The 72,089-nt window shown below is 41.0% G+C and overlaps 1 protein-coding gene and 2 long non-coding RNA genes across 3 annotated transcripts in view; all 3 read right to left on the bottom strand.

Annotated features, from left to right (window-relative positions):
* LOC121032820 (uncharacterized) overlaps positions 1-3,910 on the bottom strand; it is an 11,185-nt gene extending 7,275 nt beyond the window's left edge. Inside the window, exons 1-2 of the long non-coding RNA XR_005791503.1 lie at positions 3,101-3,910; positions 1,280-1,285 (exon numbers count right to left, since the gene is read on the bottom strand). This is a non-coding gene — a long non-coding RNA (uncharacterized LOC121032820). The remainder of the gene's footprint in view (positions 1-1,279; positions 1,286-3,100) is intronic.
* Positions 3,911-8,142: 4,232 nt separating this feature from the next.
* DSEL (dermatan sulfate epimerase like) lies at positions 8,143-13,249 on the bottom strand. Its single transcript, XM_040478598.1, has 2 exons — positions 9,572-13,249; positions 8,143-8,536 (listed from the first exon to the last, which is right to left on the bottom strand). Exon 1 carries the CDS (start codon positions 13,217-13,219, stop codon positions 9,581-9,583), a length of 3,639 nt encoding a protein of 1,212 aa, XP_040334532.1. The 5' UTR covers positions 13,220-13,249; the 3' UTR covers positions 8,143-8,536; positions 9,572-9,580.
* Positions 13,250-22,452: 9,203 nt separating this feature from the next.
* LOC121032617 (uncharacterized) lies at positions 22,453-23,173 on the bottom strand. Its single transcript, XR_005791389.1, has 2 exons — positions 22,913-23,173; positions 22,453-22,822 (listed from the first exon to the last, which is right to left on the bottom strand). It is a non-coding gene; the product is annotated as an uncharacterized LOC121032617 (long non-coding RNA).
* Between the last annotated feature and the right edge of the window lie 48,916 nt (positions 23,174-72,089).

Genomic DNA, 72,089 nt, shown 5'->3' with positions numbered 1-72,089 from the left:
GTGTATCAAAATACATCACAAAAGTGACAGTCCAAGGACCACGAAAATATACACTGAAAAGTTATTGACAACACATACGACCAAAAAAGGGTTAGTATTGTTAATATATGGTAAACTTCAATGAATCAATAGGAAAAAAAGAAAACTCAATAGAAATATGGATGAAAGAGAGGAATATGGATTTCATTTCACAAAAGAAACACAAATGGAAATAGTAAAGAGTACTACGTGTGTGTGTGTGTGTGTGTGTGTGTGTGTGTGTGTCTGTGTGCACATATACACCAGGGTGTATATGCTGTATGTCCTTAATATTCGAAAGCCTGCAGATAAAGACAAAAATGTGACACCCTTCACTTCCATATTTGTCTTTCCACATCCAGGAAAAAAAACAAATGTGACTCCCTTACCCCAGCAGAGAGGAAAATATTTTAAAGGTCTGAAAATGTCATGTCTAGGGGAAAATTTGGAGCGACAGAAACTTTTCCATAATGGCTGGAGGGTCAATTTGTACAATCTAGAAAATAATAACATGGCATCATCTTGATGTTGAGGATATGCTTTCAGTCTTACACACACACACACACACACACACACACCAGAAAGGAGGTTGGAATGGGGGTGTGGAAAGGTTCTAGGTACAAACAAAACACAGTAACAAAATTCTTACAATGGGGACTTGAAAGAACATATCCAACTTTTACATGCGATGTCTGAATTTTCACAAATTAGGTAGATTTCCCAAATCCAGCAGGATAAAAGATAAAACATGGCAAGTTCAGATAATGGTATCCTCATACGATGGGACACTACCACGTTGAAAATAAGTGATCTCCACCTACAAACATCCATAGGCATTAGATAAACAAAATTTTGAGTAAAGAAAAGCAAGTTGCACAAAAATATACGCAGTATGTCATTGTTTAGATAATGTTTGAAACCATGCAAAAATATACACGATGTTGAAGGATAAACACATGTGTGGAACTGTAAAGAAAAGCAAGGAAATAGTAAACACAAACCCAGGATAGATGTTCCCTCCGGGATCATTGTTGGGAGCAGGAGGATGTAATAATGGAAGGTTAGATGGAAGGCTTAACTACCAGTAGTAATTATGGATGATGGGTACACTCTTGCTCATTTTATTAATTTCTTTTTTTTAAGTTTACTTATTTTGAGAGAAACAGCGAAAGAGCATGCACGGACACGGGCAAGGGAGGGAAGAGAGAGAGGGAGGGAGAGAATCCCAAGCAGGTTCCACACTGTCAGTGCAGAGCCTGACACAGGACTCGATCTCACCAACGATGGGATCATGACCTGAGCTGAAATCCAGAATTGGATGCTTAACCACCTGAGCTACCCAGGTGCCCGTTATTAAATTTTCTTGTATCACATATGCTTTGTAGAGTATGTGAATATAGAATTCCTCACTCTTAAGCTCCAGCTCTGGCCACAGAAACTTGTCAATATCATAGAGGACAGCTCTGACTTCCACATAGGGTCATCACAACTTTTCAGTGTCAACATATTAGTGTAACCTAATTTGCATATCCGCAATACCTACAATTTGAGTCGTGGGAGAAATGGAGCCATCATACGCAGGGATCAACACAATAATGTCTTCTAATTTGCATAGAGTGAACCATATCACAAAACCCATCACAAAACCAGATTTCCTGTCTATCAGTGGTATGAACCCTACTATCATAGGTCACCCAGGGCTCTTGGATCCAACCCAGAGGTACTTTCTTTTTTGCACTCGTTGCTGAGGAAGGTGGAGTTTCTGGCTGGAGGTGCTGGAATTTGTTCCTGGGTCTTTAATACACAGTCATGGAAGAGAGAAAGCATCCAAAGCTACAGAGCAGAAACCAGAGGATAAGACATTATAGAATTTTACTCCAACTCAAAGAATATGTGTGAATGACACGTGATTTCACAGAAAAGAAAAGATTCTATACAGATCTGATCGTTGTATTATTGATGTCATCTTTGCTACGTCTGGTGTTACGGTGAGTAATCATCACATATGTAATTTGGATATGCTATACCTCCAACTGGTTTCTACTTCTTCCACCATAGCTAGTGGGGTAAATGCAGTGTTCACACATAGTCTTGCACACTGCAGCTTTCACGTTCATCTCATAATAAATAAGTGGAAAAAAACAAAATAGAAAAACGACAATGGTTACAATGTAGAATTAACACGTCAATTGTAGACTTGTGACTGTACACGTTTGTGCGACTCAATTGATCTATTAACTACCGCACTAAAATAGATGACACCTTAAATACTAAACCACAATGTAAAAGACCAGAGAATTGTAGGGGATCCCAAAGAGGAAATGAGTACCGCTCTATTATGCTTTCACATGTGACTTTATTTAATCCATGCATCGACGCTAGGGGAGGTTTACAGAGAGGCAAATGGAGACTTAAAATGAAGAAAGGCGCCCAAGCCCTCACAGCTGTTCAGCATCTACTGACCTAGCGCTTTGCGTTCAGTTTTGTTTTCATTTCAAAGCTCGTCTAATACATAAAAGTGTTACGGAAATGTAACATGGTAACAGAAATGGCTCCCTTCAAACGAACGAAGCCAGGAAATGGGGGGGTGAAGGTACAAAGAAGGCCGGTGAAAGTCCCACAGGGGTCTTCTGTTAGTTATTCCCAGAAAACCTCATGCCTCTTGTAGGGAGGAAACTCAGCCAAGTTGTGTGTGTGTTCAAGCACGCACTTTCTACTCGTGTGTTCCACAGTGGGCGATTTTTGATAGCTTTAGAGATCATTCTATAAACAGTGTTGGGTAGAAGATAAGAGTAATAACTGAATGTATGTACAATTTGGTTTATTTTGGGAAGTGTGAAGAAAGAACCTCCTGCGTTGGTACTCATAAGCCCCCTGTAAGCGTGCTGTGCACGGTTAGCACTGAATTAGCCACAGAGCACAGGTTGATGTCTTAAAATGAGGATTAAGACCACCTATTTTGTGTAGGCCTGACTTCTGTTAACTGTATCCTTTACATGCATGTATCTTTTTCTGGGTATCTTATGAAAGCAATTTCATCACGTCTTGGTTGGAGTATCACGTGCCTCTACTTCCAAATAACCGCTCCTCCTTCAAAGTTTTTTTTTGTGAAACACCACGTTAAGGCATCAAATTAAAAAGGCTTCATATGGTTAAAATAGCCATATTTTAAAATCCCATGTACTTTAAACAAATCTACAACAAAACTAATCTTTCGGAAGAAGGTGAAGGAATAAATGAATACATAATTACAACAATAAATAAATGCTAGAAAAACCAGGCTGTAGTCTTTCACCGTAGTGCAATAAGGGTTTAGAGCGTATTTGCATCCTGCAATAAATAAGGTAAGGAGCGTGTTATGCATTGTTCGTAGAGGGAGGCCAGATTTTATGCAGAGACTAGAGTGTTTATACTGCTCATGTTCTAAATGAGACCAGTGACAGTGATTCGGAGCTAAAGTAGTTTCCAAAAAAAAAAAAAAAAGAATGTAGAGCATCGCAGATGTCACATGTGTGTGAAAGTCTGCTCCCTGAAACCACTAAGAACAATGCATAATCCCAAGTTTGGAAATAGGAAGACAACATATGGGAGAACATCACATATCTCAGACATTTGAAAACCCGAAACACATAAGGAAAATTCAACGTCAGTGTTAATACACTTCCAAGAAAAATTACATTGGATCTTAAGAAAGTGCAATACAAAAATAGTTTAAACAAAACAGAACAATTGCAATGCACTACAGAAAAGATCTGCTCAAATTACAATTTATATTTCTTTTCTCAAGTTTTAACCACAATAAGATTTCAAAGAGAGTTTTCAAACGTTCAGAGAATGATTAACGCAATTGTTACAGGAGCCACTCTCCTTGGGCACCTTGCTTTCTGTGCTCCAACTTCCTCCCACCCCTCCCTCCCTCTTCGGCTCCCTCCCTCCCTTCTTCCCTCCCTTCCTTCCCCTCTTTCCCTCCCTTCCTGCTGGTATTATTTACACGGTGGAGAAAAGACCAGATTTTTTTTTCTTTTTCCTAAAATGAATTCTACTTGAATACATTTGATTGTTAGTCACAGATTTGACAAGAGGTTTCACTTCCACTTGGTGCAGGCGCCTTTGAACTGGAATCGCTGTGAAATGCAAAATAAGAATGTGTTTCTTTCTAGTCCCCGCTAGACTGCCAGCTCCATAGGTTTCGTTCACCACCGCATTCCCATTACTGAGAGCTGTGCCTGGCAACGTGGGTCTGGAGGTTCTCGAGAGGAGGGAGAGGAAAAATGCTACTGGCCAGCGGGACTCTGCATGGAACACACAGCCCTATCTTTCTTCCTGTCATTACTAGCAACGATCTGCAGGAGCGAGTGCACACACACACACACACACACACACAACCGGTCAGACCACACTCCCACATCCTTTCCCCTTCAGAGTTGCTCGTGATATTCACCTGTAGACCAAACTACTTTGTCCTAAACGTGTTGGGGTAGTTGAGCCCGTGAGAGCGGAGAGAGCACAAGTGTTGGTTTTCTTTTATTTGCGCTACTTTTTTGGAAAAGGCTGCTCTTTAATGGGATTTATGACACCTAGAGCCAAAACCTAGTTCGGAAAAAAACGGGGGGGGGGGGGGAATCTCTCTCCAAGTTTACCAACCACAACTTCCTCTGACTCAGTACACGGCTCCCTTTCCTCACGTCCACCACTGAAGAAATAAACCAATCGTGTCCATGCCAGGACAGACAACACTGTTTGGTGTCTTTCCTCCGGTGACAGTCCCCACCTGGCACACGCCCCTCTACTGCTTTTTCTTCCCGATGAATTCCCATTGGCTTTGCAGTCTGGAAACACTGCTCATTCCTCGCACAGCAGGGCCATCGTCAACCGAGTTTTGTATTCTTACCTCACGCTAGTCAATATCTCGATAGTAGATACCCAAAAATAGGGTGAATAAATGAACTGATGAATCGTTAAGTCCACTGAAAACTCCTTTACAAAAATCTATTTCCCACGGAGATAATAGGGGTTTCGAATTTACCTGTAAAATAAGTACCATATACAGTTGCGAGGAATTTAACAAGACATGTGAAAACCTTAGGGTCCAACGTGTAGCACATCAGAGACTAATTCACCATAGAGCCTTCTCTTCCGTGCCAATTCTGTGCACCACAGACTCGAGAATGTCTCGAGCAACCTTCTTACGAGCGGTATCACATAGCACGAAGATCTCGGCCACGCCAGTGGGGGCGGATGCAGGGCACAGGTGCATAGTACCGAGATATGCTTGCCATTCAGCAAGTGGGATGACGTACGCAGCCGAGTGACACGAGTCCAAGCCAGAGACAGGGCCAGGATTGAGTTAGGGGAGAGGGGGCAAGCGTGTCACTGAAGGGTGCAAGTTTCGCAGCTGAAACCATGAGGCTGCGTGTCCCTACTCAATGCGTCTCCCGTTTCCCAGCCCCTGCCTTCTCAGCCCCACATAAAATCCTCACGGTTCCCCAAAGATCTCACGAGAGCTATTACAAAATTATCCCAACCAGAGCCAAGTTGCTTTTAGCTTTTTATTTATTAACAGTGGAGTCCTGTTAGACATACTGTTTCAATAATTCTGTTTATGATCTTCAGTCTATCTTTTCTTCACCGAGGAACTGGGTAAGTGTGAAAGAAAAACCAAACCAAACCAAACCAAAGGTCCGGAAGCCTTAGCTGAATCTGTCTTTGGAAACAGAATTAAACATGTATACGTTACTTGGACTCCATAGAACCTAAACTCCTATAAATTACAGCTCAAGCATCTACACGTGAAGTAGCGAATGTTAGGATCTGCTGTGTCAAGTTCCTATCATCCTTTGTGCAAACATCAGTCATTTAGTTCTTGCAATATCATTTGGAGTTTTCTGCCAACATGAAGGGAAATCAAGATACTAGTGACGTAATGGGAAAAACTGCCACAGCAGCCATTTTTTGATGTCTTAGACATACTTTAGTCAACATTTACATAAGCAGTAAACAGCCCACAAATGAAATTCCTTGATGTATCCTGTTAGGCATCCTCACCTCTGAACTTGGTATTACATACTGCCTCCTATTTACGTTTCTGCTAAAGAAATCAGTGAATATTTTACTAATTATCATCAGTTAATCAAGCCAGTGGAACGTAGTGATGTTAAAACCATTGCTAACATCTACTCCCAGATAATTGGATAGACTTCACATTATCGAGAATGGCTAGGATCTTTGGCGAGGCACCCGAAAGGGCTGGTAAAGAACGCTAATCCAGTCAGTGGCACAGGGGTAACATGTTTAAGATGCGCTGGTGTGTGTGGAGGGGAGGTTCTTCTACAAATACGCTTGCTGAGGGCTCTGTGGCAAGTCCCCGGCCGAGACTCAGAGTTTAACACCCTGTTCTCGCCAGGCATTTACTAATTCCCTGTTGGTTTAAAGAGACAGCTGATCAAATGTCTAATATTTAGGGTCTAGACCTAATGTGCGTGCATTCTTGTCATTTGCTTTCAACTTGCACCTCTCTAGGTTTCTATCAATTAATTTTAAGCATAGTCACAAATTTATCTTCCTTTTCTTGAAGAGTCTCCCAGTTCCTAGCCTCTCCAGACTTTGATTACAAGAAGCTCAATTCCAGACATGGCCTTTTTCATCCTAAGTGACTAATCTGCATTTCAAACTCTCCAGAACCCTATTACTACCACTGGGTTTGTTACTTTTGCCAGCAAAATTAAGTCTTTTTTTTTTAAATTTCAAGACTTAAATTTCATTTTAATAACAGCTTTTATCCCAATTAGGCCTATGTTTGCAGAAGTTAACAAAGAAAGGGGTTAATCTTACCGAGAGGACAGGTATTTCCTTTAGAAGTGTCACGTAGTGACAATCATCCCCGTAATTATTTTCCAGATGGTAAGAATAAACTTAGATGTGGAGGCTATCCGGATTTATCTGAGGCTAACACCCTAAGGACGCAAGACCAGCACGTCCTGGGAGTTAACCACCTTAGGAATTGCGATTATACGGCGGGGGGCCCCAAGCATGAACACATGTGTGCACGTCCAATGGCCGGGTCGTCCCTCACCCCTCACACTCCTCACAGGGGAATCCGCAAATAGAAATCTCCTCCGGCAAACTCTCCCTTGGGGTGGGAGTGGGTGAGGACAGTGACAGGAAAAGTTCACCTTGGCATTGCTATGTGGCGGTGAAAGTTAGGACACTGTAAAGATCATTGTAGTAAGTATGTCCCTTTCTGGGGCGCCTGGGTGGCTCAGTCAGCCAAGTGTCGGACTTTGGCTCAGGTCGTGATCTCTGATCTCACAGTCCGTGAGTTCGAGCCCCGCATCGGGCTCTGTGCTGACAGCTCTGAGCCTGGAGCCTGCTTCGGATTCTGTCTCCTTCTTCTCTCTGCCCCTCCCCCACTCGCACTCTGTCTCTCTGAAATATAAACAAACACTGGGGAAAAAAACAAAATAAAATATGTCCCTTTCTTCAGCTATCAAGAACACGTTCCCATATCCACTCACAGAACCAGTCTTTTTCATTTTCCCCATCTCTCCCGATTCCCCCCACATCTTCAACCTGGTTCTTCAACCTGGTTCTTCAACCTGGTTCCCCCTGCTGCCCATGGGGGTGTTTCCACCAAGTTCAGAGGCAGTGGTACAGCTTCTGCTTTCTTCTGTGACCTGCATACATTTGTAATTCTTACCCTGATCAGACCTGCTATTACTGGCCACCCAAAGCCTTTTCCCTGGATCTGATCTGACATCACACGTCCCGGGAACCGACAGGAGACACATAGGCTACGACCAAGGACGGAACGAGTGCTGTCACCCGAGGGGCAGTGTTACGTGCTTGTTGCTGGTCCTGAGATAGGAAGAGTAACCTCCCTGGAGAATACCTGTGCAGACTCAGGTCTTTGGCTGCCCTCTCCACTTATATTAATATGATTTTCGTTCACTTTGACATTGGAGCGAGAAAGCAGCGAGCGATGGGAAGGAAGTACATGGGGAGGGGGGAGGAACGGTCTGTGTTCACACTCTAATGGAAGAAAACTGACAGCACTTAGGGTTGGCCGGGCTGTAACATATCCACAGCCTCATCACTCTGGAGGCACATTCTGACATAATAACAAACGACTGAGAAGGAACCGCTTTTATCTAGGTCAGAATGACAGACCCCCGAGTGCTCGAGAGCTTGGGGGAACCACAGTCTGAAATGTCAGGAAGACAGCAATCTGCACAGAGATTTTCTTTCATCAGGGCTGGGCGCTGCCTAATGGTTTTCATCCAACGCGTTGTAATCACTCCACGGGCTTATAATGGCATGGCGTCTTGATTTCGGGGCCTACCAAAATAAAATGAACCACATCTCATGACGACTACATTTATAATAAGATGCAGATGGTAAAGGAAACAGATGCCTCTGACATCATCTCCCATTTGCCTTCAACTTTTGCAGACACTGGCAGTCTGTAAACTCATTCAAAGGGATGCAAGAGAGTCAGGCAGGTTTCCAACTCATTTCCAGCCTAAAAAAAAACACTGGCAGCATGGGCATGGCTTTGAGTCGTACAGTGATCGTTCCACAAAAAGAAATCTGATTCTAAGTGTGTGTCGGGCTTTAATACAAAATGAATCGTCAGGGGGTGGGGGTGGGGGGAATCCCCACAAACGTCCGGACTTCCACAATTAATAACCATCGACTGGTTTGCATGACAGTGACAGAAAGGACAGTGGGAGTGGTGGGATGGGAACAGCTGTAGCTCCAAGGAGGCAAAGAAGAGAAAAGAGAGTTTTAAACAGACAAGCAAGTCTAAAATACTCTCCCAGCCCTTGGTACCCAGGTTGTTCAAAGACTGACTCCTTATTACTTCTGAATAAAAAACTTAAAGGAGGCTTTTCAGGTCACTGTTTCTGACCTCCAAAAAGAAAAAAAAAAAATGCTCATTCTGTATTTCCATCTGTATTTTCCAGAAGGAATCCTACAGTTATGATAGGAGGTTTCACCATTTCCCCAGTGATAGCACAGTTAATTTTTTTTTTTTTTTTTTTTTTTTTTTTTTTTTTTTTTTTTTTTTTTTGGTGCAAGATAAATGTGTTAGAAGATCTTTTAAAAAAGATAAGGAACTTTTGTAGTCCATCTTGAAAGCAAGAGATGCTTGGGCAAAGCAGCAATTGAAAGGCCTTTTGCAGTGTTTGAGGTTCCCATATAGATCAGCACAGTTACAGGTGAGGGAGAGAGTTCGACGAAAGCCCGGAAAATCTTCCTACCTCCCCTGCCCACCATCCCGTAACTTCCTCTGTGCCTCCGTAGCGGGAACATTGCAACAGAAAAAAAAAAAAAAAAGAAAAAAAGAAAACTTCAGAAACACAGGCAAGGAAAGCAGTGACGTAAAAATAAATCCCGCGAGGCCAAACATGGTGCCTATTTTTAAAATAATCTTTGTGCAAGTAACGAACGGAACACGCGCGCGCACGCACACACGTAGTACAAGAATAAACAAACTCTTCCAGTTCACGTCCACAAACCGCGTTGGCAAGTGTTAGTGCAAATGTCTGCTGACCTGCAGCGTTCAGTCCGTAAACTTTGGATATCCTAGACGCTCCATCAGTGTCCAGCAGATGTTCTCAATCAGTCTAATTTCATCTCTAGGCAAGTTTTGTTTCCAAACATTGGTGTTAGTTGGTGATATTTCCCCTTCATAGGGAAGATAGAAAAGGTTTGTGGAGGTGGCGAACAATATTTGGTTTAAACTAGCAGGAGACAAAGGTATTCCAAGAAAGGCAAAAATCCTTTCTGTGGTTTTCTGAGGAAAATGTACAATATCTTCAAACTTGATCAGCTGGTAGCTGGCGGGCAGCAAATCCGTATTTATTCTCAGCGCTGCTGCTGTGTTTGCGAGCCACAAATGAGACAACAGGGAGACTGCATTTGACTGGGATTTTGATAATTCTTTCCTCAATGATTCGTATTCGAGAGCGTAGCCTGAATTCAAGTTACATTTGCCTTTACCTCTCTCTATCTTAAACAGTTTAGCTAAGTGCTCTGGTACATTCTTCAAAGAGTAAAGACTGGGTTTGCTACTGTACAACATTGAATAGATCCATGCCCGAGGGTCCCTCACTATGTACAATGCCCTCATAGAAGCTCCTAAGACTTCTTGAAAAAAATGGAGCTTTAAGGTCCAGCTCCCGCTGCTTAAGCTGAGCACAGGACGTGCACTTGGGTAATAGACCAGGTGTCTCCTTAAAGCCCTAATATATTCAGCATCTCTGTCAAAGGTGCCTTTCATTCTACTTCTTTGTTCGGGCAGAGACTCCCTCCTTTTCAGTTTTCTTTTTTTGTCCTTATTTGCTGTGAAGTATGGGGCCAGTTTACCCCGACTGGGTTCATGCAGATGGATGTTTTGCAAATGCAGTTTTGTGTCTTGAACTAAGGACTGCAACCAGCCGCGGAGTAAACGGAAATGCACACTGTGGATATCTGATGCCTTCCATTCACAGGCATCTACAAACGAGTCGATTTCAAATTCAGTTTCAGGAATATCAATGTAGGTTGTAGGAACTCTGATGTAGAGAAAATCACTACTGTTGAAAAAAAGTTGTTTGAGGATTTCAGCTCCTGAACCAGGAAGTGAGGTAACGACAACACTGGGAAGGTCAGTGTGGGGCCCTTCTGAAGACACAGGCTTCGGGCTGGCCTCGGCCTCCGTCCTTGCCCATTTTGCACAGATGGGCTGCGTGCAGGTGCTCCACACATCCAGCAGCTCAATAAACCACAAGGCAACAACAAGGACTAGGATCCACCGCATTAGCTTTCTAAAAGAAAGGTAAAACCGCCACTGAAAGGTTAAAATCACCAAACTAATGCACAAAATCAACCCAACTGCTATGTTAAATTTAAACCCAAAGGGGAAAATAACCCTATCTTGTTTTATGGGCTTTGCTATCACTTGGGTGCCCAAACCAAATCGGGTTATTTGGCCCTGATCAGCCACATTGGCAAAGCCACCAAAACCCAGGTAATCAAATCTTGTCTTCAGGTTGTGGTAGTCGGTTACAATGGACACAACATGTTCGGTATTATTGACGTTCAGAGAGATCTGAAGTCCAGAATTGGAATTATCAACAAATCTGCAGCTGGAAACATTGACATATGGCCCATAAAAGACATATGCGATTCTTGTGATTGTGGATTCCATCTGAAACGTAACATTAACAAATTGAGTCCACCGTTTCTTAAATTCAGCAGCTTGCTCTGCTTCTTGTATACTAGCAATGGGACTATTGCCATGATGATCAAACCAGAACATTCTGTAGTGTGCATCCCATACATCCATCATGGCGCCATTATACCTGTTCATAAACCTATAGGGGATGTACTTAAAATCAATGTCCAGATTATGAAAGAAGGCACTGACAGATTTTATTGGGGAACCGTCCTGCCTCTCAACGTGATCAACGACGAGCAACGTTTGAGAATTTAAGAGAAGCAGAGCACGATACACGCTCTTCAGCTTCATTGCTGAAGAGTAAGCAGACACTGCTTCCCCACTCACAAATAGCATTTCTCCATGTTGGGAGGCAGTAATGATTTCCCCCGCTGCGTCACCAACCTCCTCACCGGTCCACCTGAGCCACTGGCCACACTCTCCCAGCTGACCCTCCCAGGGCTGGTTACACTGGCTCGTAGGTGATGGAGCAAATACCAGCACATTGTTGAGGTGGCTCAGCTTGGGTCCGTAGAGAGCTTCCGAAACAAACACTTGTCCATTTGGGGCAAAAGTGAATGAGTTCTGATCTGGATGTTCATGCCCCGGGTTAAAGCTTCTCCACCCGTCAATCCAGGAGTATGGCTGAAAGTGAACTATGTCGTACACGGCTCGGCCCCCCAGCTTCCCGGACTTAAAGGACACAAAGGTATTGGCCTGTGTGTTTGGCAAGCCAGCCCCATAAGTGACAACACCCCAGTTAGGGAACGTGTGCATTTTCGCAGTACCATACTCAGCAGGAGGCTGTGGGGTGAGCTGGGGATCGTACCAGATGTACTCGGTGTGAAGAGTACTCCACCTCTGGGCAGTGGAGGGGACCATTGGTCCATCTTTAGGTCGGTGCCTTCTAATTTGCTGAGCTAACCAATTTCCAGCTCCATTCTTTAAGATAAACTTATCCAAAAAAACTAACTGGCTCTCTGGACCATAAAACCAATTATAATTGGAATCTGCAATACCCACAGTTCGTTGGAAGCCTGGTAAGAGGGTGGCATAATAGAACCAAAAGTGCATCTTCAACCAGTTATTATCCAAGTTGTTGATACTGAAATGGCGCTGGGCTAGAAAAACGTACTGCGTGACTGATTTGGCCGTGTAGCTTCCATAGGCCACACCTTCATCCAAAGAACCATCGACAATATGATTCAAAAGGAACATCGTCTTTTCCATCACATCTACGACGACCTGTTTCCATATGTTTGCTTTAGATCCTTTCTCTACCCCGGTCACCAAAGCCCCGGTGAGTAATGCTATCATATTAGTAGCTTGGTGATTATGGAGAAGTTGTTTGCCCCACGAACGGACCTTGGAATACTCATACATCTCCTCGGTAACAGCCCCTATTTTTTCCAGGTATTTTTGTCTTCGATGGTCATCCAATAAGTTATATAAAAAGTCAAAGGCAGTGGCAAAACCCGTTAAGGAATGGCCGACAGGCACCTCATCCCCTGGTGCATTCTCCACTAGCCAGTCTTTGTAGCCAACCATCCTGTCCATGTATTCCAAGGCAAACTCGAAGGCAACTTTGTCTTCTGGGCACAACAAACAGTACAATGCTAAAGGAGGCAGATTGTTACCATAAATTTCATTCCACTTGGCAGCAAAATCGGCATGCTTGGGTGGAGGTAGGTAGTATGTGGGGTTGGACAGCATAACTGTTACTGCACTTCTGATAGCTCTAAACAGATGCAAATGGCTTGTATGAGACTTCTGTCTCATGGCCTGGATTTCTCCAGCACTGAAATACAAACTTGGATGAAGCATACTTTTCTTCAGCTTTTGATTGGGCTTGAAATCTTGTACTTTCTGTGTCTTAAACTGATCTACATCATCTGCGAAAACTGCCCAGTCAGAGTAATTGCTCACAGATTCCTCAAAAGTAGAGAAAGCAAACATCACTAATGCTAAAAACAAGACATGTCCTGTAAACATCAACGCCATGATCCATCGGGGAGCTCCCTTCCTTAGGCATACAGGTCACACACAGTGCTCAATGTGTTTCCCATCTGCTTAGTATAAAACATACATTTAAGGCCCCGAAAAAACAAAGACTGTAAATCATATACGCTGTGACATCCAGCTGACATTCGGTTCATTCAAAGCAAGCAGGGTTGCCAAGAAGAGAAAACATACACTATCTGTCTGCCTGGCAGAGCTCTGCTTCCAATACAACTTCAAGGAATGTTACAACCTCTAATGTTTCCATATCGCACACCAAGCAGTGGTATAGTCAAACATACCATGAATTCAGGATTTACTTCCTTTCCGTAAATCTAACATGAGGAGTCAAAACACACATTGTAGGGGGAAAAAAAAAAAAAAAGAATAATCACTCTGAAATCCAAATCAAGAAGTCGTTCCTAGGATGGGAAACCAACACTAGTGATCCCATCACCCACGCGTACGATGCGGGTGAGGGGTGTTTGCCCAAAGGAGTCGATGAACTACTGAAATTCTTGGAGTCGACTTGGTTGTTATCCCTTCCGCTTTTTACACTTTTGCTTTGAGATTTTTTTCTTCTTCCATTTTTGGGAAAAGAACATCCTCAACAAGTGTGCAAAGTCCCACTTGGCTTTGAAAAACTCAAACTTTCTGCCCTCATTTCAAATCTGTCCTGTTCAGGCTTGCTCATCGCCTATTATGACCCAGAGAAAGTATTCTCATATCTTCTTTTATCAGCTTCATCCGTACAATTATAAAAATCTAACCGCTTCAGCCACCTAGGTGCTTCTTTTCCAATCATGAAGTAACCACCAACTGGGAAAGAAAACTCCCCTTTCACCGAGAGTGACGGTTCTTTTCTGCTCCTTTTTCATGACACTCCTTTCTGGGGGAAAAACACAAAAAAAAAAATGCTCTGAGGCTACAGATAGGCTAGGAGTGGACATGAACTGATGATTTAAATGTTCTACAACCCCTTGACAGAAATTGTAGCAAAGCCATAAAATCTGTCCTTGAATCCAATCTCAGCTCAAGTGATTCTTTTCTCCCCCCTCCTTATACTTTTAAATGCACGTATTAGGCTAACAATGAATGGTGGCAGGTGACAAGCACCTACGGGATGTAACTTTCCTGCAGTATTTTAGCCGTGGCTTGCTATACTCATTGGACACGTTTTAATTCAAGTGCAGTTAACACAAAGATGAGTCCTGCAATCATTCTTGTCCTTTGGGTGACAAGGGACTTTGTCCCTGGACAAAAAGCGAAAGTTGAAAGGACCTTTTTGGCTCCGGTTGAGGGGGTAGCTTTGACGGGATCAAAAGGTGCCTTTGTATGGGAAACTACCAAGAGATCACGTTTCTCCAAGGAGAAATCATATGCCCGTGAGTGGGAGCAAGAACGGCAGTCCTGCTCCAATCGCACCTGTAGCCTCGCCTTCCATCCTTTCAAGAGGCCACGAGAGGGAGCTCGCACCCAGACTTAAGGTGCAGCTTCGCCTCTGCCCCGCTCGGCTTTGGAAGAACCGAAGCAAGTTTCAGTCTTGGACAAGTCTCCTCTCCGTAGGAAACATTAACGCTAGAGTTTCCTGAACCGCCCCGCCTGTTGCATATTTTTCATTCGCCTCCTACCAACGTGCCGCCCGCCCCCACCCTCCGCTCCCCACCCTCGACCTCTGGCTGTGGTCTGGGGATAAGCGACCCTTAAATGGCCAAGTCCGCTTACCTTCGGCGGATGTGGACGGGGTCTCCCGGCAGCGCTGGGCCCCAACGAGGAGGTGGAGAGTTCGAGAAAACTGCTCCGCACAGGGGGCCCGGCCGCGCCGTCCCCCGCAGGGCTCCTCGCGCCGCGGGCACGGGGCCCCCCGCGCTCCAACAGGCTGCGGCCCCGCGCTGGTCCCCCGCCCAGCGCCGCGAGGACACGCCCGCCCTCGGGGAACGCCGGACGCTCCGGGCAGCCCCGCACCGCGGAAGGCAGATCCACGCGCGACGGGCACTCTCGCGGACCCCGAGTTCAGCGGAGCGCCGGCGTCCCCAGGCCGCGATGCAGCCGCGGCCGCCGTTCCTCCGTGCCAGCTCCGGCCGCGCGGCCCGGGGAAGGCGAGAGACGGCGACGCGGGCCGGGGGCGGGGCGGGAGCGAGACGGGGGCGGGGTCGGGGCGGGGCCTCAGGCCCGGCGAGGGCGTGCGAAGGGGAGGCGAGCGCTGGGCGGGGCGGGAGCGAGACGGAGGCGGGGCCGGAGGCGGGGCCTCGGGACCGGGGCGGGCGAGGAACTGCGACGGGAGCCGGGGGCGGGGCGGGAACGGGACGGAGGCGGGGCCTTAGAGCCAGTGGAGCCGTCGGGAGGAGATGGCGACCGAGTCAGCGGGGCGGGGGGCGTGGCGGGAACAAGGCTGGGGCGGGGGCGGGGGCGGGGCCTGGGCGGAGCTGAACGCCCCATCCCCGGTACCCTTCGCCGAGTCGGTGGGTTCTCCGGGGGAGAGAATTCCCGGCTGCGGCGGGCAATCTGAGCCGAGGAGGGGGACATTTAGAAGCGCAAGTGTCTGAAGACCTCGCCGTGCTGACTGGGTCCTGCTGATATTTACCCTCTGGTTTTCGGGGGGAGGACTGCTGTAACCGGGCTGCGGGTGGGAGGGAGACAGGACTTTCTGGGCAGGATTACAAATGACCTAGGAGAAGCGGGACCGGCGGGACAACGCTGTAGGATGTCAGGAATTAGCCTTAGGAAGAGCAGTGACTGAGGTGGGAAGGAATGAGAGGCAGCCAGCCTGAGGTTGCTGTCATTTAGAAAAGCAAAATCAATACGCCAGATTAATACGAGAATGACTTCGGGAGCACAGATGCTAAAGATCGGAGGAAAACAAAAAGGCTAATCGGTTTTATCGATTGAAATCATTTATCCGGCAGTATAAATATGAGACGGTGTGGGACAAACAAGTGGAACGAATCTCTTTCTCATTAAAGAAATGAAAACCGAAAATCAAGCAGAAGAGAGTGTGCCTCATTTCGTATGACACCTGTGTGCGATTCCAGGACGTCCTAGAGCTGCGAATTCTGTTGCACTTGACATACAGAATTTCTCACAGCTATCTGAGGTTACACCTGGGCCTGAGCCAACCCAGGGTCTGACCTAAACTGTACAAATAACATAGTAATCATCGGAATCCAGTGAAGGACCAAGCCTCACAAATGAACAAGCCCAACCCCCAGCTGGGGGTTGATGATACCTTCACTTTCCTCCAACTCCATTCCATTTTGGTAAAACGGACAGACGTGTCCATTTAAAAATGTGTCCCTTGCTTAGATCACTTCTTGGTACAACTAAATGGTAGACCATTACTAGCAGAATAAATTTCAAAAATAATTTATCTTGAAGATGAAATGTGCCTTTACCTCATCACTCTCCAATTTTGCCCTCTTGGGAACTCTACCCCACTCCAAAAGGCCAAATTTGCTTTGGCTTTAGCAACCCCCTAACTATGCTTACCTCATTCCTTTCTCCGTGGTGTCCTCTTGCCCAGCTAACCCCAGAGACCAGTTGACATTTTTCTGACTACTGGAGTTCTTTTATCATCCTTGTCTTAGCTCAGATGCTTAAATTCCTCTGGGAACACCTCTTAGGTTTCCCTAGTTAGAATAAATTACTCCGGCACTCTATGATTTGTATCTATTTCCAGCCCTTAGATCGTTTGTTTTGTGCCTAATATTTCACCGGACTCCTGTGCTGTATTCAAAGTTCTTCAGGTCATCAGCAGTCTCTCAATTCCTTCTGTGAGCACTGCATCTGTGCTTGAAATGAGTCAAACCTTTAAAAGCTGGGCTCCCATAGAGCATTGTCTCTGCCACTGAGGTTCATCCGGAAACAAGGATTCTCCTCTGAACTCTAAGAACAGAACTTCTTGCAAAGGTCGGGATGGTCCCCTATGTGACCCACAGTGGCTTCCAGCCTCATTTATGGGAGAGAGTACGAGATGGGGAAAAGAGGATCCTAAATGCAGAGATCCCTGTAATTGGCCGTGAAAGGGAGCTTTGGAAACTGCCTGGGAGTTAGCGTTGCCAAATGCGATGTAGTGCATAAAACTGCAGACCATTTCCTAGGGCAAAATGTGTGGATGGGGTTCTTTCGTTCTGTAGATCCAAAGTCCCCCCGTGATGCTAGGGCACAGTGACTCATGGAGAATCATCATTATGAGCTCTAAAATCTGCCAGGCAAATGTTCTAACGTTCTAACTTCCATCCGGTGCTTTTTCAGGTTTATCCACCTTAATGTGATCATTTTCATTTTACAGAAGAAAGCATTCAGGTACAGTGTGGTCTTTTGGTCCCCCCCCCCCCACCCCATGCATCGGCAGTGAAGCAGGATGCACCTAACTTCTCAGTATTTTCCAACAAACTTTCAGGCTAATTTGCTTTGAACAGGCATCATCCCCCATGTTGTGCATGCGTTGCAATAAATAAGAGCTACTGCGAAACAATTCAAATCATTGGCAGAAAGGGTGGTAGGTAAGTGGCACTATGAAAAATAAATAGAGTCTTATTTCCTGGGAACTAAAAATGGATAACTATTGCTGCTTCTTCCACATGTGGAGAAGGTACAAAGTTAGTTAATTATGAATAATGCATTCAACCATACAAGGGATGAGCTATATGTTATGTTATTGCACATTAAAAACTTTTATGAGTGTGGCAAGAGACACATATGCCAACAGCTGTTAAATTCAGAATCCTAGAGCCGTATCTTATTTTAATATAAGTGGAGAACAGTACAATCTATCGCTTGAATTTCCCCCTATATACAAGTTCTTAAATCTACACGAGCTTTCGCTTGGGATTTCAAAGAATTTATGAAAATGTGTTTGCTTTATTTGAATATCTTCCAGCCCTATCCCCAGCCACCCTACTTACAGCAGAGATGATGCTTTCTGGACTAGATTCCCCCAGGCGGGAGCCTGCCTGCCCACCTACCCTCCTTCCTTCTTTTCCTTCTTTTCTTTTCTTTCTTTTCTTTTCTTTTTTTTTTTTTTTAATTCTCATCACCTATCCCAGAGCCCAGCACTTTATCTTGAGTGTGTGTTGAACGTCGAACATGAATTATCACCCTCATTATATGGCAGAAGAGGAAAAAGTCATAAATGTCTAAGGTGGGCTGCTGAATGCTGAGCAGAATCAGAAACTCTTTTTCTCCAGCTGTGCTGAGAAGCTTGCTACCGCACAATCATAGTTGGAGCTTTGTCTTGGGGTGACTTAATTCAAATGAAAACTACAACTGGGAAGTTGGCCAACATTTTAAGGAGAATTTCTGCAAGAATTTCATGTCTTAAGATAGGTAAATTCCAAGTTCTGAGCCTTAGAACATAAGGTGAATACTGCATCGCCTTACAGATAGATAAAACGCAAGCCATAAAACAAGCCAAGACACTACATAAAGTCCCTCAGCTGAAATCTTACTTGTTCATCATCTATTATTCTGGTGGACTCTTAATAATTGGGGCAAAGATACGTAAGAACTAATTGCTGTGCATTCAGCAACTGGCCACACCCAGATCCCCAGTGTATGGTCTTGTGCAGAGAGCAGACTTTTGAATCTGGGGGTGACTTTGTTAATTTTCTTTAGCATAACCCTTCCTTGAGATGGTTTTGGCTGTGAGAGCTCAGACGCAGATTTCCTGAACCACTTACCAAGGCCAGATGTATATTATATTGATCCATGAACACTGTGAGAACGAGTGTTTTCCCCAGAGTTTGGGGAGATAGCAGCTGCGATTGTGCAGAAACAGACACCAAACTTAAGCTGCAAATTTTATTGCACAATTGGCCAGCGGTAATAGGCCGCACCAATAATAAAGACAAAACCAGAGATTTAAAGCAGGCAGTAGAATCTAGAAATAATCTTTCTGCAATCGCTTTGAATACAAAACGTCTCAAAATGACAGGGAATTTGCCTGCAGAGTTGCTAATGAAGATGTGGCTGAGTGTGCCCTGAGTTTGTTTATCCGGCTGTACAAGGGTCTGCATGACAGTAACTGGATTTATAAAAATTTAAAAATACCACAGCCAAATTCTGAGGAAAGAAGTTTCCCCATAAGTCCACTAAAACCCCGTATTCAGAAATGGGAAGCTTCCTTGCTACTGCATCTGCAAACATGCACTTTCTCTTTCACTGTGAAAAGAAAAATTTTAAGCAAGGTGAAACTTACAAGGGGAGCCCAAAATGGGGCTATTCCTCTCTCCCTGTGTCCCCTGCCCCCGGACCCCCACCCTCTTCACCTCCCCCATCCCCCCACCCCTCCGCACCCCGGTCTCATACTGGTGGTTCTCACTGGAGCTAATTTGGCAACGTCTGGAGAAATTTTTGATGTCCCAGCTGGGGGATGCAGGACTGCTGGCATCCAGAGCGTAGAGGCCAGGGATGCTGTTAGACATCCTACAATGCACAGAACACCCCTGCACCTAACCCCGAAGGGTTAGCCAGCCCAGAATGTCGATACTGCTGAATTTGAGAAAGCTTGTCCTGGCCTACTGACTCTAAAAAGTATGTGCGTGTTTTTGGTGGTTGTTCAAATCGAGTCTTGAAGTATCCCCTGGACTTTCTATCACCTTTTGGCAGTGGTTCCAAAGCCAGCTGTTACCCAGTTGGTTCACACATGCCTTTCTGTTTACCAGATACGCGTCTGTTTCTCTTTGTTTGACCAAAAACACCCTAAGCCCAGCTACGTCACCTCGAATAAAAGCCTGGGCGGACTTCCAGGCACAACTGGCAATTAGTCAGTTGCTACTAAACAATAAGGGGAAGATGTGACTTTATGGTTAGGAGAAATGCTCTTCTGATGAAAACTCTCATCCCTTCACACACAGGCATACCTACACATGTACGTGCATACCCCAGGCACCTTTATTATTATCTGAACTTTGTCCTATAAGATAGTGACTGCAGATTAAAATTCTTGAACCTCCCAAGATCAGAAAGATCAGGGTGTTGTTTAAAATGCCAATCTTTCGGGGCGCCTGGGTGGCTCAGTCGGTTAAGCGTCCGACTTCGGCTCAGGTCATGATCTCACGGTCCGTGAGTTCGAGCCCCACATCGGGCTCTGTGCTAACAGCTCAGAGCCTGGAGCCTCCTTCAGATTCTGTGCCTCCCTCTCTCTCTGACCCTCCCCCGTTCATGCTCTGTCTCTGTCTCAAAAATAAATAAACATTAAAAAAATTTTTTTTTTTAAATAAAATGCCAATCTTTCAAATCTGTCCCAGTCTATGGGTTAAAAATCTCTGGGTGTGTGACCCTGTGATCTGCACTTTTCAAATGCTCCCGAGGCGCACCCCAAATCTGAGTCACTGTTCTGAGACGAGGCTTCTCCTTCTTTTCCTCTCCACACACCTGGGGGCCATGTCTCTGAGGCTTTAGTTGGGTTGTGATGGCCACATCCCCAGGCTGACAGAAGCACAGGGCCTAACTAGGGGTAGGAGTTAGTGTTGTGTAACAGCCCGGAGACATGTGGGGAGCTGTTCTGCACCTAGCTTGATTTTTTAACTTGCTAATTGTTTGTTCACGCCCGAGAGTGTGAGGTAAATAAAATGCAGAAGATGGAGAAGAGAGAAAAAAATTAAGACAGCCTGGGAAGAGTGAAACTCATGTTGCCCCTTTTGGGGGCACACTGATTAAATGAAAGGTAGCAGAGAAGTTTGTCCTGGGTCCTTGGGTGGCCAACTTGTAATTCTTTACAAATTCCCCAGAAAAGAGTGAGAGTTTAGCTGTGGGCAGAAGACAGTCTGTTCTTCTGTAATGTCATCCAGTAACCTTCCCTCCTAGCTGTCACCTTGTCAGATCCAGCCCCCATATTCCCCAGTAGGCGTTCTCACTGGAAAGCCACTAGAAAGGACATCTCCAAGCTCCACCCATCCAAGGCCAGCAGAGTCCTCTCTTCGCTTTTGAGCCTTTGCTTCATTCTTCAACTTTTGAAGATCAGCCTTACCAGGTCTGTCATGGGGACTGGGCTAAATGCGGCCACCCCTTAGCACCAGTTTATATTGCCTTGATTCCGCCATCAGGCAGAAAGAAATCATCCGTTTTGAAATCCGAGTTCAACGTCTCTGGGAAGAAAAGCTGATTGCACGGCATGGTTATGGTTATTGTGGGTTTGGGGTATCAATCATCATCAGAGAACAGAGTTGGCTCATATCTGAGAAGTAGCTACAGTAGAACGGTATGTCAGAGGGCCATGCTTTCCCCGAGAGGCATAAGGAATGCAGTGGGTTTAATGGTGGGTAAGAGAGGTGCTAGAAGTTGAGGTGGGGGTGGGAATAGCAGAAGGTAGGGTAGGAGGTTGGCATATACGCGCTTCAAAAATGTCCACACGCTGCATAATGCAGGCTGACTCCTCTTTCTTAGCACTCTTTGAAAATTATTTCTTTGGTAGGATTTATTAAATCTGTCTGGTCATAAAAATCACCTAGGAATGCTCCCTAAAAATACACAATGTGAAATCCCACCTTCGAATTATGGTGGGGAAGGGGGATGCAAGGGATTCATATTTTTAAATGTCATTTTGATCATGCAAAACAGGCAAATTACCCTTAGAGAGATAACCTTTTTAAAATATTGCCAGCCACTCATAATAGAGCATAAATTGGTTTCAGAGCCAGAGAGCAGTTTGACTGAGGATAAAAGGCAAATGGGAGTGAAGTTAGAGAGCCGCGTTGTCCTCGGTAGCCAGTCACCCCCTGTGTTACTTACATTAAAATTCATCAAGGCTAAATAAAACGAAAAATTTGGTTTCTTAATTCAGCAACACTTGTGATTAGTGGCTGTAATGCTGAATAGCACAGATTAGAGCACTCCCTTTGCTGCAGAAAGTTCTATTGGACAACACTACAGAGAAAGGAGCGAGGAGGGAGAATGGTATTATAGTATTTACGGCAGAAGTCCCCAGCCATACGCCTATGCAGAGTGGATACGTGCTTATCATAACAGGGAAGATGATGTTGACGTGCTGATGTTAACGAGAACAATGGCACTTCTTGAGCGTGTATTGTATCACCCTCTAAACAACCTAAACACTGACGGTGGTACCACAGGGTCTCGCTGGGTAATGTACGTGGGTGCAGAGAGCAAGTTGACTGCTGTCGTGTGGAATTTGGGGCCCCATATAGCCAGATAGTCTGATTTTTGCAAAGAAAGCCAGAAATCTGGGTTATGATATGAAATAAACTGATTTTTTAATGGCTTCATTTTTTTTTTTTTTTTTGAAAACACCGCGAAGGCCAAATAAAATAGGACTGCAAGATGAATTCAGATCATAAAATGGAAGGTTTTGACTTTTGATTTAGAAGCTGGACGCACTGAAAATTAATTTCCTGATTTTTATCTTTGTTAGACCAATTCTATCCCAGGAATTCCACTTTCATTTTAATACTGGAGAGAAAAGTGCCATTCTTTCTATTAAATTATCTACTATTACAACCTCTCTCGGTCTGGAACAAAGATTGGTGATGTATTCAAATAAGAATACTTATATCTGCAGAAATGCGTGATACTTCTTTCTTCACCTATTCAATAAACATTCACTAAGTGCTCCAAAATGTACCATGCCAGGAACTCGTTGGGAAACCTCTATGGGGAAAAAAAAAAAAATTACCAGCCAAATGGAGCTTATCTAACCTTATGGACAGAAAAGGCATAATGAAAAGGCATCGTACTTACGAATCATTGCTTCAGTTGTTTTCTGTATTTGGAGCATTACTTCATAAGGTTTAAATATCTTTGAAGGATACTCCATATCTCACTGCCTCTTATTTTCAAAAGCACATTTGCACTGATGAGGATGGAAGGATTAGGAGTGACTCGGGAACTGAGAAAATGGATAAAAATCTAAACGTTGTGAGAAATCTCTAGGATGTTTGCATTTTTTTCAGAGCTGCACCCCTTCTGTTAGAATACCTGGAGTCCAGCCAGGCACCAGGCAAGCTGGCTGACTACTGCAGAAAGGAATTCTGGATCCTCTCTTGCTGACCTGTTTCCAGACTTTCCAGCACAGCTAGCCAGAGATTTCCTATAGACAATGAGGGAATTCAAACACCACGAATGTGGCAGCTCAGCTATTTATCTGGGGACCTTTGGGGATGAGACCGAGCCGTTTTCCGGCAGCTGGCCGCAACACAGGCCACTGAGAAGGCTCAGGAGGAAAGAACAGGGCCAGGCCGTGGACCCAGGCCTCACCCTGGGCCAGACCTTTTTATCAGTTGATTCGGTCAAACCCAAAAAAGCAAGATAAAAATCATGTCTCTTATTAGTAATCATTTTAAACATTAAAAAAAAAAAAAAAGACAGAGAGAGAGAGAGAGAGATGGATAGAACAGTGTTTTCCTCTAAGTCCTTGATGACAAGAAGCACCAAAGGCACTCGAAAATTCCCTGTGCTAGAAATGAAGATTCAGAGGCTGAGAGGAAATCAGAAATCCGGTGTTCTTCGTCCGTACAGCAAGTGATTATTATCACCGAAAAACTAGGGTAAAGAGTGATTCTCTCCCGGTCACAGCCTTCCTCCCAAACCAACTAGTTGCACGTTAGCTAGCTTGTTTACATGCCTCGACTTTTGAGTGATGTGGTCCTGGGTTTGAATCCACGCTCCAAGTCTCTGTTGTAGATTGTTGTGAGACATTGGGCTGGTTATGTAACTTCTCTGACTATATGCCCTCACCTTTAAAAATGGGGTGGGAAATTTTCTAACTGCAAAGGACAGTTGGGAAGCTTAACTGAGAAGAAACAGGCAGCCCTTAGTACAGAGCTCTGGGGATGAGGCAGGGAAAGCTCTTTGCGGCTAAAAAGCAATCGTACGTAATGCGTCTCATTTAATGCTTCTAATGCTCCTGTGAATGATGGACGGTTAACTCGCTTTTGTAGACAAGCATACCTAATTTCGTTACTCTTGGCTTTATTGTGCTTCACGAATACTGCATTTGGTGCAAACTTAAGGGTCACGACTTGGCGGAGAAAGTAACTTCGGATGTGTTGGAAACAGCAAGAGAATCCAGGGAGGAGCCTGCCGATGGGACCGAATTGCTGTGAGCTCAGGACAAAGCTTGGACAGATGAGGACGTTGCTTCTCATGGATGAACAACAAAAGTCGTTTCTTGGGATGGAATCGGCTCCGACTGTGTGAAGTTTGTTGAAATGGCAACAGAGGATTTAGAATATTCTAAAAACTTAGTTGATGAAGCAGAGCCAGGGTTCGAGAGGGTCGACCCCAATTGTCTAAGTCCTACTGGGGGTAAAATGCTCTCAGCATTGCAGGTGGCAGAGACATTTTCATAAAAGGGAGGGCCAGTCAACGGGGCAAAAGCCGCTGTCGTCTTATTTTAAGAAATTGCCACGGCCATCCCCAACTTCCGCCACCGCTACCCTGAGTCAGCAGCCGTGAGGGGCTGGACCCTCCATCAGTGAAAAGATTACGACTCTCTGAAAGCACAGGTGATGTTTAGCATTTGGTAGTAATGCAGTATTTTTTACTTAAGGCATGCACGCAATTTTTTAGACATCATGCTTTGCACACTGGGTAGACTACAGTATACTGGAAGCTTATACGCACTGAGACACCAAACAAATTCACTTGATTCCCTTTACCAAGATACTTGCTTTCTCGAGGTGGTCTGGACTCAAACCCTCCGTATCTCTGAGGTAATGCCTGTATTAAAAAAACTGAGCGTCCGAATTCGGCTCAGGTCATGATCTCGCGGTCCGTGAGTTCGAGCCCCGCGTCGGGCTCTGTGCTGACAGCTCAGAGCCTGGAGCCTGCTTCGGATTCTGTGTCCCCCTCTCTCTCTGACCCTCCCCCGTTCATGCCCTGTCTCTGTCTCAAAAATAAACAAACGTTAAAAAAATAAAATAAAATAAAAACTGAGGAAGAAAAATTCAGGATAGAAAATCATCGTATCTTAGGATAATGGGACAAAAATAGTACCCGGTTTCTGGCAACTTGCTGTCTGGATTTATCTAATTTTAAAGACTGAGGAGATTTTAAGGACACAGCTAATCCACTCCCCTCATTTTACAGGTAAAGCAGCCGAGGGCCTGTGAGGGGAAAGAGCAAGCACAACCAGATCGGAATTCGGGCTTCTTCGTGCACGTCTGCAGCCTTGTCAGGGCTTCGTTGAAGATGTGATTTCTCTTTAAATCCTAAGGTACATATTTTAGATTCGTTCCTGCTGATATTAAATTAACTCCCCAAAAAAGAAAAAAAAAACTATCCTAATATGCTTCTTAAAATAAAGCGGTATTTCAAGGAATTATGTGGTCTACATTTGTACCAACATTCTTTCAGAAACCTTTTAAAAACCTAGATTTCTGTGTCCATTAAGACATTCTTTTTGGATCAGAATCTTGGTGGGGTGTGAGAATTTGCATTTTTATCAAGTTTCCCAATAAAGTTTGAGAACTAGCTGATTAAACTATAATGTCCTTGAGACCAGAAATTGTGTATTTTTTCTTTCTCCTTCTTCTTCTTCTGCTTTTTTTTTTTTTTTTTTTTTTTTTTTTTTTTTTTTTTTTGTATTCCCATCTGTTCCAGCCAGAATTTTAGGCAGGCACTTTTCACTCAGTTAACTCTTATTGAATTGCACTATGGTGAAATCAAATTATGGCAAAATGTTTTGATTATATAAAAATCTGCGAAGCACATGTATGGATGAATCATTTCCAAAGATATCATTTATAAAATTTTATCTGAATTAGAAGCATAATTCTCTTGCCAGATATATTTCTCTTTCTGGAGAACACATATGAGATAGAGAGAGATTGGGGAAAATTTGCCTTTAGGGAAATGGAATCCGGTTGAACAGAGACGGGGGCAAAGCCCAAATAGCAGGCCAATTTTGAAAAACGTTAGTTTGGATATTGTTATCCACTGCTGCCTAACAAATTATCCCAAAACTTGGCAGCTGAAAACAAACAATTCTTTTCTTAGACAATTTCTGAGGATTAATAACTGGGAACAGTTTGACGAGATGGTTCCAGCCAGGCTTTCTCAAGAGGTGCAGTCACCATGGCTGTGTTTTAACTGCATTAGGTTGCATGAGGCATGGTGGGGCCCAGCTCAGATCCAGAGAGAGGAACTGGAAAGGGTTTTGGATTTTTGTTACTCCCAGCTTCCTGGGGAGAACACAGTGTGCCGTGCAGGGCCACTCAGGGAAGGTGAGTCCCAGGGCTGAAGGAGAAAGAACTGAGGGTGAGGGCCTTCACTGTGCTTTTCGAGGGAAGGGATGAGTGAGGCAGGTTTAGCAAGATTGGCCAGTTTAAGTTATTTCACTGGGTTGTGGGCATCCGGGCTGTCCCTGGTTTTCTGGTACCTGGTTCTGATGTATTTAAGGTAGGTGTATAGTGTTGCAGTGAGTGAGATTTAGATAGGGGGGTAGTTGAGATGTAGACATAATGGGCTGCTTGAGAAAGGGACAGATTGGCTTCTAGCTAGGACCCCAAAACTTGCTCAAGACAGCGTTTTTACAATGCCATTACGGTGGGCCAGGGCTGATAGTCTTCTAAGGACTTGAAGAGGGCCAGAGGGGCCGCTTTTGGGTAGGCTCACCCACATGGCCGTTGGCCATGTCAAGTTTCAGTCCCTAAAATGGATAATGGCAGGAGGTCTCAGCTCCCCATTGCATGAACTTCTCCACAAGGGGGCTTGATTTGCTTAACAACATGGCAGCTGAAGTTCCCCGGGAGAAGTGATTCAAGAATGAGAGGGGCAAGGAGTTATGCATTTGATGAGTATTACAATTCCTTTTGGGGGGGGGGATATAAAAGTCATGGTTGCAGAAAAGAAAAAAAGGTCATCTCCTTTTATAATTTTCTTATGAAATCATAAAGTAAACTCTAGAATGACACTATGGATGGTGATTATATAAAATCATTATGTAAAATGATTTTCCTAAGCATATCTTCATGTTTGTTCATTCATTCAACAGGTCTTAATAGACCTCCTATTATGTGCCAGGCCCTGTGGTAAGCATTCGGTACATACGAGTTAACAAGAGTACCGGTACTCACGGAGTTTATGTTCTGGTTCAGGAGAAAAAGTTCCATTGAGGGGCGCCTGGGTGGCTCAGTCGGTTGAGCGTCCGACTTCAGCTCAGGTCACGATCTCACAGACCGTGAGTTCGAGCCCCGCGTCAGGCTCTGGGCTGATGGCTCAAAGCCTGGAGCCTGCTTCCAGTTCTGTGTCTCCCTCTCTCTCTGCCCCTCCCCCATTCATGCTCTGTCTCTCTCTGTCTCAAAAATAAATAAACGTTAAAAAAAAAAAAGAAAGAAAAAGTTCCATTGAAAGATTAGGATTAATGTGTATCAAACTTAAAGTTGAATTACAATGAAAAATTTCCTGCTAAGGTGAAAGTGGACAAAAAATATAGAACAATCCTTACAGAAGTCTTTCTGGAGGAAATGGCAACCGGCCTTTGAGCCGGAATCCGAACAATGAGCTGTGAAAGCGATGAGGAAATCAGACCCCCCGTAATTGGTTGAACTTTACATCATGTATTTTGATAGTTAAGTAATCTCAACGAACAAACACATCCTCAGTGGTTTACTGTCTCAGAAAAATAATATCACCCTTTTGAAGATCTCCAGTATTTTATTCCCTCGTCCCATTTATAACTCCGATAAACTTAAAGATTTTAGGGGACAAACACGATGGCTTTTTCAGTATATTATCAGAATTTCTCACTTTTGCTTACTGAGCGTTGTGGGGCGTGTGCTCCCCTGCTGGCCACAGAGAAAATGTGGGAAATCCTGTTAAGTTTACACGTTCCAGAAAGCCTGTCATTTCTATGGGCTCAGGGTACTAAGCACTGGCAGGCCGATCCCTGGACAGGGACTCATTTGTACCTTCCATCGCTGCAGCTACGGGACAAAGTCTTTTTTAAAAAAACACTGACTCTGTGGTGTGTTTCCACAGCAACGAATGGGGAAAAGGTTGTGTTTCTTGTGGATGGAATAGCAAGCGTGGATGCCTGTAGTAGGAAGGAAGCGGGCATATAAGAAAAACAAAAAGAATCATTTATCTGGATAGGAGAAAGCTTGGGACAATGTGATAGGAAGGAAGCGCGGAGATGTATAAAGCAGAAAAACCAAGTAAGATCTAATGCATAGGGTGATACTGGGGTGCCTGGGTGGCTCAGTTGGTTAAGTGTCTGACTTTGGCTCAGGTCACGATCTCGAGCTCCATGAGTTTGAACCCCGTGTCGGGCTCTGTGCGGACCGCTCAGAGCCTGGAGCCTGTTTCCGATTCGGTGTCTCCCTCTCTCTCTGACCCTCCCCCTGTTCATGCTCTGTCTCTCTCTGTCTCAAAAATAAATAAACGTTAAAAAATAATTAATGTATAGGGTGATACTCAATCCCATTTTGCCCAGGGCTATCCTGGTTTACACTAACTTCCTCAGCATAATTATGAATAGTGCTCGCTAATCAATCTTGAAAGGCTCCTCACTGGGTGATACATTTTATGATCACACTATGTGTGTTAAAGATTTTGGTCTGTATCTGAATAAGGATAGGAAGCCACTGAGTTTTTTGGACATAGAGTAACATGAGTATCAGATTTGTGTTTTGCACATATGTCTCTGACCATATCGAGTAGAATAAGTTAGCAAGGGGTCATAGAGTGAACAGGGAGACAGTGAGTCTCTTGCTGTAGTTCGGGCTACCTACGGAAGCTCGAGCTAGACTAGTGGCAGTGAAGATGGACAGAAGACATGGGCTGTCCCCTCTGCCTTGCAGTCCTTCTTGAAGCTCTGGTCAACTGGTCTTTTCTCTTTCTATGACCAATACACGACTTGCTCATTCTCTCCTAGACGGGGACCCCACTGCCAGTTTCAGGCATCTTCCTCCTTACCCTCAGCAGAAGTGACTCCCTTTTCCTTGAAAATTAAAACCAGTGCACCGGAACTCCATTGTTTAGCGAGAAGATCTCCAAGTCTCCTTAGAGCTGTACGAAGCCTCTCTTCTCAGCTTATACCATGGGAGGTATCACTCCTTTTATTCAAAGCCAATAAATCCACTTCTGATTGGGATCCTGTAAATTAGCCTTTCTCCTGACACGGCACTTAATGTCTTGGTTTTGGCACCTGTCGCTCGCTGGTTACCCAATCCATTCTGGTTTCTTCTCTTGCCCTTTCCTGAAAGGGCTCCTTCCTGAGGACACCAATAATACTTATGTCACTGAATCCAACAGACCTTTTCCAGGCCACATCTGACTTGACCTCTCAGCAGCTTTTGTCGTTGTTCACTCTCCCTTCTTGGAATCATCACTGACACCGACATCTTTCCACTTTTTCCCTTCTGCCTCTTTAGCAGCTGTTATATGTTGATGTCCTTCAAGCTCCTGGACCACCCACTCTTCTTACTCTTTCCTTCCCACCCATACAATCTTGTACATGATTCTGTCTTTATTTTTTTTTTCAACGTTTTTATTTATTTTTGGGACAGAGAGAGACAGAGCATGAACGGGCGAGGGGCAGAGAGAGAGGAAGACACAGAATCGGAAACAGGCTCCAGGCTCCGAGCCATCAGCCCAGAGCCCGACGCGGGGCTCGAACTCACAGACCGCGAGATCGTGACCTGGCTGAAGTCGGACGCTCAACCGACGGCGCCACCCAGGCGCCCCCATGATTCTGTCTTTAAAAGAAATCCGTAGATTGTTCCTTTCCCACATTTATACAGCCAGGTCAAGGTAATCAAATGTTTTTTGTGCCTTGAACACAGGACAAGGAGACTATACAAGTATTTATGTCAACGCCACCGAATGATTTGTACATCATTAACTGAGCTGCATACGAAAGGAACTATGACTGTGACAGACTTCTATACTGATGATCTGGTGTGGATAAAAAAAAAAAAAATGGCCTTGGAGAAATAGCTATACACCCAAGCTGGAAGAAGAGGAAGTGTTTCCAGAAAACAATATTCTTTCCTTTTCTCATCGCCTCCTCGTCCTCCACCACCTCTGCCTCTTTCTCCTCTTTCTTCTTTTTCTTTTTGGATTGACATTTTTTATTCATTCTAGCTAGGTTCATTGCTCAAGGTAGACGAGGGAACCAAACAAATAAAGCCCTTGTCCCCACGGAGGCTTATTGTACCTTCAAATGGTACAAGAAACACACATACAAATAAGCATACAATGTTACGTAGTAAGAAATGCTAAGAAGAAAATAAAGCCGATTAAGGAGAGGAGTAGCAGGAGCCCTGGAATGCTAATTTAGAGACCTCTCTAAGGGGTGATATTTGAGCAGAGACCAAAAGAAACTACAGAACAAAGCAAGAGAATTTCAGGCCAAGGGATCAGCGAGTGCTCTGGCCCAGGGACAGAGGAATGCTGAGTGTCATGAGAGACAGCAAGGAAGCCTGTGCTGCTAGCGTCCTACACTGGGAAATGTGAGACATGGAGATCTGCAGACGTAGCCAAGCACTACCCAACATGGCTTGTGGTCCCTGGGAAGGACACGGGATTATATTCTTGGTGTGATGGGAAGCCATGAGGGTATTTTGAGCAGAAATGGAAAAGACCTGAACTGTGTTTCCAAAGAATTTCTCTGACAGAGAATAAGCTATGGTGAAACAAGATCGACACCAGGAAAACCACAGCAGGATATAGAAGTTAGTACCTTTGTTGTGATGGAAAAGTCCCAAGCATGACGATAGGTAGAGATCAGAAGGGGATTTCACTGGAATGTGGCGTGCAAGGAGCAGAGAGACCATGGAAGTTTCACTCATGTGGTTGTGTGCAGGGATTGCGCTTGACTATTCCACAGATGAGAGGTCCTTGAAGACAAGAGGAAGGAAAGAATGCAATAGAACTGAATAGCACGATTTCACAGGGAAAGGTGTTTTTCAAGAACAGGAGGTATAATCATAGAACCAATGATAGATTTTATGTGAAATTGTGCCAAGAGATCAGAGGCATACTCAGCAATGGCATTTCAAAAGTGAGCAAAATTGAGGAGAGATTTAAATGATGCGCGATGTTGAGATATGAGTAGCGCTGGCTGTTTATAACATACACTTCCCTGGGAGGAAGAAGAGACAGAGTTGGGACCATTTACTTAGATGCTAAGAGCTGAGTCACAGGTTAAAAATAAATCCAGTTATGTTACTGTTTTATTAAGTACATTTGCTAATCTTTTTTTCACGTAGTATATTTAAATTAGATTAAATTTTAGGGTTCTTTTTTCTTGAAAAACGAAAAAAATCCTATGGAACAGAATCTTTCTTTTTTTTTTTAACTTTTATTTATTTTTGAGACACAGGGAGAGACAGAGCATGAGCGGGGGAGGGGCAGAGAGAGGGAGAGACAGAATCCCCAGCAGGCTCTGTGCTATCAGCCGTGAACCATGAGATCATGACCTGAGCTGAAGTTGGACACTTAACCCTCTGAACCACCCAGGTGCCCCTATGTAAAAGAATCCTGGATAAAGAATGTTACAAACATTAGCCAAACATTAGACTTAGAACATCAAAAAGTGAATTCAACTCTGTTTTCTCTAAAGAAGAGATAAACATTAGGTTTAGTAACAGTTTTTGTTCCATAAATAATGCTACTTATAAGAAGTGAAGTTCAACTTCATGTGGATTAGCTTTTATTGTTTTCCTTAAAATCAATTTTAATACTATCTTTAACATCATTTGAAGTCAGCATTTATAGTATTTGTGCATATGTTATTGACTCTTCTGTCATTAGTAAGTATACCACACCAAGGGATAGGAATACCAATTTAACAGAAAGATTTGAAGACCGCCAAAGTTCTCTTAACTTGTGGAAAAGTATTGGCCTTGCTCTGCGGTAAGTTATCATTAGAGTCACTGCCACAACCTAGTAACTCATGTTCTGAGAGCCGATCAGGATCCTGATTTAGAGAGCATGCTAAGGAGAGCATCTCCGTGCCGAGGTCAACAGGAGAAACGAAAGGTCATGTGTCAACTCGAAATTTTGAAATCATTTTTCACTTACCTCTTGTTTGTATTCTCCTTTTGGAAAGTTACAAACCTTCTCTTATTTATTTACTTATTTACTTATTTATTTATTTACTTATTTATTTATTTTTGTGGAAGTACAAAGAACATTTACCATGGCAAGAACTTTACCCTAACGGGGAACCATTTCTTTTGAACTATGATGTTAGTTACAGAATTCCTACCTCTCATGAAAAGCAATGAGCTTCTTGAAGATGTGTGCTTGTCCTTCTACCTTTGAATTGTTCTTCTGTGTTACAAAGTAAGTAAATTCAGTAATTCAAAACTTCTCAAATATACAATTTAAAGTGCAAGTCTTAGAGAATTTAAAAATGGATGCAAAGGGTTTCTTTTTTTTTTTTATTCGTTTAATTAATTTCTATTATTCTTTCCCAATTCCATTATCTTTGCATTTCATACTTGTGCTATGAATAGTATTATGCAATGCCCATTTAATTCGGACTCATTTTTGCCACCTAAGTGTGTATTATTTTTTAAAGCATGAAACCCGGTATAGTTCAATGGCTTCACGTATTTCATCCCAGTCTTTTTAAGTTACCACTTAAAATTTTAAAGCCTTTGCATTGTATAATCAAAGTAAAGAAAGAAACAACCATAATTTCCTCATTTCTAAACATATATTCTTGTGTTTCTATATAAAATACTAGTTAATTTGTACTCTAACTGAATACATGATCTATACATTGTTGATTTAATTATAAACACTTTTTGTGAAGATCTTAGAGTTTGGGATATCAATGGAATTAAATATATTGAAAAAAGTCAGGTGTATCAGCAACAAATCAAATAATTCTTCAGACACCCTTGAAGAAAACCTCACCCATACATATATATTTTCTTTTTAAAATTAAATATAACTCTTTACTTTTAAGACTATTAGCTTATGCCAAAATTGCATAGATTACTTAGAGGTAAGGGAAAGAACTTCCTGAAATAGATTTAGTTTTTAAAAAGTGCTTCCCGGGGTGCTTGGGTGGCTCAGTTGGTTAAGTGTCTGACTTCGCCTCAGGTCATGATCTCACCATCCTTGAGTCTGAGACCCACATCAGGCTCTAAACCTGGAGCTTGCTTCAGATTCTGTCTCTCTCTTTCTGTCCCTCCCCAACCCTTGCTCTGTCTCTTCTGTCTGTGTCTCTCTCAACAATAAATAAACATTATTTTTTTCAAGTTCTTTCATATAACTTCACCAGTTGGCTGACATTCTGTGACTATGGTCCTCAACTTTGCCCACATAAAGAACTTAAAAAGAAAATAATCTAAAATTAAATTTACGAAATAAGAATCATGTAGGGGCCCCTGGATGGCTCAGCAGGTTAAACATCCAACTCTTGATTTCAGCTCAGGTCATGATGTCATGTTTTTTTGAGATCAAGCCTCGTGTTGAGCTCTGTGCTGACAGCTAGGAGCCTGGAGCCTGCTTCGGATTCTGTGTCTCCCTCTCTCTCTGCCCCTCCCCTGATTGCACTCTGTCTCTCTCAAAAAAAAAAAAAAAGTAAACATTAAAAAAATTTTAAAAAAGAATCACGTATATACATATATACATATATCATGCTCGTTCAAATATTTCTGTAATTTCAAAGAATACATAAAATATCTAGATTTGCTATCTATATTTATATAAAAAAAGCATTCATTCTCTTTGTCTTTCTATTTTTTTTTTTTTACTTTGGGAATTTTTTTTTTAACATCTTGAGTATATTTGTGTGTAAGATAATTAAAACAGATAAAATGCATTCTTGAGAAGAATGTACTGCATTGCACCCAGGAACTTTGTGGAACCCTTAGGTGGAGGCCTGGGAGAGAAAAACTCCCTTGGGAGGACTAATTCAGTACCATCGGTGTGCGAATTCATGTATATCGGCGGCAAATTCCTGGAAATTCCTCAATAGCAGATCTGAACAGGATGGTAAATATTGCCGAAAGCTGCTTGGTTTGTTTGTTTGTTTACTCAGTTATTGGGCAGCCGCTCTGTTACTTGTTCCCTACAAAATGCATCAAGCTGTGGAAACATGAAGGTCATCAGTCCCCTGTTGACATTGGCAGAAAAAGAGATTCTTGTTCAGGAATCTGTTTTTCTGTCTTGTGTCTCTTTCTTTCCACGGCCTCAATCCCCACCCCTCTCCTACTGTGTGCTAAAGACAGATAAGAAGTTATGGATTCTCAAGCATTTCAATATATGTATTTAATGTTGTTGCTTATAAAATGTTAATAAATTAGTTTTTATGCCTCAAATATCTGGCCTTTAAAAATTAAATTAGCGTAGCTATTGCTGAATAAATTGTCAGGGTGGAGTACATTCCATGCGCCTGTGTGTGTGTGTGTGTGTGTGTGTGTGCCTGCGTGTATCTTACCAAAATTCCTGAAAGAGTGTATAATTCAATTTTCCTGAATTCTGTCTTCTGGTACATTGGTTCTCTGGATCTGCAAAGCTGAGAACAGGACTCAGGACCACAGCCAGCTGCTGTCCCTAGATAACATTTCTACCTTGCCTCTCTTTAACTATAACACAGTTTACAATTTTAATCTTCCTGGCAGAGGGTTTTCTGCATTCAGTTTCCACAGAAATTTAAAATAGAAGGAAACAGTAAAATTTTAATATTTATTCTTACTTTATATCTTCAAGATAAGTGTTAAATGCTTTTGTTTGTACATAAATTTTTCAGATTCATTGTCATTCATCATGTCTAAGAGTAAACGACAATGCATATATTAGAAAAGCCTGTTTTCCTAGAGAATCTTCCTTATATCTGTTTTAAAGTTTTATAATGCGTTTAAAAAATATGGACTTTCTCTACCTATAAAAAATATAGCCAAATGTTATTGGATGCTCTGTGAAATTTCTTCGTCTATGGAATATTAAAGTAAGAGGTAGATTTATTAGCCATCATTTCGATCAGTATCTATTGTGCATTTGCCTCATGTGCCTGGCATCGGGCTGAAGTATAAAATGACCCATGTTTGAAGTTACAGGACGTGAAGTGCTGAATCACTTGATAAAAAACACCTATAAAGTTTCATGGGAAACTGAATATTCTAATTTTATTCTAGATAAGCCTCACTAACTTTGACTAAATTGACTCATTAATTTAAACTAACAATCTGACTGAATATTTTTCACTGTTAAATGGAACAGACTTTGGATTAAATAGTTCTAATCATTCAATCACGGATACCAAACAATATAAATTAGGTTATATATTATGATTATATATATATATATATATATATATATATATATATATATATATTACATATTATATTATGAGATGTATATATATTATATTATATATTATTACTGAAATGTCCATTATAACACTACCCAACCTTGAATATGGAATTACTGACGGTTTTCTGATGTTTCAATATTGCCAAATGGCTTTTATATTGCATTAGCAATATTTCAATAAGAATTAAATGGATTGAATAAGAAAATATGGCCAGTTTTGAATTCCATAACAGATTTATTTTGAAAACTACCTTTGGAAAGCAGATTAGCCAGTTTTATGGGGCAGGGATGAGGGGCAGAGAGAAAAGGCAGAGAATCCCAAGCAGGCTCCACACTGCCAGCACAGAGCCGGAAGCGGGGCTCGAACCCACAAACCATGAGTTCACAACCTGGGCTGGGAAATCAAGAATCGGACCCTCAACCAACTGAGCCACTCAGGTGCCCCTAAACTGAGTTTCTTTTTAACAGTTACATTAGGACTACTGTATGTAGTCCACACTATCCAAACCAAAGGCTAAAATTTCTGGAACCATGCTGATATTATTTAAGAGTGAAAAAAAATATCTGAGGTCTCACAGGGAAAAAGAACATTCAGATACTTAAAAGATACAAACATTCTGGTATTTCACAGTGCAGTCAGGGGAAAATGCCACCTATGACCCAGAGTGAGTTGTTACCCTCTCTCAGCTACAGTTTTGTCAACCATGAAAATAAATGGGTCTATCAATAAATACTTAAGGTAATTATGTAAGGTAAAGTACAAATAGAAGCGCTTAGCAATGATCTTGGCAAACTGGGTGCATTTTGTAAATGTTCGTCCTTTATCACACACCCCTTAGAATCAATGCATAGTTTATACATCTATGTCAGTAGATTAAGAATATATGAGTAAAAGAGAATATGAGATAACGTTTCTTCTGACCACATTCAAAAGGGATATTGTACCCTGAATACAAAAAGGATACTGGAAATTGAAGTCCCGGCTTTCTCAGTGAACTGTATCAATTTTGTCAAGTCATATATTTCATAGGATCTTAAGTTTTTCTCCTCTGAGAAGTGAACCATTTGGGTCACCTGATGCCAAAGTCCCTTTCAGTTTTATGGAATCATATTTATTAGTAATAAATGTATATTTCTCGGTAGTTACTTATATTTGCTTCTTAGAATATGAAGGTATAATTTAATTCTTATTTTTTGTATTCTTTAAAACATGATTTTTGTTTTATGAAATTTAAAAAATCAGATTTACATAATGTAGCTCAGAAGTAGGTAATCCATCCATTCGGTGTTATTTGGAGCTAGCCTGAATAATAATATAAAAAAATCAGCGTCCTCCTTTTTCCTACTTTTTATATAGAGTCATGCTATCATACAGTCATTTTGTAATGATTTCCTCAGGTTTCTTCCAAAATGAAACCAGTTGAAATATGATGATAGTCTCTGTTCTGTCCTCAGAGATGGAGTAGCTTATTTTTTTAAGTCTTTATTGAGAGAGAGAGAGAGAGAGAAAGAGAGAGAGAGAGAGAACACAGGAGTAAGCGGGATAGGGGGAAAGATAAGGAGAGAAAGAATCCCAAGCAGATTCTGCACTGCCAGCATGAAGCCTGACTCAGGGCTTGAACCCACTAACCATGAGATCATGACCTGAGTTGAAATCAAGATTCAGACGTGCTTAACTGACTGAGCCACCCAGCTTCCCCTCAAGTAGTTTATTTCTTCAGCACGTGTTTTAAGAGTATCCTCTCAGGGTGCCTGGGTGGCTCAGTCCATTAAGCATCAGTCTTCCAGCAGGTCATGATCTCATGGTTCATGGGTTTGAGCCCCGCATCGGGCTCTGTGCTGACAGCTCTGAGCCTGGAGCCTGCTTCGGATTCTGTGTCTCCGTCTCTCTCTGCCCCTCCCCTGCTCATACTCTGTCTCTCTATCTTAAAAAGAAATAAACATTTAAGAAAAAGAGTATCTCCCCAATATTTACCCTGACTTAGAATTGCGGGACAGCTTTCCTATCTCCTTTATCAAGTAAAAGAAAGCTAGCAGCAAAGTACTTTAGCTTCCTCTCTTAGTTTACTTTTACTTTACTTTACTTTACTTTTACTCTTACTTTAGCTAACCTCTCTTAAGACCCTACCTGCATCTGTCCTATCTTTGCACTGCTTCCTCTGGTCCCAGAGCATCTTCCTTTCAGGACAAATCATTATCTGTGCTCTTGCTCAATTACATCTCTAGGATTTCATTGGTTATTTCCTCCTTCTCTAGTGGGACACAGTAGTGCGTTTGTTAAGAATCCAGATCAAATTCCGTCACCACGACTAGCTGTGTGAACTTGGGCATATTATTTGCAATTCTGTTTCTTCAGTTGTAAAATATGATAAAAATATAACTTCACTGATACGGCATTTGGTGAGCATTAAATGAGAGACTTATAAAGTACTTAGAAAGATATTCGATAAATATTGGCCATCACTCTGTCCTTGACCTTTCCCTCTCTAACAGATCCATAACCTGAACATGTAAGCATAGAGTTTCTTCCACCGTAAAAGTGGTATCACTTTGCTTTTTCTTTCTCATTTGGACACTGCCATTCTTGTTGTTGTTGTTGTTGTAGTTTTTATTCCCATCTAAGTTGATGAAGACTTTGCATTTACTGGCTTCACCTAATCGACCACAAAGTCCTACCAATTTTACCACCAACTTCTTTCCTTTAAAAATAATAATAATAATAATAATAATAATAATAATAATAATATCTATGTATTTCTGAGAGATAGAGAGACACAGCGTGAGCAGGGAAGGGGCAGAGAGAGAGGGAGACATAGAATCCAAAGCAAACCCCAGGCTCAGAGCTGTCAGCACAGAGATGGACGCAAGACGTGAACTCACAAACTGTGAGATCATGGCCTGAGCTGAAGTCGGGTGCTTAACCAACGGAGCCACCCAGGCGCCCCTGCCACCTCTTTCTAAAAGTAATCTCTGCTCTCTGGGTCACTGCTCTAGCTCCTGCTTCTGTTATCCCTTATCTAGTCTAGGCCAAGAGCCTCATACCTGCTTTGAAAATGTGCAATTTTATCCTAAAGAAATACATAATTTAGTAAAAGAAAAAAGAGTCCTAAGAAAAGGAAGATACGGCCACATGCATCTACAATGATGTAGAGTTAATTAATAATTAACGTTGGCACCTTAGGGGGGCCTGGGTGGCTCAGTCGGTTGAGCATCTGTCTCTCGACTTTGGCTCAGGTCATGATCTCACCTTTCATGGGATCGAGCCCTGTACCGGGCTCTGTGCTGACAGCATGGGATTTTCTCTCTCTCTCTCTCTGCCTCTCTTTTCCCCTCTTTCTCAAAACAAATAAATAAATAAACTTTAAAAAAGTTAGCACTTTATAAGGTTTGGTGACCTTCTATTACTTGGCAATTTTGAAAAAAGAAGTATGACAGATTCAACTACTGGAAATCATTCCATATTAATTGTTTATTTAGTAAGTCAGGAGGCAAGCTTGGCTGGTCGGATAGCATTCTTCATTAGGGAGACACAGGGCTTCCAAAATTTTTAATGCAATTATCCCCTTAGAACTAGCAACATTTATCTTGTTTTTATTTTTCTACATTAAATAATATTTATTTATTTAGTAAATAGAGCATTTTTTTTTTGGTAAAAAACAAGCTTTCGTAACTCTTTACCATAGCATACAGTAGTGAAGAGAAAAAATGGTTAGCCTTCACCACAGGAAGATTAATGGATGGTAAATAAATTATGGTTTATTTGTTGCATTTTGTTGTATTGTTGTATTTTGGTTGTGATTCGTTGTAAAGAGTAATTTCAACTGACTTTGAAGATGGATCTTTTGTAATATTAATGGCTGCCTCAATGTCAGATGTATATTTAGATTTTTAGGTCTTGCATTTTACTCAAATGCCTTAAGATCATCATTCTATTTCTATTTATTGGTTCACACACAGTCACAAAAATTCTTAAAGTTGGTGCTGTATATCCACTGACCGTCTTTTTCTGCTTCTATGCAGTAAGACTTTGAAATATAAATTTATCTTCCAACACTCTTGTAAAATGGCTGTGTTGTATTAAATTAAGTCATTTTAATTCTCCTGTCTTTCTTGAGTAATGTGATAGCACCTCTCCCTGATCTTGTCCTATCCATCCCTTTATTATTTTGTTTGATTTCTTAATGTTTTCATCCTCATGTTCTCAAAATCTGGGTCAAAAAAGAAGACTAGGCAATTATTTTCTAACACAAAATTTAACATTTCTAAACTTTAAATCATAAATACATCCTTCCAACTGCCATATCTTTCTGTTTTTTCAATAGATCCAGGGATCGCACATTATCACAGAATGGATGTCAAATGATCAAACAATACATTCCCAGCACCTTCAGGCAAGGATGGAGGGGGGTGGGGGCTGAGCCATTTAGATAGGTAGGAAAGAATCCAGAGTGCATGGACTTCATGCAGAGTCAAGGTCAGGCCCATTTTAGAAGCTGTTCCTGACAGAAAACCAGGAACCATAAAACCATCCCACCAAGGAAGTACCACTCAAGGACAATTGGGAGGTAACTGAAGCGAAGACAATAAACAATGCGAAGAAACAAATCATGGTGTTCAGGGAGATGACAGACTGCTGAGGAAGACAAAGAGCAGAAATTCAAAGTGCACTCCAAGTACACAGAAGCTATTCCTTGGTTATGAGCAACTGATGGCAATCACTACAGTGTGAGAATGCCACTTACGTTGTGCTTTAGAGAAGAGAAGCACTCAGAACTTAAAAATACAGCGGATGTTGAATCACTATGCTGTACACCTGAAACTAATATAATATTTGACGTCCATTACTCCTCAATAAAAAACAGAAAAGAAAAAAGGAAACAAAACAGCTGATACCAGTTGTAAAGCGAACCCGCCACTTACAGCCAAAGACAGAATTTTCTATAAATGACAGCAAATATTCTCCTCATTTGGTATTCTTAGTAGGAACAACAAAATCTACTCTAGCAAGATTGAAAGGCAAGTTTTTGCCAAAGGCAATTGGTGAGCTTGCAGAATTTCCAGAAAAGGCAAGGAACCAGGCTTATTGCTACTCAGTCCAGAACAGTGGAGTCAAAATCTGTGCCCAAGCACATTGTGAGGCTGTTCTAACAAAACGCTGTCACTATCACTTGCCATTGACAAGGCTACAGACTAGCTTCCAAAGAACCAGGCATTGTACCATTGTGCTTGTGCACCTATCAATCGACCTGTCTGTGGCCATCACCTCCTGCCACCCTTCCTCATACCCAGTTCCCATTTGAGTGAATCTAATTGGTATAACTAGGTAATGTACCTTCTCACTCCCAATAAGGAAGTGTGGAAATTTAGTATTTGGGTGTCCACTTTGAGAGGGTGGCACATACAATGTATGAAACAAAATATTGAGTGAAGTTTCAACAAATGCTGGGCATAAGTGGAGAGTCAAGTATAACATATGGCTTCCTTATTCCTGAAACAGGGAAACATTCATTCTTGTGAAAGGTGTCCATAAAGGGGCACCAAGTGGACAGAAGTCAACCTAGCTGTGAGCAAGAGAGAAGTCAACGTAAACTAGAGTAGCGGTCCTGAGACTTCACTGTGCATGGAAATCCCATGAGGGCTTGTGAAAACACACATTGCTCATGGGGCACCTCAGTGGCTCAGTTGGTTAAGCATTTGACTCTTGATTTTGGCTCAGGTCATGATCTCACTGTTTGTGGGATCCGGTCCCATGTCGGTCTCCACACTGATAGTGCAAAGCCTGCTCAGGATTCTCTCTCTCCCTCTCTCTCTGCCCCTCCTCACTCGTGTTGTCTCTCTCTATCTTAAAATAAATAAATAAACTTAAAGATAAAAACACAGATTGCTCAACCCCGACCCACAGCTTCTGCTTCAGAGGATGGGGAAGTGAGGGAGATTCTACAGTTCCAACAAACTCCCGGGGACCTTGATGATGATAATCCCAGGACAATATTCTGAGAACCACTGGACTTCTAGATCACAAATATGTCCTTCAGTTCTAGCTGGCTAACATTTACACAAATTCAGTCTTAAAGTTGAAATGAAAGTCCATAATAAAAAGCACAATATGAGTTATTGGTAATTTTATATTTTTAAAATGAATATACTTAAAAGTATGCATTTTTTTTTCAGGACAATTGTTAGAGCAGTTCTAGACTCACAGAAAAATTGAGAGAAAAGTACAGAGATTTTCCAGCTACCCATTCCTCCATACATGCAAACCCCTGCCCCCCACCCCGGCTCCCCGTTATCAACATCTGCCACCATACTGGCATGTTTGTTACAGTGGATAAACCCGTATTGATACATCATTGTCACCCAAAGGCAGTAGTTTACCTTAAGGTTCACTCTTGGTGTTGCATATTCTATGGGTTTTGACAAATGTATAATGACATGCATCCATCATTATAGTATCGCACATAGTAGTCTCACTGCCCTAAAAATCCCCTGTGCTCCACCTGTTTATTTCCCCCCAATCCTACCACAACAACCGGTGATCTTTTTACGGTCATACAGTATGCAGCCTTTCCAGATGGACTCATTTCACTTAGTAACATGCATTTAAATTTCCTCCATATCTTTTCGTGACTTGCCAGCTCACATATTTTAGTGCTGAATAATATTCCACCGTCTGGTGGTACCAAAGTTTACTTATCCATTCACCTACTGAAAGACATCTTCAGTTTGACAATGATGAATAAAGTTGCAATAAACATCCACGCGCAGGCTTCTGTATGACTTACGTTTTCACCTTTGAGTAAATGCCATTTACTCAAATGCCAACATCATTGTTGTTTTAATTTGCACCTCCTGGATGGCATGATGTGGATCATGCATCATTTTTCACTTAAACCTATTATCATCTGTGTGCACTCTGGGGTTAGAGAAGTCTTTCAAGGAATGACTGACGGTGTCTACCTGAACCAGATGGGTGCAATTGGACAGCGGCTTTCAGAATTCAGGAGGAAAAAAAGCACACCAGGCTCCTACTGGGTACATTAAATACCACAATATAAAACTTTAGAATAATTTGTTATTTAGGGTAGGTTTCAGTAACTTGTAAGAGAAGTTGGAGCCAGCATGCTCAAGTGTTAATTTTACAGATCTTATGAATTTTGGACACTGCATTATTGGGGGAGCAGGAATATTTAAAGACAATGCACCAGATGGAAATATATATGCTGTTACTATCACTTTTATATTTTGTAAATAAAAGCTCATATATCTATCTGAGATTCCCTAATGAAAATAACATTTATATCGACACATAATCTGCTTAAAAGGCACAGAAATCTGTGTCTAGGAACTAAAATCAGGGCACGATATAACAGAATATATCCTCAGTAGTTAACTATTATCCTTATTATTTTTTCTTCCCTCCAGCTTATGCAGTTCAGAAAGAGAAAAAAGAAAACTATTGTGGTGAGGATTGCTGCCTATGTTTTGATTGGCATTGGCACATATTATTATAATTTCCCTTTCTTTTTTCCAGACAGTAATGAAGCTTCAAAGTCACATGTGACTACTTGCCCATGAATATAATATTTCCTCTTTTTTCACAGACATTATTTTCCCGTTGTTAATTATTCCGAAATGAGTGCAACTGTTTCAAAGCCAAAAAATTCGCCATTAAAAAAAAAAAAAATCTCAGTAAATTTTGAGGTTTAAAAGTTGTTTTGTTCACAGGTTTGAGAGAAACATGCCATTTCTCAAGGCAGAGAATTCTCGATCAAATATAATTCTTACTGGATACATTTGAGTTTTCAATTAGGTACCTAGGCATAATAAATTATGCATTCATATTACCTATAGTGCCGAATTTCTGCACCTTGAGATAATGGTTAGCCCCTGGTGATAATTACACAACAGATGGTTCTTCATGAAGCAGAACAACACATATCATACAATTTAACCATGAAGAAAATGAAGAGAAGGGTTATAACAATAAATGGTAAAAGGCATCTGATTAAGGGACAGTGCCGTGCTGCATGTTGAGTCAGACACAAGTAAACATCCCCCTCGCCTCCAAACTTGGGTGATTTTCTAAAATTTTTTAAAAATGTTCATCCATTTTGGAGATATAGGGACAGAGTGTGAGTGAGGGAGGGGCAGAGAGAGAGGGAAACACAGAATCCGAAGCAGGCTCCAGGCTGTGAGCTGTCAGCACAGAGCCTGATGCGGGGCTCGAACTCATGAACCGTGAGATCATGACCCGAGCTGAAGTCAGACACCCAACGGACTGAGCCACCCAGATGCCCCAAGTTGGCTGATTTTCATAGCAGCCTCACAGGTAACAATTTAAACAAACCTCTCCTGAGCGTGTTGATCACCATATGCAGTATGTGCTCTGAAACTCCAATATTTTGTTTTAATCTGCTTCTTTCACATTTTCAAAATACGATCTTAGCTATTTTAGGTTACTAAAGCATGAACCATACCGTTTTTGACGTAAGGGATGCAAAAGGTATTTGTTTTGTTTGTGAGGCAAAGTCAAATGCCCTCTTTTTAACAGCATTGTTGAGGTAGGGGTCATTTACTGTAAAATTCACTATTTAAGGTGTCCAGCATTTTTTAGTGGTTTTATATCCACGGTGTTATAAAACATCATTATCCTCTGTCAACACCCCAAAAGAAACCTTGTTCCCGTTAGTAGTACATGCCCCTATGGCCACTCAACACTTCTCCCTTCCCACCTTTAAAATTTTTTTGTAAATTCATTTATTTATTTTGAGAGACAGAGAGAGAGAGAGAAATCAGGGGAGGGTCAGAGAGAGTGGAGGGAAAGAGAGAATCCCAAGCAGGCTCTGTGCTGTCAGCACAGAGCCCTACGTGGGGCTCGAACTCATGAACTGTGAGATCATGACCTGAGTCTAAACCAAGAGTCCCACGCTTAACTGACTGAGTCCCCCAGGTGCCCCTCCCCTCCCTGCTTCAGAGGAGCAACCGTATAGTTTCTGTTCTACAGATGTGTCTATTTTAGATACTGCATATAGATGGAATCATACAATGTTGCTGTGTTTTTGACTAACTTTTATCATTTGGCATACTTTTAAGGTTTATCCATGTTAGAGCATGTATCAATGCCTCACTTGTTTTTGTGGCTGAATAATGTTCCATTGTAGGGATAAATCAAATTGTATCTAGTCCTTAGCTGATATGCAGTTTTGGCTATTATAATAGTACAGCTATGAACATTAGGGTACAAGCATTTCTGTGGACATACGTTTCAAGTTTATTTATTTATTTTGAGAGAGAGAGAGACAGAAAGAGATACAGCATGCACACAAGTGAGGGAGGGGCAGAGAGAGAGAGGGAGAGAGAGAATCCCAGGCAGGGTCCTCACCAGCAACTCCGGGCTTGAACTCACAAACTGTGAGATCGTGACCTGAGCTGAGGTCAGACTCTTAACTGACCACCCAGTCACTCCTGGACATACGTTCCCAATTGTCCTGGGTGTATAACTAGGAGTTGAACTGGTGGATCTTATGGTGACTCTAGTTTAAAACTTTGAGGAAATGCCTTTTTTTTTTTTTTTTTGCAGAAGTCTCTGCAGCATTTTATATTTTCAACAGCAACACGGGAGGGATCCCATTTTTCTACATCCTCACCAACATTAGTTATTGACGGTCTTGGATTTTAGCCATCCTAGTGGGTATGAAGTGGTATCTCCTTGTGGCTTTAACGGGAATTTCCCGAATGACTAATAATATTGAGCATCTTTCCATGTACTTCCTATATACCATGCTTATAAATTGTATATTGTGTTTATTTGTATAATTTCTTCAGGTGACTACATCTTCAAATGTTTTGCCCATTTTTTGTCTTTCTGTTTCTGAGTTGTAAGAGCCCCCTATATATTCTAAATATGAGCCCCTTTTCAGATATACAAATATTTTCTCTCGTTCCATGGGCCTTTACTATGCTCTCTTGATGGTATTCTTTGAAGCAAAAAAGTATTTGATTTTGATGAAGTCAAATTATCTACTTTTTTCTTTGGTTGCCTCTGCTTTTTGGTATTGTTTCTAAGAAATCCACATCCAACTCAAGGCCTCAAAGATTTACTCCTCCACTTTTTTTCTAAGAATGGTACAACTTTAGAGCTTATCTTCAAATCAGTGATCCATTTGGAGTTAATTTTCATGTGCATATGAAATAGGGGTCCATATTAAATATTTTGCTTGTGACTATCCCATTGCCTCAGCCCCATTTGTTCAAAGGCTGTTCACATTCCCTGTTGAATTGATAACTGTATCATGAGAGATGAAGTATCAGGCTCTTATATAAGAGTTTATATGTAGAGAAGAGTGAGAAGAGAAGCTAAGGAGAAAATATGAAATGGCCGTGCACAATCTTGGCTTTTGTGTTCCCAGATGTAATCTTTTCCTTTTCCCTATTTTTAAAAATGTATTATTATTTTTTTAATTTTTCAATGTTTATTTATTTTTGACAGAGAGAGAGAGAGAGAGAGAGAGAGAGCATGAGTGGGGGAGGGGCAGAGAGCTAGGGAGACACAGAATCCAAAGCTGGCTCTAGGCTATGAGCCATCAGCACAGAGCCCGATGCAGGGCTCAAACCCACAAACCGTGAGATAATGACCTGAACCAAATTCAGATGCTTAATCGACTGAGCCACCCAGGTGTCCCAAAATTACCTGACTTTTTTAAACATTATTTTTAACAGTTATTTATTATTGAGAGACAGAGCATGAGCAGGGGAGGGACCAAGAGATGGAGAGACACAGAATCTGAAGTAGGCTCCAGGCTCTAAGCTGTCAGCACAGAGCCCGACGCGGGTTTGAACTCACAGACTGCGAGATCATGACCTGAGCTGAAGTTGGACACTCCACCGACTGAGCCACCCAGGTGCCCCAAAAATGTATTATCATTATCATTATCATTATCACTATCATTATCATTATCATTATTATTGGATTGCAGGAGGGCTGAAGCTTCGCAGCTGTGCTTCCCAGGTTTCTAAAGCGAGGTACAGTCAAAGGCAACAACAGAAGGCTATAAGAAAGCAGAAAAAGACCAGCTCCCACTTGGTTCTGGATGACATCTCTGCCAGCTGTCATATCTCCTTTAGGTTCCAGGTCCTGATGAAGAGAAGTGCCCTGATTCCATTTCTTGGTTCTGGTAATGCTGGAACTACTCCCTTAGTTCCAGTCACTGTGTTTTTTTCAGCCCAGAATCAGCAGCAGCTTTTTGCGTTTGTTAATCTTTAGGTTACCTCGTCCTTATTTGGAGTTTTAGCTCGCCCATGACTGATCTAAGCCATACCTTTTACTGAAATCCTTCTGCTTGAAAATTTAGAGTAGTTTCCTTTTCCTTGTTTTATTATTTTTAATTTTTCTATGTTTATTTTATTTTTGAGAGAGAGAAAGAGAGAGAGAGAGAGGATTTGAAGCAGGCTCCAGGCTCTGGGCTGTCAGCTCAGAGCCTGCCTGACATGGGGCTCAAACTCACAAAGAGTGAGATCATGACCTGGCGCTTAACCAACGGAATCACCCAGGCACCCCAAGAGGAGTTTTCTTTTCTTGTTTATTCTCTGATCATGTTGACCTCCCAGAAGTGAAATCAAAGGGCTAAGCTAGAAAGACATGTTTCCTCCTATGTTCATCAGACTTTTTTTATCCCACTTTGTGTCCAACAGCAAGACGGAGCCATATAAATTTTAACTCAGGCTCAATGGATCTACAGAGTTTGGTATTGATACTGTCCAGGGTTCAGGGATTGAAATAGTCTACTTTAAGACTAAGGACACTTACTTCTGTGTCAAGTCCTAGTTCAATTTCAACTTCATCTCTACTTCTTTCATGTTTCTGATACAAATCTTCTCTTAACCCCACACATTTTTCTACTTTGTATGCCAGTTCTGATACCCAACTCCTTTTTTATATTCACTCTCTGTCCCTCGTCCTAGAGCTTCATGCAGTTTTCTGTTAGGATAATACTTTTAAAGTTACCAGTACCTCTAATTCAACTCAATTTAATTTGATTTCATTTGACTTAATTCAATTTAATTTAATACACATTTTAATGCATCCAACATATGCCAGGTTTTGTGCTTAGCTCTGGGAGGCAGACAATTACTGCTTAAAAAGGACCCACAGAATATTGGGAGAGGTAAAGTAAAAATTATAAAAATATTATATACTCATAGCACAGATAAATACATGATCTGATGTATAGAAAATCCCAAGACTTAGTGAAAGCTAGTTGTCTCTTAACAAATAATTATCAATACAGATTTTTATCTTAGACACACTTCATCCTTTCTAGTTGGGTAACATTTTAAATCCTGCAAATCCTTTCCTTTCACATTCATACATGTATATGTATATGTATATGTATATGTATATGTATGTATATGTGTATGTAGACAGTTGTACATATGCTATACATATACAGAGAGAGAGAGAGAGAGACAGATTGTCAAGGCCAGACTGATTTAAGAAAGAAATTAAGTGATATGGAGCCAAGTTTATGATAAAATTCTAAAATCAAGCCCACTTTCAGGACTTACATTTATTATATTTAACACACATCTTGCTATGTAGTAATTATGAGTGCATTAAACATACGCAGAGATCACAGGACTTTCAAACCTGCTTCATTTGACAGTTTTACTGGAGGCTGGCTGTTTTTACACATTACATTGAATGAATATCTTATGTAAATGATTTATTCTTTTTAATTACTGAATTGAAGTCTCCTTCTCTAAGGATAAATCTCTTCAGTTTAACATATTTGTTCTGATTTAATAGGGGGTGTATGTTATCAACCTTGGTGTGCACATTTTTCATGTCAAAATGTACCAGCTTTAAACCTTAAGTTGCAACTATATGTGTATATGTCATTTATAATACGCATGCTGTCCATGTGAGCCTACACAAGAATTAGCAACTTCGTGTGCTGGCTCTGCAACGTTTGGCTTTTCGTTGCAAATAAAATATAAGGTACACAAAATGAGTTTTTAAATTTTTACTAATTTAATATATTTATTTCTCATCTGTTTTTAATTTTTATTTTCTGCACTTCATTGTTTTTAATTTTTATTTTCTGAATATTTGCTTCATATATTTATTCATATATTTATTATCTTATATTTATTGATTGATTGATTTATATTTTTGATTTAAATTTATTGATTCATATATTTATGATCTTAGAAACATAAAAATAAAAATACCATAATAAAAATACCATAACTTAATTTTTAATAAAAGTTATGAAAAAACATAGCAATTATTACTGTTATTATCATAAAATCTGTGATCACAGTTTGAGATTATAGTTCAAATCATAAAATTATACATTTTCTCCTAAGACTATACATTTAAAAAAATTTTTTTTAATGTTTATTTATTTTTGACAGACAGAGACAGAGCATGAGCTGGGGAGTGTCAGAGAGAGAGGGAGACACAGAATCCAAAGCAGGCTCCAGGCTCTGAGCTGTCAGCACAGTGCCCAATACGGGGCTTGAACTCACAGACTGCGAGATCATGACCTGAGCTGAAGTCGGACACTCAACCAACTGAGCCACCCAGGCGCCCCAAGACTATACATTTTAAAACAGAAACCCTACTATTATATTTTATTTTTTTCTTTTGATACTTTTAATTCTTCATAATTTATGCTAATTACACCTTTAAATTTGGCCGATATTCTCTTTCTTTCTTTCTTTCTTTCTTTCTTTCTTTCTTTCTTTCTTTATCTTTGTTTCTTTCTTCTTTCTTTCAGTGATTTCTTTGTAGATAACAGCAGGCAGCCTCAAAAAAATTGACGGTTGACCTTTTGAAATTATTCTTAGAAACTTCTTTATTATAAGTATTCTCATACCCTTCTCTACATTTACTGCAGAATGGGTATAATGACTAACTTACTATTCAACGCTCCTTCCAAATTATGTCTCTGGAAATAGATTAAGAAAAAACACGGATTTAGAAAAAGTGAAGTTTGTCTTTAATCTTCCCATCAACCTGACCTGCTAAGATTTAGAGAAACTATTATTCTTTTTCAAAGACAGAGCTCCGTGAAACATACAAACATATTTGATTTAAATACAACCATCAAAAATATAAGCAAGGAAACTGAATAACGAGTGTTACTAGGATTTTCCTCCCTGGAATCTAAGTGTAACAGTAAGGATGCAATTGGAAAGCCCGCTACTTTTTTTTTTTTTTTTTTAATGAACCAAATGATCATTTCACATTTGAATTTGTAGTTGATTAGAAATGCATTCAACTGTTCCTTTGGTGAATAAGCTCAGAAGAGATCAGGAAATAACTGCTTTAAATGTGCTAGTAGATGTTTCATTTAACTCAATAATAGGTTTATAAACCATTAATTTTATATTTCAATCAAGTCTTACAAGATGCTCAAAGATTTTAAAGAGGTGTTAACAGCACATTTATGCTGCATCTGGTCCCGCCTCTGTTACTTTCCTTCATGTCAGTTGTTTAGTTCTCAATTCTTTACCTTGAATGAAAGAAATTTATTATTTTTGTTTGTATTTTGAGTCCTTTTGAATTTCACTAGAATCGGCTGTGCTAATAAAGAATGAAATCTCTGGAGAGAGTAAGATTTCTTTCTTTAGGTGATTTTCCAAGATGGAGAACTCAAAGCCACGTTTGTGTGCATTGACAATCCTGAGTAAAATTCATACTTCCTGACCTTTTTTCCTTCACTATACTCTTCGGAGCACACTTTCCCACTGTGTGATATCTCTGTGTATGAGCAACATTTCTCCTTTTGTTATTTTTAACTAGAGTTATTGACTTCACACTTAAGCTTCAACCGACAGTTCCTTCTCTGACTAGAAATGGTTTACTTATCTATCAACTTGGAAAGGCTTTAATTATCCTTTAAGCTATTCAGTCATCCAAAAAAAATATTTACCAATCATTGAATAATGGAGCCTACGGTCTAAGATTTGTGTAATTACTTAAACCATTCATGACACAATAGATTTATTTAAGTGCAGTCATCAATAATGCTACGAATGAGAGATAAAGGGTACTCTGAGGCTATGTATTCTCCTCTGGGGAGGTCAAGGACTAGATCCCTGAGGAGAGATAATTTAGCTGAATTATAAAAGAAGAAGAGGCATTTATTAGAGAAAGAGGGGGGAAAGTCATTCCAGGAAGAGGAAGCAGGGTCAGAAGGGCAAGGACTTGAAAACATCTTCTGTGGTTGGAGCACAGAGAGTGAGGACAATTTTGCACATCATGACGCCACTAATGTCGGTCAGGGTCAGATTCTTGAGGGCCAGGCAGGATGTGTTCAACATTTGGGTCTTTAAGAGCAAAGGAAGTGATTAAGCAAGGAGGCACTTGATAAGATTTGAACTTGCAGAAGCCTAGACTGACAGGACCGAAAATGGATGTGTGAGTATTTTCCACTCTCCAGCGGTAAATATGGCCATTTGACGAGCATAGCGGAAGTTCACATGCCTGCATGCAGAGAACTTCTAGAAATGAAGAGTAAGTGACTTTTACAGGACTTGGTCTGAGAGTAGATATCAGAAGACAGTAAGTGGTGGAACTGAGTCCTCCCCGGTCCTCATCATGACGGATGTCATTCATTACTACAGGGCATGGGGAGGGGGAATGAGAGCAGAGGTAAATTAGTTCCTCCTTTGTGCTTCAGGGCATGTGTGCCCATCCAGTCGGTGATCATTGAAATCCAATTTTATTAAGGTTGTGCCTCTGTGTATATTGAGATTAGGGTCATTCACCTGTGTGCTGCACGATGCCTTACAATCTGTCACAGTTCAAGAAATACCAGTTACATCAAAGAGGTGATTAGAAATAAAAGGTGGGAACTCTAGCTTTGGAATTTGAAATGTATACCGGTGACTTCTTACAGGTAATGCAACTAGTAAGTGGTCTAAATGGGATTTAAATATAATATATGTTTCCATTTAATTACAAGCAGGAAGTAAGCATTTTCCTGCATTTTCTTCTATAGGCTGCAACTTTAACTCTTTCTAGCATTTCTTGGAGCTACATGTTTTGTTTTGTTTTGTTTTCAGCCAGTACCATTTTTTTTCCTCCTTTGAGTCTCATGCTTAGAATGATCTACTGGGCTCTGTAGTAGGCTGAGTAATGGTCCCCCAAATGCCCATATCCCAATCCCTGGCACCTGTGAGCATATTACCTTCCATGATAAAAGAGACTTTGGAGATGTGATTAAGTTAAAGACCTTAGGATCATAGGATTCATCTAGTTCATCAAGTGCACCCAATATAATCACAGGTCTCCTCATAAGAGATTTCAGTCAGTAGTTGAGATGTGCTTTGACATAGAAGCAAAAGATTGGAGTGATGCCAGGAAAGGTCAAGGGCCATGGAACACAAGTGTCCTTTAGCAGCTGACAGGGACACGAGGCAGATTCTCTCCCGAAAGCCTCCAGAAGGAGGCTTGGTTTTCCCCATAAGACTCATTAAGACTTCTGACCTTCAGACCTGGAACAGCATAAATGTGTGTTGTTTTAATCTACTAAATTAGTGGTAATTTGTAAGCAGCCATGGGAACCTGATATAGGCTCCTTTACACCTTTAACTTGTTAGTTCATGCACTCGACCATGTAAAACTAAATTTAGCACCTGCCCTCTCATTTACCACACTTTAAAGCAACAACCTTCTCAGAGGTCCCATTGATAATTCTTGGCCTTATGAATGGCACTACTCTTTCAGAGTTATATTCGCGTTTTCTCTTTCATTTGTGTTTCTAGTGACAGACTCTGGAGATTCTTTTTCTTTCATTATGTTAGCATTGTTCACTTCATATTCCCTACTCCAATATTTTGGAAGAAAGAACACAAATGACTATATTTGCTAAAATGTCCTTCTTGTTTTCTTCTGATTTCGTTTTCAAGGCCAATAGCAGCTTGTTACATTAAAAAATTCCCTTCCAGAACCTTCTATTGTAATTGTGTTGGGTTTTATATTGCTCTCATTAGCTATATTATTTGTCCTGTATCCAATTTTTACTTCATGCTGAATTTGCCTTGTCTGCTCTGTAGCCGGGTTTAGCTTTATATGACACAGAAAGAACAAATAAATAATCTGCTAAAACATAAACAAATGAAACTTCTTCAGTACAAGGTTGAAGATTAATTAATTTCCACAATGCTTCCTTTGACCCAACATGCTATTTGATAAAATAATTATTAGCATTATCACATATATTTCACTATCTCATCTTCACTTTGTTTACATATGTCAGCATTTTCAGGAAACCTCTTTTCTCTACCACTTAGCTATTATAGAAGGAATATACGGAACAGATATGCACAGTTTTCTCCCTAAATACCTTTATTTAGCATAGATTGTATGACAGGTGTGAAGAATAGCAATAAACAAGGTAGATACCATTCTTTTCCTCATGGAATTTGGGGTGTTTAGTTTTCCTTTGTTCTATAACTTTAGAATTTAGACAGTGCTGAATTGGTTTTCCAAAGCTGCCTCAACAGATTACCACAAACAGGGTAACTTAAAACAACAGAAGTGTATTTTCTCCCAGCGCAGGAGGGTAGAAATCCAAAATCAAGGCATTAGCACAGCTGGGTCCTTCTTGATTTCTGCCTCTGTCATAATAAAACATTTCTGTGCCCTCACACAGTGCTCTCTCCTTATAAGGACACCAGTCACATTGGACTAGGCTAAGCCTCTTCTTAACTTGAATACATCTGCGAAGACCATATTTCCAAAAGAGGTCACCTTCATGTGATTCGAACATTTCTTTTGGAGAGATACAATGCAACCCATACCATGAGGGTAAAAGTTTTCGGAAACAAAGCATATGAAGGTTTATTAAGTTTGGCCCAACAGGAACAGGGTAAGAGCCTGAAAATACACCACTGGCATGAACTGGTCTGAACCCCCTGATTCAACGACATGTTCTCAGGCATAAGGACAAAGTCAGTGAAACTAAGGTATTGCCAGCAATGACAAAGGCCACCATTTAGCCAAAATGGAAATTGAGGTGTCGAGACCAAAAGTGAGCTGAGGTATAGGAGTCATGTAATACCATACTTAGACAAAACTGGATGGAAAAGTCTTTGTTCCAGTGGCCTACAACTTAAAGCAATTTTGTGATTTTTCTCAATTCTTAAGTTGCTAACTTATTTCATATCTTACGCTTCTTTTTAAATTTGAGTATTTTTGACAGGCAATGTTACATTAGTTTTAAGTGAATGCCGTAGTGATTCAACAACTCTATACATAATGCTGTGCTCCCCACAGGTGTAGCTACAGTCTACCCCCGTGCAACACTATTACCAATTTTAAATTAAACTTATTTTTAAGGCACTGTCTTCCCACATCTTTTACTTCTTTCTCCTTTTCAACTCCCCTAATGGGACTTAATTCAGTCCTAATTCAGTCCTAATGGGACTTACCGTTATTTGTCATGTGGAGAGTGTACTACATGGTCCCTCACCTTTAGTTTCTTCCCAATACATGCTTCCACTATGGACGGGGTGGTATTTATATACCTACATTTAAAAATGCATATATAGGGACACCTGGGTGGTTCAGTGGGTTGTCTGACTCTCGATTTGGGGTAAGGTCACAATCTCACAAACTGTGAAACTGAGCCCAACATCAGGCTCTGTGCTGAGAGCTCGGCGCCTGCTTGGGATTCTCAAACTCCCTCCCTTTCTCTGCTCTTTTGCTCGTGCTCTCTCTCTCTCTTTCAAAATAAATAAATAAACATTTAAAAACTAAAAAAGTGCATTTATGGTTAGTAGTTATTGTTTCTCTATGGTTTTGAAAGAATACATCTTAATTATAAAGAATCAACAAAGAAAAATAAAAGAAGTTAATTTTTTTTAGAGTTTTTATTTATTTATTTTGAGAGAGTGGGAGAGAGAGAGTGGGAGTAAACAGGGGAGGGGCAGAGAGACGAAGATTGAGAGAATCCCAAGCAGACTCCACACTGTCAAAGCAGGGCCCAAACGCTCTGAGCTAAATCTCAGGAACCGTGAGATCATTACCTGAGCCGGAACCAAGAGTCGGACACTTATCCCACTGAGCTGCTCGGGCGCCCCTGAAAAGAAGTTAATTTGATGTGTATCTTTCCAGGTTTTTCTCTATAATATCATATAAATATAATGTATACATGTATATAAGTATATATAATATATAGAGGTAAATATATATACCTGGACACAAATGAATACATGTGTACAAGTACAGATGCATATATATGTTATATATATATATATATATATATTTATTTCACTTAGGTTTATATTTTAAATGTTAATGCTAAAATGTTTGTGAACTCATTTCCCACTTTACAGTATATTACATTTATTTTATACAATTGAATCTTGTATAACAGTATTTAAACCACCGAATATTCCATTATTTGAGTTCACCATAATTTATTTTACCACTTTACCGTTTTGAGATGTTTGGTTTGCTCCTATTTTTTTATTATTTAAAAAAAGTGACAATCTAGAGCTAAATCTTTACATACAGCTGTAATTATTTAATTAAGTCACATTCCTGGAAGGAGAATTACCGACTGAAAGAGTTTGTGGTTTTCAGGCGATTGGTATAAATGGCTAATTTGCATTATAGAAAGATAGCGACTCATTTTCTAACAGCAGGAAATTCATTGCTTTGCTATACTTTTACAATGTATTATCCATGGGAAACAGAAACTGTGTTCCTGGTGTACTCTCCATTTCTTTGACAACTGATAAGAACATTTAGTTTGGGTTTCTTTTTTGGGGAAATGTTTGTTGAAATGAGAACCTAATCTTCGTAAAACAAAAGTCACATCGTGTGTTTCATTTCCTTTTTGCAGCAGCAGAAGGTCCAAATTCCTTACCTTTCTACTCAACACAATCAGCATATCAAATTCCTTACCTTTCTACTCAACACAATCAGCATATCAACCCAACAAAATCTGTCTATTTGTGTCTTTCACTTACTCCTGCTCTCATGAGCTACTAGTCGTGCCCCAAATATACAAGTGTCCCGTCTTTCTTCATGTTACTCTTATTGCCTGACTTTTCCTTTGTCTTCCAGTTGAGTATCATCACTGTTCTGACCAAGCTAGAATAGCGTAAGGGTCCACTTCTCTCTCTGTCTCTGTTCACATTTCTTCTCTTGAAACTGACCACTACTTACCTTACAAAGGTCTCCTCCTTTACCTTGTGTATCTACCAGGTCATCCAAAATACTTTTCCATAAAACTCTCCTTTGAAGTTTGAACACATTTTCCTGAAGCACTCCTCTTATAAGAATGTTCATCACAGCATTGCTAATAGAGGCAAAATATTCAAAACGATGAGAGTCCATTAATAAATCTGTTGAATAAATACGGTCCATTCAGACAATGGAAGATTAATCAGTCATTGCAAACAATGCATTGAAATATACCAGCGGACCCAGGGGAAAACTACAGACAGTAATGTGTACGCACAGTATACTCTCACTGTTACAAAACAAGGGGGAAAAATTACCTTACACGCAAGTCAGGTCATGTGTTTATGAGTTTGAACGCGCATTGGGAAAAAAATGAGGAAGTCCATAGAGAACAGGTTCTTGGGATTGATTGGATCTTTGGCAGGAAGCAGGGCAGCTAGAGAGGCGGGTGGTGATGGGGCAGTGTGAAAAGAAGGAAGTTCAGACGTTAGCCCTTCTTGTGGTTCCCACAGCATCGAACATACAGAAAAATGGACAAAGTATCCATGGCATAGTATTTAGGCTAACTGCAGAGTGGAAAATTTTATCTACAACATTATAAATGTATGCATATTTAGTATGCCCATGACATGTGTTGGGTGATGACAAAGATATGTGCAGACCAGTAGGGTTTTACAACATAAACTGTATACAACATAGTTTTATATCTTGGTTATTTCAAATGAGCATGCATAATGAGTTATTTTCTAAATAAAAATAAGTACCACAGCACTCGGACAAATTATTTAGTTGTGGAAAAGAAATCCCTTAGGAGCCAATTAGCTCTGCTCTGTTCTGGAATGGAAAATTTTACCAAAAAATTGGGACAGTTCTGACTATCTCACTACCATCTGGCACAGGTGAGAATTCGTGGGAGCAAACAACTCAAAACTAGTTCTTCACCGTGAGACAAAGAAGAGAAGAAATGTCAAAGCCATCCACCACGGTAAAGATAAAAGCTAATGACATGTCTATCGTCCAATTTAATCATCCTCCCAAAAGAAAATGGGAATTCATGCTGTTTATCTAACTAATGTTCTACATAGCAAAACAAACTTTTCAGTTGAAGTAACATGCTACACTTCACAGATTCAGTGAGATCTAGAACAGGGTTGCCCCACTTCTGAATCTCAAGCCTGTGAATTTACCCACATGCTCTACCGATACTGCCTCTGTCCCCTTCCTGTTTCGTAAGCTGCTTTTGAGTGTTCTTACACGAGCTTATTTTTGAGCTTTATGCCTTCACATCTCCCTGCAGCTCCCACAGTGCACATGCACGTGCACACACACACATCCTATCTTGCACACCCTCTTTTTCTCACCCCGAGCAGTAACCGGTCTGAATGTTTTGGGATATGTTCTTTCAGTCTCCTTTTTTGTTTGTTTTTTTTTTAATCGGTAGGTGGTTAGAGTTGGTTGGCCGCCTTGTAATTAATTCTCACAGCACAGGAAGCCGGACCCTAGTAGCCTGCAAGAACAGTAGATACTTGGTGGAGACGTGTACCTAGGAAGCGTCCAGAGTATTAGGTGCTAGGGGAAGACAGGGCCTGCCAGAGCCCTGTAGAGAAGGGAGCTGGGTGGTCAAAGACTGCATGAAAGCACATGGTATTGACAAGCAATATGAGAGAGAAAAGGGATCGTAGATAAGCAAATTCCAGACAATAATTCGGCATGCTTTCCAAAGATCAGCGTTCACTTTGCTCAGACTGAAACTTCACCAGTTATGCAACCAAATGGACAGACCTAAATAGGAACAACAAAACTCATGAAACTGGCTGGAATCTTTGCCCAGGAGTACTTTTGATGCATCTATCCATTCTTGAAGTTGAGAATTTCTACCTGAAGAAGAAGGGAATCAAACTTGCCATTGCCTACTGATTCCATCCAATCTTAAGGACAATTCATACAAAATAAGGTCTATTTTCCAACGTCAGAAAGCCAATGACAACAGTGTTGCAAATAGGGCTCTTAATTCCTTGATCAAAAGCAATAGTTAATTTCAAACAAATCGAATGGAACCCCCTTTTGGAGTTTTTCTGCGGCATGACGGATCTCTATCTCTCAGGAACATCACACTTCTTTTGACAGAATCTGTTGCTTCTCAAAACATTCTTTTTGGACCATCGTTTAGCTGTTTGTCATCATTTTGACTATTTTCTCTTTCGGTTCCACCCCCGTTGACTTGCAGGATATCGTTTGTTTTCTCTCCCAAAGGCCTCTCATTCTTCAGCCTGCCACTCTCCCTGCTTCCTTCCAGAAACCCTGGGGGGCTACGGTCTCTCCCCGACTGGTGTCTTCCTTTCTCATTGTTCCCTATGCTGAGCATACGTTCCCAGAGATGGCTGCCAGACGTATTTCCTGAAGATCACTCTCTTGTTCACATTATCTAATGACTCCCCATTGCCTATGGAATGATGCCCATATATATTCGTCATTTTTCCATGCTCTGAACCCAACAACCCATGTAAGTGGTTTTCTCATAATTTGTCATTATCTTAAGCGCAGACACTCGTCGTCCTGAACTACAGGCTATTTTGAATCCAAAGTGGAAAGTTTTCTGTGTGCTTTTTCTCCTGCTGTTCTCTGTGTCAAAGGTGTCTTTTCCCCCTTAAACTCTAAGGCAGACACCTCCTTCTAACTCAAATTTCATCTTTACCACAAACTTCATTTTCTATTTCTAAACTGAAAACTAGCGAATCCTTGTTTGAGTTCCCATGTGCCTTAATCGTGACTCACTATAGTAACGTAGATCTAGCTTCCGTTATGGTTAGTATCTATTTCTGTGTATATTAGTTAGAAATATACTATCATTTCTTATGTCATAAGCTTGAAGGCAATATAATTTATAAGTGTGCTTTACTGTGTATCCTTTAGAATCGGCAGCAAAATTTCTTGTGCAAATAATCAGCCAATATTTGGTGAGAAACTGAACCATCAAGCAGGTGAACATACCTCCCTGTAACTAGACTGGCCACAGTATATCACATAGTTTCATTACTATGCAAAGGAAACCGATGTGCACAAGCTTTTCTATAACAGACAAAAACTCAGAAGTCTACTCTTCGACAATTGTTCTCCAAGTTTTCCTGATCCTTGGCCCTGAAAGAATAATCATATCCCACAGAGACCCACAAATTTTTACCTCAGCCCTTTGCCGCTGTGGCTGCCTGGAAAAAGCACACAACCACGTTCCCAGGTCGACTGGTATCCCTCCTGACAGGTCAGCACACCCACGCTGGCGGCTGCGATGCCTGTGATGTCTGATGCTCCTGGGTCTAATCCACGGTTTCACTAGGGCTTAATCCGGTTTGTCTCTAAGTCCGCTGACCCATATTGCTGCTTGGGGCTGGTCCCTGCAAGCCTATTTTTCTGTTTTGTTTTGTTTTGTTTTGTTTTGTTTTGTTTTGTTTTCTTTGCTTGCTTGTTTTTAGAGTGTTGTTGTGGCTGTTGTTGTTGTTTTTCAAATAGAATGGTAAGTGATTACTCTTGAACAAGGCAAGTATGAACACATCTGCAGAGGACATTTTCTCCCGAACAGGGAACTAGAGACGGTGAGGCTTTGTTTTAGAGTTTTCAGTGGATGTTTACACCATCAATTCCCAAACATCAGCGTGAGAAGAAAACTACAAGGGAGATGAGGATTTGGAAGATTCATATGTGAAATAGGGACATATGGGTTGTGGCATAGGGATGTAACCTTGCAGAGAGATTTTTTTTTTCTCCCCCAAATAGCTTAGGTTATTATTTATTTATTTATTTATTTATTTATTTATTTATTTTTAAATGTTTGTTTATTTTTGAGACACAGAGAGAGACAGCGTGAGCAGGGGAGGGGCAGAGAGAGAGGGAGACACAGAATCTGGAGCAGGCTCCAGGCTCTGAGCTGTCAGCCCAGAGCCCGACAGGGGGCTCGAACCTATGAACTGTGAGATCATGACCTGAGCCGAAGTCGGACGCTCAGCCGACTGAGCCACCCAGGCACCCCTCCTAGGTTATGTTTTAATCAATGAGGAAATTATTGGCTCTGATACTCTGTTGTCTTTCTCCTTCCTCTGTGTCATGAGAGACTGAACACTATTATTCTGAGATTCCTAGAAACTTCACCAAGTATTCCTACTCTTCCTCAGTTTTATTCTAGTCTAGGGACTAGCGAAGATTGGTATCTCACAGGCCCTAGAGAGTAGAGACAGATCCCCGAAAGCCTCCTACCCTGCCTTTGTCTCCTTTCCTCTTATGCCTCCTTCTTTCTATCGGTTCAGATTTGTGTTCTCGTATGCACTTAGTGCTTTACTGGTTGTGTGGAACATAAAAGGAAAAAGATACCCTTTGGTTTAAAAAAATACACAGCCTGGAAGGGAAACATAACTTGCCAGGTAATCCCCTGGTAAAAATAAGTTACAATTAGGCTGTTGGCGTCTCAGATGAAGGTGTTGTCTCAGAAACAATCCCTAAGGGCTTGTTTACCAAGTGAAAACAATAGGAGAATGTAAAAGCCACAATTTCTTTCTAGTTGAGATTACATTAGGATCAGTTTGGAGATCTATCTATCTATTATCTTTCTATCTGTGTATATGACACTTGGAATATATTCATGCATATAATATATAATCATTTAAATAAATAAATATATATTGATATGAAGTCACACAATGCTATATGTAATGTGGTTTCTTATATGTGTATATTATGTGTGGTGTGTTGGGGGTGGGAGTGGGTGTGTACAAGGTATATACAAGCTGAGTAGAAGATCTGGCTAATAAAATCAGCAGATAAGAGCTGGATTTGCTATTGATACCCTCATGGCCAACAATCTTTAAATATGACATGTCTTTGCAAAGTGTGTTATTATCATAACTCAGCTACGATGATAACTGGGTCCTCATTTAGAAAGGGGAGTTGCTGTTGATAACATCAATTCCTTTACTCTATTTCAAAGTACAGAGGATCCTGGGTAGAATTATGCCATTAAAAATGTATGTCAGAATCCTGTATTTTGATATCTGCAATGGTCAGATGCTGACATTAGTATTGAGTTTGAAGAAATTTTGCCCTATAATGGATAAGACTTCTGAGCAGTCTCTGCTACTTTGTTAGCTTCTACAATTTTTTAAAAAAGAGATTACCTATGTGCTAGCTTTTAAGTTGGACTTTCTGTTCAAAGTTAAATATATTCTCAGCTTCCTGTTCTAACTCAACTTTGTCTTTTTTTTTTTAGTAAAAAAAAAAAAAAAATGGGCCCTGAATCCACAGGTCACATCAGAGGGAATTGGGACTATCCTGCTTGAATCCTAGACCACCCACTGTTACCATTGATTAGACCACATGAACTGGTCTTTCTCCCGCTGTCACCGTGGCTTCTGCCCCCCTGGGATGTATCTGAAGTACAATGACCTTCTCAGTTGGAAGAGGACTACTGTTTAATCTAGGGTCTATCACTGCATTATCCATTCTGAGCTTGATTTTGTTTTCCCTCATTCTTATTTATACTTGATCATAAACTTATGACTCTTGACAATGCCTAATATTTTATCCTGTTACTCATAATAACCTATTTTCTTATATTTTAAGTTTTTGTTATTCTTATCAAACACTAATTACACTGCATTTCCTGATTCAATTCGTTTCAATTCCAAATCCTTTTCTAGCTCTTGAAAACATAAGCCAGGAGGCTCTAAAGCTAACATATGTAACCAAATGATGTTACGATTGCCAAAATGAATGCATCATCATGCTGGAATTTGGCTGCTACAGCCAAGATCTTTACTCTCTTTTTATAACACAATTTCCTTTTATGGTTTCATATCCATTTTTCCATTTTTTTCTTAAATGATTGAAGCAGTTTTTGTTTTAATTGTCAGGAAAAAAAGATTTAATTCTTCCCCTAATTGAGCTCAAGGTTTTGCTACAGATTTAGCATATTGCTTTCTAAAAAGGAGTATGCTTGGTTAATTCAATTTATATTTTGTTTATTATAGAACAGGTGTTCCCATGATTACTGGTACAGAGACAAAAATTTCTATCAAAAAGATAAATTATTTAATTTGTTCTCATATTTTTTGGGGGGCAATCTTAGTGAAATGTTCCTGAAGCCGAACATACAGTATTTACTTATCCCTCATTCTAAAAATGTCCTCAAAGTTTTGAATGCAATAAAACATTACATTCACATTAAGCCTAAGTTACCAATAGAAGTTGCCCTATTGAGATACATTTATTGTTCAAAATTACATACACTTAACAGTAAACTTTGTAAAAGTTTCCCTGGACATAACCGAATTTTTGGTAATTATCACGTTTAAAATTTTCATCCAAAACAAAATAATGATTTTTGAATATAAACCTCCTTTTATATATAATAAAGAATGTGTGTGTGTGGATTTAAAGCCAGTTGAATTAGAAGCATACTTCTTCCATGTTAATGTCTGTGGCTAACTGTCCTCAATAAATTTTCACTTTAGTAATTTTGTAATAGTACTGAAATTTTGCAAATACTCAGAAAGAAATCATGATTTGATTGATCCAGCCAGTTTTTCAAAAGTCTTTGACCAAGAATCAGGTAACTCACAATTTGTTTTGATCCCCAGCTAGAATTAAATGACACTGACATCATATTAGTTTGTTACTTGGAGTGTTTGAAAGTGTATTCATTTTTGTATGTATGAACATGGGTACATACATACAAAAATACACATACATACATGTATCTAAGTAGGTCCGTGTACTCATCTAACTGTCTTATCAATGTGTATGATAAACACCAGAGCACAAAAAAACTCCCTGGTTTAAAGTATGTGTCATAACCAATTCATTTCAGTTACTTTCTTTGAGATACACCACATATTCAAAAAACTTAATTCCTTCCTAAGGACAAATAAATTTAAATTATCTACTGAGGACCGTGTATTGTAAAACCTAAAATGTTAAATGATGCCTTTGCATCTTTGAGCCTCAGAGAGCTCCAAAGATCTAGGATGTGCCCTCCAGCCAATAGAAAAATCTCCCCACCCTGCTACTTTCCCTAAAGCACGGACACTGCACCCTCCTTAAGCCTGGATAGATGGCCATCTTTTTCTTTTTTTAAGTTTTTAAAATGTATTTATTTTGAGACAGAGACAGAGTGAGTGAGAGGCAGAGAGTGAGAATTCCAAGCAGGCTCCACGCTGTCAGCACAGAGCCCGATGTGCGGCTTGATCTCACAGACTGTGAGATCTTTCCTTAAGCCGAAATCGAGAGTCAGACACAACTAACTGAGCCACCCAGGTGCCCCTAGATGGCCATCTTACCTTCACAAAAAAGTGAAACAAATGCTCACAGACAATTCTAAGATTTTTTTTTTTTTTTCCCTTCCTGGCACTACTATGAGACTAGACCAGTACATGTGAATTGAGTGGTCAATGTCACTCTTATATTTCTATACTCTGAAACGTAAGCACCAAATATTTCATCTGGAAAAATATAATGCAGGTTGATACTAATTATCTGTCATAACCACAAGAATCGTGTCGCTGAAGTACACAGTGACTTTTTAAATGGAACCTAAGCAAATAGTCTGAGAGATCTCTCAAGGCAGTCTCCGGGTACCATCAAGCCTTATGTGATTAAGTGTGATCACTTGATATATGGGGTCAGTGGCTATCCCAGTTAGATTTTGGAAGATGTGCAAAACAAAGACTTGGAGTCAGGTGCTTAAGTGAAATCCCCACAGAGACCAGCGGAACGGGGTGTTGTTTTCCTTGATGTTTACAATTCAAAGAGATGGCCTCAAAGGCCCTTACTCAAAATCACTCCTGGTTTATAAAACAGGCAAGAGGGACATTAAACTATTTGAAAAAGGTTACATGCATCTCCGAGGGACAGAGAAAATATTTACAATTGCAAATTTTCTGCAGAAAATTCTCAAAGCAAAAGGAGAGTTGGAAAGTCTCTTCCCTTTTGGCACCAGGGAAAATTGTATTTTACAAGTTGTATTTCCCCTTATATGGGACACCATAATGATATGGTTTGTGCTTATCATGTCTTCAGTATAGTAGAGGAAAATGCTTTATTTTTTTAAAGTAGATGGCAGAGTTGGGGTATCCAAAGTGGTGTCCAATAAGAGATAAAAGAAGTGAAAATTCCCCCTTTGTAATCTGGGGATTATTATCTCCTTTCCCAAGATAGCATTTCTACAAACTTCAACTTACTCAGAGCCTTGAGATGTATTTTCAGTCAAATCGTAAATATCACACTAGGTAATACCAATGCAATGCAATTTACTGTATAACTGAAATCTGGTCATTGTTTTAATGAGGTTAGTCTAGATAATACTGAAATGCCAGTAGCTTGAAACCCGTTAGCTTTTTCTTGCTTGTGTTACATTTCTGTTGCAGGTTGGCTCAGGGTATTGGTTCTAGGTCAACATTCAGGAACCCAGTGTCATGGAGATCCAACAATATTGCGGCCGGACTCTGGAATGTGTAGCCTCCTATTTGTGGATCAGAAGAGATAGCTGAAGGATGACGGGCCTGCTCTCCTTATCTAGCTTAAAAATGAATACATCTCCTGTGACCCAGTCCCTGGATCAGCATTTGCTGCGTGGCCCCGCCCAAATGCTGGCTGGGCAATGTGATGTCGGTCTCTGTCCAGGCCCCCTCTGGGTTGCCTTGTTCTCAGGAAAAGAGCCACCTAGCCCTGTATAGCGTCAGCCCTTCTCTACAGCAACTTGTAAAGAATGACTGCTTGATGGCGGAGAGAGAAAAGGGTCCCAGACTTGTATTGTGATCGTAGCATCTCTGAGGAACCATCGCAGACCCACAGCTTCAGAGGATGGAGAGGCCACTGGGCCTCTTCCTTCTCTGCTCACTTGTTCTTTCACCACGGGAACTGATCCTGAGAGCATTTTCCAACAAGTGTCCTGCAAGCAAATCTTTGACGCAGAGCTGGCTTCTCAGGGAGCTGGACCTCTGGGTCACCACCCATATTGCAATCATCAGCATGCTTGCTAAAAATGCAAATGACTGGTTTTTATCCCAGGCCTGTGGACTCCCAATATCCATGGGTGGAGGTGGGAATCTGTATTATTAAAAAGCACCCCGGAAAATTATTTTTTTTCTCATGAAAGTGGCACTAAAAATGACAGCTGTGATTACTTCGATTATATGCAAAATTGAATAATTGGAAGAGGGGTGTCCAGAGAATTTAAAAACCTTATGCAGGATCTTCTATCAAAATCATTTATGCTAAAGTGGAAAAATATCTAAATGTCAACTGCATAAGGAATAAGCCAACCACTCACAGAAACAAAGGTTTTAAATCTACAGACCATGTTGGGCTATGTGAGCCAAATTAACATATTTTAAAATAATTTTGTAGCTCCCATCCCTGGTGTCTAAAATGTTTTACCTTCCCCACTCCTTTTCTCCAGCGAGCTTCAGGAACCGTGAGCCTGAGAGGCCAAATTGCCACCGCTGAGCTCAGAAGTCAAATCAGCTTTCAAAGCCATTCCTTTACCCTGCCACTGACATTATTGTAGTGGATAGGTAGCTGAAGTCTTTCTTTCACATTAGAGATGAATCCTTTTTCCATCCTCCTTCTCTTTGCTATTCAGATATAAGTACAAACTCCAAAGTTCTCCATGGACCAAGAATTAACCCGTGAATCACTGCTTTGCTGAGACACATTATAGCAGAAAGCAAAAGGAAAAATGACCCCCCCCCCGATACATTTACCGAAATATCCTCCCATATCTTAAACCCAGTAGGAAAGGATGATATAAGCACCACGATTGACAGACATGACTGTCTATAAAGACTCACATTGTCAAATCTGTTTGTACATCATGGCTGAGACTCCTACCCCAGCCTGACTGGGTCCAGGGACCAGGGGCTGATTGGAAATCTCCCTGTCACACAATAACACCAAAGTCAAGTGACTGTTTCCACTGCACCATTATGCCAACTGTAAAACAAACACCTGACTTGCTTTGATTTAAAATTTTTATATTTATTCATCATTGAGGTTTTGGCTTTAATTAATTTTGACGTTAACAACATTAAATTATTATTTTCTTGATTACCATGTTTTCTGATGTCTGCTAAAGTGTTGTGTCCGAGAGGAGGGTCTCACAACTCTCACCTCAATCTCAGCCGATCTACAAGGAATCATTGCTTTTATATACCAACATTTGCTGAGTTCATGTATAAGTAGCCCACGACTTCTGATGTTGGCCCTGTTTAAAAGCCAAAGGGACAGGGTAAAAAGAGCACAGAAGTGGGAGTACGAAAATCTGAGTGATGGTTCCGTCTTTGAAAATGACTAGCCATGTGGCCTGGGAAAACCATAGACTCATTTATCTTCATTTCTTTAAAATTTGTGAAATGGAAATAGTTGTAAGTTGTTATTAACCTCACAGTATCCTTGGAGAGCTAAAGGGTGTGAAAGCACTCTGGGAAAAAAAAGTATATATATGAATATCTATATCTGTATATGTATATGTATATGTGTATCTATATCTATATCTATATCTATATCTGAATCTTTAACAAGAACACCCAAACTGATTACCATGAAGCCATTTCTGTACCACAGTCTGAGTCTCACAGTCAATAGAGTAAGGTTTTCAAAAGCACAAGTCTACAGATACAGCTTAACCAGCTTGTATTCATCAATGCTTAATCAAATTCTAGTTTTACTTAACATGTTTGTTTCATGAGTATTTCAATTCTCAGTGACAAGAGTAGCCGGTTAAACCCTGGCGAATGAACAAAGCTACTGTATTCCTTCCTCCTCAAACCCCAGTGAAACAGAAGGAAGTGAATGACAGAGACATGATCCCCTATAACAAGGGGAAGGAAAAAGTAGACTGGGGGTCAGAGTACCTATGACAGGCACACCTCTTTTATTGCACTTAGCTTTATGGTTTTTCTCAGATATTATGGGTTTTTTTGTTGCTGTTGTTGTTTGCAAATCGAAGTTTCAAGACTTAGTGACGTAGTTTAGAGACGTAGTGGAGGGAGCCTGCAGACAGGGCCGATTCGCTGCAATCTCGTGGTAAAAGCTGGACAGTTGAGGAGTTGCTTCATACGGATGAGCAAAGAAAGTGGTTTCTTGGGATAGAATCTACTCTTGGTGAAGATGCTGTGAAGACCGTTGGAATGACAACAAAGGGTTTAGAACATTCCATAAACTTAGCTGATACAGCAGTGGCAAAGTTTGAGAGGATTGACTTCAATTTTGAAAGAAGTTCTACTCTGAGGAAAATTTTGGCAAACGGTATCACATGCTACAGAGAAATCACTCGTGAGAGGACGTGTCAATCTATGATGCAAGAAATTGCCTTCTTTTAAGAAATTGCCACAGCCCCCCAACCTTCAGCAACCACCACCCTGAGCAGTCAGCAGCCATGAATATCGAGGCAGGACCCTCCACCAGGAAAAAGATCATGACTTGCTGAAGGCTCACACGATGTCATTTAGCATTTTTTAGCAATAATTTTTTTTTTTTTTAGTGTTTATTATTCTCGACACAGAGAGAGAGACAGAGCAGGGAAGGGGCAGAGAGAGAGGGAGACACAGAATCTGGAACAGGTGCCAGGCTCTGAGCTGTCAGCACAAAGCCCAACACGGGGGGTCTCGAACCCACGAACTGCAAGATCATGACCCGAGCTATAATCAGACGCTTAATCGACTGAGCCACCCAGGTGCCCCTCAATAAAGCATTTTTAAACTAAAGTATGTGTGTGTGTATATATATATATATATATATATATATATATATATTTTAAACATCATGTTATTGCACACTTAATAGACTACAGTGTAACATGGGGTGCCTGGGTGGCTCAGTCGGTTAAGCATCTGACTTCAGCTCAGGTTGTGAACTTGGCAGGCTCTCGAGTTTGAGCCGGGCATCAGGTTCTCTGCTGTCAGCATGGAGCCCACTTTGGATCCTCTGATCCCCTCTCTCTCTGCCCCTCCCCTGCTGTGCTCTCTCTCTCTCTCCCTAAAAAATAAATAAACATTAAAAAGAAAGAAAGAAAGAAAGAAAGAAAGAAAGAAAGAAAGAAAGACGACAGTACATGGAAACATAACTTTTATATGTACCAGGAAACCCAAAAAATTCATATGGCTTGCTTTATGGTGGTTTTCACTTTATCGGGGTGTTCTGGAACAGACCCCACGGTATCTCTATGGTATGCCTTATCTCTCCCTCTTGACAACTGGAGTTCAGAACCACTGAGAGAGTGGCAGGATGGGGTTCAGCTCTCGTGGAGAAAAAAAAAAAAATAAAGAAAAAAGCCATGTTGGAGGAGAGGGCTTCGGAGCACACATAAAAACGCTCGCTCCGTCTCGGTTGAGCTGCCAGGGCTCCCAGATCGCAGGATTCACGCAGAGGCAGAGGACAGACTCTGCCCCAGGACACTTACACCCCATCTGGAGAGCACGCCATCTGTGCAGCCTGGAAGAAGGGGCCCGAACCAGACACTCCCATCAGATAAATCTCATCTCTTTCTGACGGGAAACGTGAGGTCACCCTCCAGGGGACGGTGTTGCAACTCTACTGGACGTGTTCTTCCCTGGTGGCTGCACATCCATGTAAAAGACGTGAGAGCAGGAGCCCCCTGAGAAAGCACGTGCACCAGCAAGGTGTTGTCTTGGCTTTAAACCACTGGGTTGAACCAACGATCTAACATCTCCCGGGAGGTGACTGTGTCCCTCGTGGTAGGAACTTGTTGGCGGGTCAAAAACAGTCCTCCTTTTATCTCTCACGAGGCGGATCCATCAAAGCCTATCTTTCTAAGGTAAGGGGTGGATGATGAGATTTTGCTCACAGAAGGATCTGGAATGGGTCAGAAGGGTACTTTAAGCATACAAAATGCATATTGACTCAAAGGCTGCCCTACCTTCAGGCGGAAATTTCACTCACTCTTCTGCCTCCGAGGGATAGCTGTCTATGTTGCCAAGATCGTCAAGTATTAAAGTCATTTCTGTGTGAAAAAGCCAACAACAGAAAGATGTTCTTCCCTATTTGAACATCAATTTCGTACCATATCTAAAGGAATAAAGTCCGAAGATTAAATTCCCATGTCGTAATCACTTGTCTCTTGATCTAACATGGTCCTGAATTGCACTGCAAAAATAACAAATACATTTGGGTTCCTGTCTTTCACATTTCATTGAAACTGGTAGAGTGCCAACTAGTTCAGGCTCGTAGAAACTGCCCTCCTAGTTCTGCATTCAGTGGCAATACACTGATCAAGTCATCCAAAGTGGGAATGTGCAGCATGGAAGTGGTCAAATGCTATAAATAGTGGTTCTTTTTCTAATGTTTATTTATTTATTATTGAGAGTGAGAGAGCGCACAAGCCAGGGACGGGCAGAGAGAGGGGAAGACGCAGAATCTGAGGCGGGATCCAGGCTCCGAGCCGTCAGCACAGAACCCGACGTGGGACTTGAACTCATAATCTGTGAGACCTTGACCTGAGCCGAAGTCGGATGCTTAACCGACTGAGCCAACTAGGTGCCCTTAAATATTCTTTTTTTTTTTCTCCCTGACAGCAAGTTTACCAGAACACAAGTAATTTCTATCAACAAATAAATTTTCTGGCTGAAAAGCATGCCTCTTTCTGTGAATAGGATGGACTACATACTAGTCTGTACATAGTAAAGCACAATATAATTACAAGCTTTGAAAAAATCATTTTACAGTTGTTTCTTGTGGTTAGTAGCTCCAAGTTAAAAAAATATATATATATGAAGTTGTTCTCTTCCATAATGGTGTAATGCAGAGAGTATGTCTGTTGTGAGGCAATAGCTGTAGCCTGAGAAAAATGCATCCAGCAGGCATCCCCACAAGCGGCAGTGAACAATGAATATGGATGGTAACCATGAGGGTGGCCAAGGTGAAGGTCGCATTCCCGATAGTACTCCATTTTTACAGACTCCCAGGGTTCGACTACTCTCCTCACCTTGAATCGGTCCTTTCTTCTATAACTTCATCTTTTTTATTTCCCACAGGCTGAAGGGCTTGCCTCAGACCATGAGAGAGCCGCACAAAAAAGGGATTTTTTCTGCTGCCCTAGGAAACGTGTCAGGAACACAGCAACAAGCGCAAACATGGGCATTGGGAGCCTGATCTAGAGGTTTAACTAACTGTCATCTTGAGTCTTACGAGAAAACGTTTCTGAATCAAATCTGACTACCAGGAGATCAAATACTGGGGACATCCTGAACCCCAGGAGGAAATATCTAGTGCATTCATCACAATGTACGTTCCACAGAAAGTACGTTTGGGGGAAGGTTGAAAGGAGGAGGAGATGCCCAGTTAAACTAAATTAATTATTTGAGAATGTATTTTGCAGTAAAAAAAAAAAAAAAAAAAAAAAGCCACAATGAATAAAACTTTGGAATATAAATGAATTTAAATTAGAAGAGATCATGAATCATGCCACCCTTCCCTTCGTATGTTATAAATCAAAGTCTTAGTGTATCAGGATCTGGCAAATAATGTTTTTGTATCACTCATTAGCAGCTGCCACTATGCAGAATGTTCTGGTGCATTTCATGTATGGGAGGAATGTACTTAAAACACTATGCAGACAAAAGCCATCTCCTATGGCTCTGTGCCTGATTTTTAGATTAATGGTTAGCACACCCTGGTGTATACAGGCACGTTCATTTGTGTGGAGGTAGGGATAGGGTAGCATTAGGTGAGTAATGCTTTCTTATTACACATCTGATTGAGAATAGATCGTGTCTTCATGAATTGTTTATGACTATGTAGTGGCCATATATTTATACAGAATGTTTTTTTTCTATAAAGGAGAATAAAGAGCTCATTTTTTCTTCTTAGTCCTTGGAATTTTTTGATCTTTGGATGTTCCGAAATTTCTTCTGGTCTAGAGAGTTCTAGAGAATTATAATAGGTTATACATCTAACACATGTGAAATATGATCTTACCTAGCAGTAATCACACTTTATCTTCCCAAGGCAATCCCCTTCCCTGTTTTTATTTCTAAATGAAGCCTTAAGCAGAAGTCCGTTTCGCAAAACTGATACACAGATCTGTCCTTGAAGCAAGGGCCCTGTGGGATATACCTGCCAATCTCTGAACTTCTTCACCAGTCATGGGCACCTCTTAACTCCTTAACCTCTCTCCCGCATCCCTCCCTCCAGGGTCTTACAATGTATGGTTTAAGATCTAAATATCTACCAAAATCTCATTCTAGGAATGGGGAAACTAAAACTCAATGAAGTAAAGGGATAAGTAGGGAGTTTAAAAACATTTTTTTTTTTTTTGTGGGTTGTTTTTGTTTGTTTGTTTGTTTGTTTTCCCTGCTACAGATTCTCATACACGCAGAGATGGGGATCTTGAGGGAAGGAATAAGTTTGACTGGGATCACTGACTAAGATAGCCTTAAAGTTCCCCTCAGTTGGACTGAACTTTAGTCAGACTTCTTTCTGATTCTACACCTCTGACCTCCCTTTCCCAGGAGCAGTTACTTTAGAAAACCCATAGTTATAAATCCTTTCTGTGTCCCCTTTGGGATGTAAATCTTTTTAAAGCCTCTTGCCAGTTTTACAACCAGAATGTCTTTCTCAAGAACCTGGGAACCATTGCTTTGAAATGTCATCATCAAAGAAGGTTGTGCCCCAACCTCTTAAGTCTCTGTGTGGTTTGAAAGTGGGGGAAGAAGCTTAATTTCAGAGAACCCCCTGCTCCAAACTCTAAAACTATTTCTTGTCACGAAGTTATAAAAAAAGGTGACCGTCCCTTTGGAAAGAGCTAAGTAGCAAACACACTGGACTAAGATCTGTTTCTAACCCCAACTCTTAAAAGCCCCCCAGCCCTTTTATTTTAGTGGAATTGAGTTTAGACTGTGTTTTACCTCTCTCTCCTATTGCAATAGCTTTGAATAAAGTCTTCTTTGTTCAACTTCGGTGCAAATTTAAAACTTGATTCTGCTACTGAGCTTGAAATTGTTGTAGCTCTATAAAATTAAGGTCCAAAAAATGGTGATTAAAATAGTACCTAATATCAAGTTGTTCTGATAATCAAATGAGATAATACACAAAAATTTTTTTAGCATGGTGCCTGGCTCATACTAGTAATAATAATTAATAATAGTATAATAATAATAATTAATAGCAGTATGTTTTTGCAGCACTTCGCAGTGAGGACATTGAGTTGGCATTTTGTTCTGTCTTGACATAGCCCGTAGAGTTACTATAATAATGCTATCATCATAATTCTTTCTCTTCGTTTTGGTGCTAACAACTGAGGTGCAGTAAGCAAGTCGGTGAGTTCCTACCTACCTAGGAGCATCTGGCTGTCTCACAAATCTTTTCACCTTTCATGGTAGACTTTGCCCGCCAATGGCTTTTTCACTGGCAATTCATACTTCCTCTGTTTGGACC

This window comes from Herpailurus yagouaroundi, unplaced genomic scaffold, assembly GCF_014898765.1.
Source record: "Herpailurus yagouaroundi ecotype Mexico unplaced genomic scaffold, PumYag 142, whole genome shotgun sequence".
Taxonomy (NCBI): domain Eukaryota; kingdom Metazoa; phylum Chordata; class Mammalia; order Carnivora; family Felidae; genus Herpailurus; species Herpailurus yagouaroundi.
The sequence above is the reverse complement of the archived record's forward strand: the minus strand, read 5'-3'. Positions and strand labels throughout refer to the sequence as shown.

Excerpts from the sequence above, each read along its gene's own strand:
- DSEL (XM_040478598.1), bottom strand. The coding sequence starts at position 13,219 with ATGGCGTTGATGTTTACAGGACATGTCTTGTTTTTAGCATTAGTGATG.